The sequence below is a fragment of the Dama dama genome, chromosome X (assembly GCF_033118175.1).
Source record: "Dama dama isolate Ldn47 chromosome X, ASM3311817v1, whole genome shotgun sequence".
Taxonomy (NCBI): domain Eukaryota; kingdom Metazoa; phylum Chordata; class Mammalia; order Artiodactyla; family Cervidae; genus Dama; species Dama dama.
In genome coordinates, this window is record NC_083714.1 from 64478450 (window position 1) to 64550538 (window position 72089).

Sequence of the window (72089 nt, forward strand, 5' to 3'; positions counted from 1 at the left end):
ACAATGGAATGTTGCTCAGCCATGAAAAGGAATGAAATAATGGCATTTGTAGAGATGTGGGTAGATCTAGAGATTGTCATACAGAGTAAAGTAAATGAGAAAGAGAAAAACAAATGCCTTACTTCTTGAGTGGTGGATTCATGGTTATTCTTTTGGTTGTTGTTTCTTTATATGTTGCATATATGCCTTAGCTATTTTAATCAAATCAATTAACACCTGATAGACATAATGATTAATAAAAAGTATTACACAGACATTGTTGCATAGCAATGTAAGGACATATGCTAAAAGACATTCATTGAAGCATTATTTTTAATAGCAACAGACTAGAAATGACCAAAATGTTCATGCATATGCACTAAGTTGCTTCAGTCATGTCCGACTTTTTGCGACCCTATGGACTGTAGCCCCCCAGGCTCCTCTCTCTATGGGATTCTCCAGGAAAGAATACTGGATTGGGTTGCCATGCCCTCCTCTGGGGGGTCTTCCCCACCCAGGGATCGAATCCAATTCTCTTACATCTACTGCATTGGCAGATGGGTTCTTTACCAATAGTGCCTCCTGTGAAGTCCCATCGTAAATAAATAATAAATTATGGCACACATAAAATGGAATGCTTTGCATTCATCACAAAGAATATGGGATATCTGTATGTTCTTACATATAAGTTAATCTTTGATACACTGACAATAAAGCAAGTTGCACAGGAGGTTGGAATAGAACTCATTTTTGTGAGGAGAAACATTTTATACATATAAATTTATAAAAAATGTATATAATACTTTGATATATATACTATATAGATATATAAAATATATGCATATATAAATATATGAAATATATTTATATACTTTATATGAATATGTTTTGGAGCTGGAGACAGCCTGGGCGCTGGCGGAGCGGCCGCCCGAGGGAGAAGACACTTAGGATGCCCATGGTGACGCGGAGGCTGAGGGATCCTGACGTAAACCCTTGCTTGTCGGAATCGGACGCGTCTAACAGATGCATGGCCGAAAATAACTATGACAAGGAGAGCTGTTCCTCTCACTTCTTGAAGTACAAGAACTGCCGGAAGTTCTGGAACTCTGTCATGATCCAGAGAAGACAGAACGGAGTGAAGCCGCCCATGCCCACGGCCGCAGAGAGAGACGAGATCTTAGGAGCAATGGGGAAGATGCCCTATTGAGTGTTTGCATTAAAATTGTTTATTTAACTTAAAAAAATATATATATATATAAATATTTATATATACATATATAAATATATAAAGTGATCATGGGTGGCCTCAGCCTGCAGTGGCTTGAAGAGGGGCTTTGATTCTCGGCCAGAGATTGAGGCCAGGTCATGGCAGTGAGAGCACCAAATTCTAACTACTAGACCAGTGGTCAGTGGCAAGGCTTTGACCCTTCAGTTTTGTAGAAGGGAATTCCCACAAAGATGGAAACTAATGAAACAAGTAAAGTGCTTATTAAGAGGAAAAGGGTACAGTGCATGTGGATAGACACAAAGGCAGACTCAGAGAGAGTCATGCCCTCGTGGTGATTTGAATCATTTACATGGGGCATTTCTTCCAGGTTTTCTTTAGCCAATCATTTTGCTTTGCCTGGTTCTGAGTCTGTATTTGGTATATCTCGGGGTCCTCCCATGTGTGCATGTGCATCTTTTAGCCAAGATGGATTCTAGTGAAAAGGCCTATGTGTAGTTGTACCACTTACTGTGAGATGACAGCCACTCCCTTTTTGACCTTCAAGGAGCCTCTCTCCACATGTGTAGTCATGGAGGTCTCCTTCACGTCAAGAATGAGGAATACGGGGTCTTTTATCTCTTATCTGGGCAGGGCCCAATCTTCTCCATCAATTCTGCTTTTATGGAATTTCTGCTGCTGTGGAGTTTCTGTTCACAGGGGAGAAACTGTTCAGCCTGCAGCCCATCTATTTCCTGCCTCAAACGCACACAGGAAAAAAAAATGCTAAAGGACTCATGTTAAAATGTTACTGGTGTTGATCTCGTAAGAGTGGAAATGAAGGGGGAGAAATAGAACATTTACTTTTAATTGTTTATATTTCTTTCCTGTTTGATTTTTTCCCAAAAATCATATACTGTTTTGTTTAAAAAAAATTAGTGAAAATTAAGTACAAATCTCCTCTGTTTCTGACCCTCATCACCAAACAAGGTTTGCCAAAGCCAATAAATTTCCATTCTACCTTTTAAAAAGTAATCTGCACACTACCCATGCTGTACTAAAGGAGCTCTCTTCTATGACCTGGCTGGCAATGAACTCTGGTCTTAATTTGGTGATAATGAAGTGTATCAAAGAGAGTCCTTTTGTATACAAAGTGAACTGTCAACTAATGTGTTCTGTCTCAGGCATTGTCAGAAAAGCAGATAATAAATACAAATGCATTTTTCTCTTCATGGGCAGTTTCTTTTTCTCACTTCTTGATGGCTTTCTATTTTTGCTCTTTTCTATCCAGAAAAGGTCAATTGAAGCCCCTGTGAGTGTGATCTTGCCAATGTTTCAAAAGCAGTTGCATGTTTTGAACTGCAGCATAAACTCTTGTTTCCCATAGCAGCTCTCCTCCTTTCCTCCACCTTTTCTAATAGACCTTGCATCAACAGGCTCATTGAAAATAAGCATCTGAACCCATAAACATTATTAAGAGATAATATATTATGTTTATATAGGTGTTTTCCCTACTATTCAATCTAATAACATTTTCTTTCTAAGAGACCTTGTCACAAAAGCTAGCATTTCCCCTGCCCAAGTCATACCCCATGAGCCCCCCTGCTGCCCTGCCCAGCACTGCTAGCAGTCATTTCATACAGGAAAGAAAAGTAGAATCAAGTCAGTTACCATGCTGCTTTTTCCAACTGCTATACTTCTTGGCCATTATAACCCCAAAAGCTTTCTTTTTCAGATCTTTCTTCTCTCCTACCCATCATCAGTCCGTCAAAGGGGCCCATTGCCTTATAAAGTACAAAAGATTAAAACATTCTGGCTGTGAATCAAAGCCCCAAACTGTCCACTTTCATTTTTTTAAATAGTATATTATAAAGTTGGAAGAATCATTACAATAGCAGTATATATCCAACAGTGTAAAACATCTTGAACTGAGAACATAGTGAAGGTTTTAAATCTGCTTTTGGAAAATTGCACCCCCACCCCTAGACTGCCCCCCTCCCCCATACCCCTGCTTTGCAAAATAATAATAATAATAATAATAATCCACATTCTTTAAGTTGTAAATTTCAAAACAGAAGAGTGAAAAAGGTAATATTTGGAAATCACTTGTGATTTAAAGCTACAAAAACTTCAAAATCAGTATAGAATGTACATGAGACCTGAAGAAAAATATTAATTAATTAAAGCAGAAGATGACTGATTGTTAAATAGCTTCACAAGAAAGTAGCATGAGTTGATCAGACATTCTGCACTAGGGAAGAATAGATTTGGAACTCAGACTTCCTCTGCTATATTTCTCCAAATGCACCTCACCGACAGGTTTTAATAATTTGGGGACACCTTTCCTAACTCCTCCTTTTCCTTCCTCATCCTTCTCTTATCATGACCTCCTTTAGTTCATTGAATTGCTTGCAAGCTAAAAATTCACTTTCATACTTACTGTTTGCCAAAGTCATTCTATGGCTGGTTCTGCCAACTTACCTGAGAGATCTTGGTCATGACTGTTCACGTTGGCTTCTCCTTGGCTCTCCTCACCTTTCCTAGGCTGGATGTTCTTCCCTTTTCCCCTTTCTGTTGATGGCTGAAGGTAGTCTGAAAAAATAACGTTATATTTAAAAATTATATGGTTGACTTAGAATAATGAGGCTGTCCTTGGACAAAAAGAGGAAAAAAACAAAACAAAACAAAACACAAAAAACAGCTAGCTTCATGTTTCATTGCTAAGCTGTAGCCAAATGAGGGACAGAGGGCAGGCTGTGTGCCTATGTAAACCACTGGCAGTAGGAGTTTGGACAAAATATTTTGGCTTTCATACTACAGTAGCACTAGGCTGTGTTATCTTTTGGGCCAAGTTCCTGGGTTGAGGACCATGGGAGGCTGACACTTTGAGGTACATGCCAAACAAAGCATAATAAGATTTGTAAAATTGATATGTGAGAGGTGTATCCATTTTAGTATTAATTTCTACTGTGAGGAAACACATTTCTATTAGAGACTTCCTGTTGTCAACATAAACGCAAAAATGAAATCCAAGGAAATAGTTTAGAATTTAAATGCTTACTGGCCAAAATACTATCATCTGAAAAATCTGTTTCTTACAGGTTAAAGTGCCTGATTCATCTACAGTTGCTTGAGTATTGTAATTAGGTAAGAAAGCTCCTATAGTGTCAGCTTTTCAACTAATGGCACTCAATAAGTTTAATGATTAAGTGTTTATTGATGAGGTAGTTGAGTTTTTTTTGTTGTTATTTTTGTTTTTGCTTTTTCCCATTTTGTCACTTAGCCATTTGCCAAGTTAAAAAATTCCATGAGTTAATAAATATTAGAATTATTGTTACAAATAGAGTACTAGCTGTTAAAATTCCTTAAGGTACACCCATGCCACCTGATAAAAAACTGCAATTATTTCTTGGAGGAACAAATCTTAGATTCTTAAGTCAATTTGCTTCTATTAGAAAGTAGCAATATTGGAAACATGCAAACCAATGAGGTACTTGAACTATAAAATAATTCTAATCTCAGCAAGACAGTGTAAATCTATGCTCTGTGGAGTCTTCCAGTATGGGAAAACAGCTGGGCAATATTAAAACTTTTAAATTTGACCTCTGTGAACTCCATTCCTTGTAACTGAATAAGTAAAAACATGTTCTTCCTTGTGAAGGCATGTCTATATGACTCCAAAACCATACGTTAGGCTAGTCAGTTCAGTCAAACATCTAGTCAACCCAGTGGTAAAAAAAAAACAAAAAAAGAATTCCGAGAAATGATACTTTTTTTTTTTTTTTGTAGCCCCCAAACCATTCAACAGATTTTCTTTTCTTTTTGCCAGTTGATTTTCTATTGTGATTCCTAATCCTTGTTGTGTAAAAACTCATCTCCAAGAATGTCAGGAGCTGTCAAAAAATTCTCAAAACAGAATTACTTTTTTTTTTTCCTTTTTACTTTTTTTTACTGATATTTTGTTCTAGAAGATAGCAATATTAGCATATTCTAGAAAAGAAAAACTTGACTTTAATAAAAACATCATTAAATCAGAGATGCATGATTAAATGTTATTGATTGACAAAAATATTATTTTGGAGTTACCTCATATACTTTGGTTTAATGAAGGCTTAAGTATATAGAATTATTTCATACACACATTGAGAAAACTTTCAAATCGCAAAGATATATCACACAGCATAGTCATTGGAAGTCATAAAATCAAATATCTAAAGTGTCACAATTTCAAAGTAGACTAGGAAAAAATGATCCAGCCCAAATCTACTGAGATGGTTGGATGGCATCACCGACTTGATGGACATGAGTTTGATCAAGCTCCAGGAGTTTGTGATGAACAGGGAACTCTGGAGTGCTACAGTCCATTGGGTCGCAAAGAGTCAGACATGACTAAGTGACTGAACTGAACCAACTCTACTATAGAGCTGCTTTTCTCTCTCTTTAAATTTTCAGCAGTGATATTTTTAAAATGGGATTTTCAGAAAAGATGATGATAAATGTAGATTTTCAGTGTGGTGAGTTGTTCTTCATGTGTTTCTTACATTATTTTATTTTTGTTGATAGAACTTTAGAAAGTGTTAGGCTTTGAAAACAATTCTGGTTAGGAGTTATGCTTCCACCTCTATGTGGGAAGGTATTTCTTTGGAGAAAAACAACTGTATTAAGACTTTTGATTGCAAGTGACAGAGACCCATCTGACATTGTCTTGAATGCTTGAATGATGATGATGATTGTGATTATGATAATTCATGTTAAAGCATTTTGACTCACAAAACTAAAATGTCCAAGAAAATCAAGCTACAAGCAGGTCTAATTCCAGGAGCTTAAACATTTTAATCAAAACTTGATCTCCCTGCTTCTCCTGGTTTTACTTTTATCTGTACTTGCTTTATGTACTTTTTTCTGTGGAGACTTTTCTCTATGCAGGGAGTCTATCCCTAGGTCATGGCAACAACCCTGGCGTTACTTCTACAAGCAAGCAACCCTAACATAAAGAAGTAACCCAACAAAAAGTCTGAGAGTTCACTTTTATTTGCCTTGGTCCTGTTGATGTGGATAAATAAATGATCTGTGATGTCGACCAAGCCTGTGTCATGCTCCTACTTCTGAGACCAAGAACTTTACTCAAACTCTGTGCATTGGGAAAACTGGATGACAACTGGTTACTCATAGGAAAATGAGAGTAATGTTAAAAGGAAGATTCATGAATTCTGATGTTGGGCTGGCAAAAAAAATATATTTACTTCAGCAATATTCTATATATACATTGCTAATTTTTATACACATACAAAAGTGTTATTAATAAAAAGTTAATCAGTTGATCTAAGAAAGATTGAGGCTTATAATTTGGGAAGAACATCTCAAAAAGCTCCAAGAACTTTTCTGCCCATTAGAATTCAAAACGCAGTTATGTAAGTTTTTTGAGAGAGGGCTATACTTTACATGATGTATTATTTACAACTAATCTAGATCTACAAGTGCAAAGTGGTGGGTTATCATGACACCTTACAAGATCAAGAAGGAAAGCTATCTTCTAAAGAGTTGTCCTGTTGCTGCTAGGAGAATGTTGCTCTTTATGGCTGAGCAGATATTTCTGCAAATTGCCGAGGTGTGACCTATACATAATGCACACAATGCATGGTGAAGGGAGAGAGGAGGCCAAAGGGCAGAGAAATTTTTTTGTGTGTGTTTAAATATTTCTTGTCTTGCCCTAAAATATGAATTTTATTTCATAGTGTCTATAATGCAAATACAATAACCTTAAATATTCATCAATAAGTGCAATATGCCAGGCACAATGCTTGACCAACTTTCTTTCCCAAAACTTTGAGGGTTGGGAAAGGAAGCTGGGTCTCTGCTGGGTCTGCTCTCTTGAAGCTGGGGATCCTTGACAATGTGAACACTGTGGGAGAGAGAACTTGCAAAGCTTCCTGAGGCAAAAGTACAAAAATGGAGCAGAGAAAGACATGTTAGGAACCTCAAGACAGTTCAGGTAATGTTAAACGCTTTTCTACATGGGGCCTCCCTGGTGGCTCAGATGGTAAAGAATCTGCCTGCAATACAAGACACTCAGGTTTGATCCCTGGGTCAGGAAAATCCCCTGGAGAAGCGAATGGCTACCCACTCCAGTATTCTTGCCTGGAGAATCCCATGGACAGCGAAGCATAGTGGGCTACAGTCCATCGGGTCACAAGGAGTCAGGCACGACTCAGCAACTAACACATTCTTTCATACTTTCTCTTTATGCATTGTCTGTAATCTACACAACAAGCCAAAAAAGGTTGTATGAAGTTCATTTTGCAGATGGAGAAACTGTTTATAAGTCTCAGAGAGGCTAAATGGTTTGCCTGTAAGGACACAGCTAGTTAGAGTCTAAGCTGGGATTTGAACTCAGATCTGTATAGCCCCAAACCCTGTGCTCTTTCCACTGTATTATTCAGCACTCACACCTATATACAATTTTATATAAATGGATAAAATATTATACTTTGATACTAAGAATGTCTTCAATGCAATCTAAGTAGGAAGTGTTGACACATGAAATCTGACACTAGCAAAAACGATATTTTATGTTGGAAGGAGAACAGAGTGTATTTTCTCTCTCATTTGACAAGACTGTTGACAGCACTAACCACATTAACATCACAGAACATCCTTGATCTCACCATTCCACCCCTTTGATTTCAAGATAACTGTACCCTGGAAATTAAATATCACTCTCATCATTGATGCTGCCTATAATGTTAGTAGAAAGCATTAAATTAGCTTTGAAAACTATTTTTAGTAATGTTCTTGTATCATAGAAGTTAATGTTTAAGAATATTTCATTGGAGAACAAATCACAATCAAATACAGAAATATTGAACAGGCCCAATGCAACCAGTCAACTTCATCAAGTAGAAAACATACATTATTTATAAAATAAAATTTGGGAGTTATTCCAGAAAACACAACAGAAACTAGAGATAGGACTTTTCCAATATTTTGATCTTGAAATGGTCCCTCTAATACATTAACAATTCATGTACTAACAACATTTATAGTGCATGCAGTAGCTTTTTGCATATCAAGTGAATCTTTCATTACAATCATTTATATTATGAAATTAGTCTTTCTGTACTTGGAGGTTTACTTTTTAGCAGGTGACATTGGGCAGCTTTCTGTGGTTCAACTCTGTCAGCATTTTCATTATCAGCATTTCTTTTTTCCCTCAGCCATTTCACAGTTGTTCCAAATTGTATCTGGCTAAAACTTGGCATCTAAATTGCCACCTTAGAATTCTGTCTCAAGGAAAATCCCAGTGTCAGTCTAATGAGCTGAATTGTATATATAGCACAGTCAGTTTTAGACAGTCCCAATCTCTATTTTTAAACTCAATTATAACTAAAACACTGAGATAATTATGATACACAAGCCATTGTTGATGAGAAAAACTTTCGTTCATTACTTTTTCTAATTAGTTCTCTTAAGTACGGCTAGGAATCTTGGAATCTTTGTTTTCATCCTAAAGAGGGAATTGATTCATTTCAGCAAAGTTGCAGTGAAAGTATTTTTCTTTTTAGTTGTTATTTGGCATAACTCACCTAGTTCAATGTTTTCTAAAGTGTTACATTTTATCTTAAAACTTTTTGTTTGAGCATTGACTCAGGCTGTCTTCCCATAGATAAAGTGGGACAGAATCGATGCATTGCAGGCTTCCTTTGCTGCTCTGTGTGATAAACACTGTCTAACAAGTCAGGAAAAATCCATTTTGATGCTACTTCTCCAATTAGACCTGTTAAACAGTCTTTGAATGACTGAATTTGGTTTTAGTTTTACACACAGATACATTGTTAAGCTAATGTTTTAAAAGTAAACTATAGCACCATTAATATTAATTTCTAAGAAGTTCTTTTTATTAATCAAATCTCTAACTATAAGCAAGTGAAGCTGTAATTGTTTTGTTGAGATTCAGTGTAACTTGATTACTCTCTAACTACTCAGTAATTTTTGCAAATCCTGTTCGTTCAGTTTGAACAGTTGCAGATGACTTGTATGTGTATAAGAAAACTGTGTCATTAGCATATGTTCTGAGAATGAGTTCCTTCCAGTATGTGCAAAGATCAGGAAGCTTGGAGGAAGAAAAAAAAAAAAAAACTGCTGCCTTCTTTCAAAAACTATCTACTGAAGCTCTCTGTTACCTTGTACAAGATGCAAGAGGTAAGTCCTCTGAGGAATGTGAAGTGTAAACCAGCACACAAATTCAAGGAACTTGTTATCTTCCATGAGAAATAACAGCTACATAAAATCTTAAAAAGTAAAGCAATATAGGATAAAAGTCAGATGGAGAGAGACTGCAATACTTGAGCCAAGCTCAGTTCTTTAATTTGTTTTTCCTAAGAGAGATGTTGCAAATATATTATCCTTTCACTACAATAATCCAAATTCTCTTTTTTATACTATTTGATGAACCCTGATAAAATCAGGTCACTATATGATGACATAATTTAGTAGGTCAAACAAAACTGCTTCACAAACCTGGCAATGATTTGTCAAAACCTGGCAAAGTCCTTCTGCAGGCTTGGTCAGTAAACTTTTACAGCATTGTAATTTTTAAATGACCAGATCAAACCAAGGCCACCTCTAAGCTGTTAAAACTACTGACACTGCAACTTTATTATTGTTAAAAATCTGCATTTCCAAAATGACAATTATATTTAAAACTGAGTTAGTCCTTCTTTCAGTCCAGGGCCATTGTGAATGTTATTCTATGTAAGAAGCATGGGTAACCTACTTAGGTGAGATAGAGAGAGAGAAACTAGATGGTTGAAAACTGTGAAGTATGAAACAGAAGAGCTTTAAGTTAATCCTTACATCAAACACTATAAAATAATGTTGAAATTCAAAAGATTTTTCAAATCTAGACTCTCTCCCACTGGGAAAGTTAATGTTTTCAAATGAAGATCCCTCCAGATGTAATCTTGTATCCCAGCTAATGCCATCTGTTCCTGTTGACTATTCACTACTAATTCATAAACTACTACATAATTTCTGAGATAGGAACACCTTAATCGATGGTCACACATAATAAATGTGATGACACTATCTCTTAGAGCTCAAGAGATATTATGAAATTTTAATTGATTATCTTCAAAGAACTATGTGATTCCTGAAAATAAACAATCAAAATATAAAGGCTTACAATCTTGACTACTTATGGAAACTATTTGAAGGTGAAAACATAATTAGATACATTTGTTTTACTTTCTTTTCCTGAGCAGGTTAAAATGGAGAGATTCTTTGTTCTTTCAGATTCTCTTGCTATACAACACTCAGTATTGTCTCCTAGTACCTCACTCTAATCAATATTAAACAATTTTGTTCTGTTTTACAGTCATTGATCTTTTGCCAAAATTGTTTTTGAAAGGGGGTACTAAAAAGTTATTGTTTATTATTTAGCTAACAAAGGACCTACTCTAAATGAGGAGTAACCAATCATTTTTGATAACACACTGAGCTAGTGTAATCCTCACCAATATCATTTAGCAAATTTCTCAGAAATATTTTATGTTTGCTTTTCAAACTGGGGTACACAGTGATATACAGGGAGAAAGGTACTTGTAGCTTTAGACATTTATCTGAAGATAGAGTATCTTCTGGAAGAGTCAGTTTTACTCAGTGATAGAACATTTTAAAAATATTATGACAGGCATATATTTTATATGTATAACAAGCATGATGTACTGTGGCATGAAATGCAAACTTTGTATAATTGGATAAAATATATGACTTAAAGAAATCCTCACCCTGAAGCAGCACCTAACCCACCCCACTGCATTCTTATCCTCTCCTTGCTGTATGTATCATCTTCTGCTTTTTAGGAATGTGTGTGTTCAATCATTCAGTCATGTCCAGCTCTTTGCGACCCCACGGACTGTAGCTTGCTAGCCTCCTCTGTCCATGAAATTCTTAGGGCAAGAATACTGGAGTGAGTTGCCATTTCATACTCCAGGGAATCTTCCCAACCCAGGAATTGAACCTGGATCTCTGGCGTCTCCTACATTGGCAAGAGGATTCTTTACAAACTGCACCACCTGGAAGACCAGGAATACTGTGAACTTTAGGAATACTGAGAAGTAGCAAAAAGTATAATTTGGGGGATAGAAAAATAACCTGAATTCATAGTGTGGCACTAACTCGCTGATGTGCTCAGCCCCAGAAATAAGTGTCTTTTTCTATTGTAAAAAATATCTAAAGATGTTCACTGTGTAGACGTGGATGAATGATCATAGCATCTCTTGTGGAAGCTGTTTGCAGTAGGTTCAGAAACAGAAAGCCTGCTGTCTACACAGGAGACCATGAAAGAGAAAGGTTACTGTACCTCTTCCCTTGTCCACAGTCATCAAGTAAGGAGTTAGAAGAACTGGAGACAGAAGCAGGGGTCAGTTTTCTGGCTGAAGGAGATTCATAGTGCAGTTTGTTCCAAAGCTGTCAGAATCACAAATTGAATATAAATACTGACTGAGCTTGCTATCGCCTCCAGGCTAGAAGATACTCCAAATTTAAGCCTGTGACTAAATAGGCATATATTATCTCTTGTAACTGTCACAAAGATCCTACACCTGTATCATCACATACATTTTACAGATGAGGAAAGGTTCTTAAGTAACTTGGTCATGATCACATTCTCTTTTCTTTGATTTTTCAATGATGTTTGAGATTATTTTCTTTTTTTTCAGTGTTAGAAATATATTTGGTTTTAAAATTAATATACAGAAATCAAATAGCTCTTCTATAATCGAGATTATTTCTTTTCATTATAGGCTATCACACTTCTCCACTTGGTATTTGAGGAATTTGAACTGAGAGACTATTTTCAGGTTCCTTGTTTTAAACACAAGAACTTTTTATCCATTCTCTTATGGGGGCTAAGTCATTTCTCTTTGAATTAAAAAGTTGTTAGGAATTTGAACTCATGCCTACTAGATCTTGGAATGGAACCATCAACTTACTCAGATGTTAATTTGAATATTCTAATTTTTTTGAATGTCACAAAAATGAATACTGCATTTGGAAAAATTAATTATGATTTAAGTATTAGACCTGTTGTTTTTCTACATGAAATTTTTTGCTGCTTGATTGCACACCTACCTGGTGAGAAAATGAAAGTGTGCCTCCTAACCTCTAATGTAGACGTACTTCCAATTTTTCAAAATGAAAAGTCTCCAGTGTTTAGGATAAAATTCAATGAATGCATATAACAATTGCAGTAGAATGTCTGTTGAAATATGAATTTTGGTGGATATGACACTAGTTTACTCTTTGTCCATAGGAACTGACTATTTTTGAGTAGGTTAATTATTATCCAGTAGCCAGATTTATTTTCTTTTAGTTGTTCAAATTTATTACTGTCATCTGATAATGTCATAAAAATCAAATCATACCAAATATGTGTGGATACATTGCTGTCAATTGCTTTACATTCAGCGTGACTCTCTTTATGCTGGTTGAAAATGACTGGGCAGTAGTAAGATAATGATTCTGCTTACCAGGGATCTTATAGGGACATGAATTGCAATAACAACTTACATTAAATAATAAATTAATGATGTAATGTAAGAGTGTAAACAGAGGGAGATCTTATAATGCCCAGTGATCTGGCCCATGATTTGCTACTCACTCCCCAAGAATAGTTTGATGAATGGCAGTGTAAAAACATTTGGAAAGCTTTCTTTTCTTCTACTACTTCTATATGCTTTTTGTTTGTGCAGGAAAACATAGCCACCTATATATAAAATAACTATAAAGACAACTCTCATTAAAATAAATTGATTCCAGTTATTTTTTTTAATTTTTGAAGTTTTGAAAATCTTCCTTTGCTTTACTTTTTAAAAATTGGGATATTGAATTAGCAAATTAAATTGATAGGAGAAGAGGGAAGTATTTGGGAATACTTGCCCTAAAAAACTCACATTTTGTATTTCCATAAAAATTGTGAAATTATTTGTTCTAGTTCTGTGAAAAATACCATTGGTGGCTTGAAAGGGATTGCATTGAATCTAGTAGATTGCTTTGGGTAGTATACTCATTTTCACAATATTGATTCTTCCAATCCATAAATACAGTGTATTTCTCCATCTGTTTGTGTCCTCTTTGATTTCTTTCATCAGTGTTTTATAGTTTTTTATCTATAGGTCTTTTGTTTCTTTAGGTAGATGTACTCCTAAGTATTTTATTCTTTTTATTGCAATGGTGAATGGTATTATTTCCTTAATTCCTCTTTCTGTTTTCTCATTGTCAGTGTATAGGAATGTAAGGGATTTCTGTGTGTTAATTTTATATCCTGCAACTTTACTATATTCATTGATTAGCTCTAATAATTTTCTGGTAGAGTCTTTAGGGTTTTCTATGTAGAGGATCATGTCATCTGCAAACAGTGAGAGTTTCACTTCTTCTTTTCCTATTTGGATTCCTTTTATTTCTTTTTCTGCTTTGATTGCTGTGGCCAAAACTTCCAAAACTATGTTGAATAGTACTGGTGAGAATGGGCACCCTTGTCATGTTCCTGATTTCAGGGGAAACGCTTTCAATTTTTCACCATTGAGGATAATGTTTGCTGTGTGTTTGTCATATATAGCTTTTTTATGTTGAGATATGTTCCTTCCATTCCTACGTTCTGGAGAGTTATAATCATAAATGGATGTTGAATTTTGTCAAAGGCTTTTTCTGCATCTATTGAGATAATCATATGGTTTTTATCTTTCAATTTGTTAATGTGGTGTATTACATTGATTGATTTGTGGATATTAAAGAATCCTTGCATTCCTGGGATAAAGCTCACTTGGTCATGATGTATGATCTTTTAAATATGTTGTTGGATTCTGTTTGACAGAATTTTGTTAAGGATTTTTGCATCTATGTTCATCAGTGATATTGGCCTGTAGTTTTCTTTTTTGTGGCATCTTTCTCTGGTTTTGGAATTAGGTGATGGTGGCCTCATGGAATGAGTTTGGAACCTCGAATAGCCAAAGCAATCTTGAGAAAGAAGAATGGAACTAAAGGAATCAACCTGCCTGACTTCAGGCTCTACTACAAAGCCACAGTCATCAAGACAGTATGGTACTGGCACAAAGACAGAAATATAGATCAATGGAACAAAATAGAAATCCCAGAGATAAATCCACAAACCTATGGACACCTTATCTTCAACAAAGGAGGCAAGAATATACAATGGAAAAAAGACAACCTCTTTAACAAGTGGTGCTGGGAAAACTGGTCAACCACTTGTAAAAGAATGAAACTAGAACACTTTCTAACACCATACACAAAAATAAACTCAAAATGGATTAAAGATCTAAATGTAAGACCAGAAGCTATAAAACTCCTAGAGGAGAACATAGGCAAAACACTCTCTGACATAAATCACAGCAGGATCCTCTATGACCCACCTCCCAGAATATTTGAAATAAAAGCAAAATTAAACAAATGGGACCTAATGAAACTTAAAATCTTTTGCACAACAAAGGAAACTATAAACAAGGTGAAAAGAAAGCCTTCAGAATGGGAGAAAATAATAGCAAATGAAGAAACAGACAAAGGATTACTTTCAAAAATATACAAGCAATTCCTGCAGCTCAATTCTAGAAAAATAAATGACCCAATCAAAAAATGGGCCAAAGAACTAAACAGACATTTCTCCAAAGAAGACATACAGATGGCTAACAAACACATGAAAAGATGCTCAACATCACTCATTATCAGAGAAATGCAAATCAAAACCACAATGAGGTACCATTACACGCCAGCCAGGATGGCTGCTATCCAAATGTCTACCAGCAATAAATGCTGGAGAGGGTGTGGAGAAAAAGGAACCCTCTGACACTGTTGGTGGGAATGCAAAGTAATACAGCCACTACAGAGAACAGTGTGGAGATTCCTTAAAAACACTGGAAATAGAACTGCCATATTTCCCAGCAATCCCACTCCTGGGCATACACACTGAGGAAACCAGATCTGAAAGAGACATGTGCACCCCAATATTCATTGCAGCACTGTTTATAATAGCCAAGACATGGAAGCAACCTAGATGCCCATCAGCAGACAAATGGGTAAGGAAGCTGTGGTACATATACACCATGGGATATTACTCAGCCATTAAAAAGAATTCATTTGAATCAGTTCTAATGAGATGGATGAAACTGGAGCCCATTATACAGAGTGAAGTATGCCAGAAAGATAAAGACCAATACAGTATACTAATGCATACATATGGAATTTAAAAAGACTGTAACGATAACCCTATATGCAAAACAGAAAAAAGAGACATAGATGTACAGAACAGACTTTTAGACTCTGTGAGAGAAGGCGAGGGTGGGATGTTCTGAGAGAATAGCATTGAAACAAGTATACTATTAAGGGTGAAACAGATCACCAGCCCAGGTTGGATGCATGAGATGGGTGCTCAGGGCTGGTACACTGGGAAGACCCAGAGGGATGGGATGGAGAGTGAGGCTGGAGGGGGGGATCTGGATGGGGAACACATGTAAATCCATGGTTGATTCATGTCAATGTATGGCAAAAAACACTACAATATTGTAAAGTAATTAGCCTCCAGCGAATAATAATAAATGGAAAAAAAATAACCTCACATTTTAGGCTAAGTATTTGTTACTGTGTATTGATATATTTTCTTTTTAAATGTTAATTTTGGCAATAAATGACCCCTTAACATTTTAATCTATAGACAGGTTTTTTTTTTTTTTTTTTTTTTGGCATTTTTCTCATAAGTGAGATCATATTTTTTATATTGTCTTATTTACTTTCTTCACATTGCAATTAGTCATAAAGTTCCTCTGTGCATACTCAGTCATTTCAGTCATGTCTGACTCGCTGTGTTCCTATGGACTATAGTCCATCAGGCTTCTCTACCCATGGGATTCTCCAGGCAAGAATACTGAAGTGGGTTGCCATATTATCCTCCAGAGGATCTTTTCAACCCAGGGATCAAAGCTGTGTCTCCTGAGTCTCTTGTATTGCAGGAGGATACGCTACTGCTGAGCCACTGGGGAGTCGAAAGACTTTATGTTATTAAATATTTTTTCAACTAAATCACTTTTAATGACTACATAGTATTTCATTCCATTATTTTCTATGTCCTCATATGTATCTAACCAAATCTTTGTTTGATACATTTAGGATATTTCTATTTTTTCACTCTTATAAGTAATACTACCATATATATTCTAGAACATACATTTTTGCATACTTATCAATTTATTTTTAAGATAAATTTCTATAAGTGAATGTTCTGAGTTGAGAATATGACTGTTCTTAAGACTTGTAGCATATTTCCAGACTTCTCACTAGAAAGGCTCTAAGGAAGAAAATTCTTACTAGCAGCATGTGGGAGCATTTAATTTCATTCTATGCTCAAGAACATTGGAATGCTATTTTCAAAATGTTAAGTATTAATTTATTAGTAATTTTCACACTAATTTATTAGCAGTAAGCCATGTGATATGTATTCCAATAAAAAACCATTATCCAAACAAATATTTGAAATGAAGAGAAAAGCAACGTAGAGCAGCATCTAGAATGTAGTAAGAAGAAGTTCAACTTGCCCTTAAATTCATTCAGTTTTATTGAAACTTCATGAATCAAAGTAGGAATCCCACGGTTTATCATTGGGTCATTTACTGGGTAATTCAGTGTCACCCATGCATTAATTAATTACATATTCCAGAATGAATTGTTCTCAGTTACCCAGTCGTGTCTGATTCTTTGTGACCCTCTGAGCCATAGCCTTCCAGTCTCCTCTGTCCATGGTGTTTTTCTGGCAAGAATACTGGAGTAGGTGGCTCTTCTCCAGGGGATCTTCCTGACCCAGGAACAGAACCCACATCTCCTGTGTCTCCTGCATTTCAGGCAGATTCTTTAGCACCGAGCCTTCAGGGAAGCCCGTTCAGAATGCATATTCTGCAGCAAATGTTTAGAGTTGAGAATTTCTTCCTTTGCATTGTTCCAGAAGTTTGTTGTGCAAAATGCCTAATACACTTGTCAAATATCCTTAAGAGGATCATTGTGACTTTTATATATATATATATATATATATATATATATATATATATATATATATAATGTAATATAATATATCTAATATAATATCTAATATTATATCAGAATATTGTGAGACAGATATATATCTGTCTCACAATATTCTAATAAGTCTGATTTCAAAGACAAAAATAAAGGCTCCAAAGTCTTGTTGTAAGGATAATGAACTGATGCTGAAGCTGAAACTCCAGTACTTTGGCCACCTCATGCAATGAGTTGACTCATTGGAAAAGACCCTGATGCTCGGAGGGATTGGGGGCAGGAGGAGAAGGGAACGACAGAGGATGAGATAGCTGGATGGCATCACCAACTCGATGGACATGAGTTTGAGTAAACTCTGGGAGCTGGTGATGGACAGGGAGGCCTGGCGTGCTGCGATTCAAGGGGTTGCAGAGTCGGACACGACTGAGCGACTAAACTGAATTGAACTGACTGATTCTACATTTGATTACAAATCCTTTAAATTTTTTGAATAAATCTTAATTGATGCCTTACAATGACTGTTGTTTATAAATTTAGTCTCATACAAATATTCAAGTAGGAGGTTTTTGCCTTTTTTAATATATCTAACTTTAGTATAGTGAAGTAAATAGTGTTCTCATAAAATTCATGTCTAACCAGCCCAGGTTGGATGCATGAGACAAGTGCTCATGGCTGGTGCACTGGGAAAACCCAGAGGGATTGGGTGGAGAGGGAGGTGGGAGGGGGGATCGGGATGGGGAATACATGTAAATCCATGGCTGATTCATGTCAGTGTATGGCAAAAACCACTACAATATTGTAGAGTAATTAGCCTCCAATTAATAAAAATAAATGGAAAAAAATCATGTCTATCTGGAAAACTCAGAATGTGATCTTATTTGGAAATAGGGTCTTTGCAGTAGTAATTAATTGTTTCTGTACATGAAATCATTCAGAATGCAGGGAGGATCTTAAATCTAATGACTGGTCTCCTTTTGAGAAGTGGAGAGGACTCAAGTACACAAAGAAGTATATAGTGTTAACATGGAAGCAGATATTAGAGTGATGTGTCTACAAGTCAAGAAATGTCAAAGCTTATCAACAAAGATCAGAAGCTAGGAGACAGGCATAGACGATTTCTCTCTCAGAGCCTTCAAAAGGAACCAATCCTGCCAACACCCTGATTTTGAACTTCTGGCCTCCTGAACTGTGAGACACTAAATTTCTATTGTTTTAAGCGACCTAATTAGTGATACTTTGTTATAGCAGCCCTAGGAAATTAATATCTTTAGAAAGTTCCTTGGGGCTCCAAATGTTGCTCTGGTGGTAAAGAACCTGCCTGACAATACAGGAGATATAAGGGACACAGATTTGATCCCTGGTTTGGGAAGATCTCCTGGAGGAAGGCATGGCAGCCCACTTCAGCATTCTTGCCTGGAGAATCCCACGGGCAGAGGAACCTGGTGGGCCACAGTCCATAGAGTTGCAAAGAGTCAGACATGACTGAAGCAACTTAGTATGCACACGTGCATAAAGTTCTTTAATTCAATTCTTTCAGTAATTCACTTTGGTCATACTTCTCTATGCCTACAAAATTTGAGAACACTCTACACTGACTAGCAGTAGATGCTAATGACAACTTACTACTCTCTGAGGCTAGTGGGGCTATGCAGATTGGAATTGTTTCAGCTTTCATACTCATTGCCAAAGAAAAAATACTTCCCCTGCAAATCAATTTGTAATCTGTTGCATATCTGAGTGTATCTTCTAACAGCCTTGAAGTATGTCTCACAAAACACAAGATAACAAAAAAATCAGTGAATTTCTCACAGTGAATTTAGAAAAAAGATGTTTCCCCTCCCAACTTTGGCATATTTATGAACTGAACTCTTTCTTATTGTTCTTCCTTTCAATTTCACTAAATTGTGTATGGGAAAACAAAAGCATAATAGTATCCTGTAGGAGACAGGAAGAATAAAAGAAAAGTAGGCCCCTGCAAGTGCTGCAAAATAAATTTATGATTATTTATAAACTGGATGCTATAAGGCATGAGACACTTGGAACAAGTCCAGAGGGAACAGTTCATAGTCTTGAAAACAAGATATGATCCTGGGAATCGAAAACTGACGCCAGAATGTTTCTCAACTGGCAGCTCAGAGTCACATGTTTTACATATCTGGTGGAAAATCTATAGATAAGAATATTAGTCTTAGTTACTGATTTGTTATTGATTACTGTTTCTTAGTTACTTAATGGTTAATGATCATTTTGTTCTTTGGCCCTGAAGGCCACATGAGTTATAACTTAACTCCTTGCATATTCTTTCATTCATGGCAGAAAGTATAATAAAGCTGGCTTGGATTCAGTTTCAGCACCTTCACCTTGGAGTGGTGTTGGTCCCTTGGTCCTTGCTTTTCACTGAATTCTTGTGTCTTGTTTCTCATTCTCTTGTTTCTCATTCTCCAAAAGTCTTATCGTGCTTTTTGAAACCCTGCTTGTCAAGCCAGTCTCAACAGTACCCCCAATGTTTGCTTGGCTTCAGATATGAAGCTCAGCTCTGGTGTGATTAGCTAGATATATATGGTAATACTTAATGTTGAGAAGCATTTTTCAGTGGAAAAACTGAAGGAGAATTTTGTCTTAATACTCTGGTCCAGCAAGGCCATAGTGATATTTTCTCTTACTTTCACACTTACCTTATAATAAATCATTATAATCATCATATTTGCAGCTTAAACTTCTCTGTAATACAAGCTCCATATGGGTTAATGCTTAGATCCTGTTAATGCTATGAAGTGACAATAGAATGCAACTTTTAAAAGAGACTCTTCAAAGTCCTTGGTATGTAAATTACCTTCTTAAGTTAACAGTAGAATTTTTAAAGCATTTTGTTTTATCCCTTTTCATCTATACTACTAATATATAAGAAAATCCTTAATCATAATGAACAAAAAAATCATAAATGGTGCTACTATGATGTATCAGTTGTCTATTGCAACCTAGCAAATAACCCTAATATATAGTGGTTTAAAACAACCAATGTTTATTATCTCACATTTTCAATGAGTCAGCATGTGTCTCATTGAGGTGTCTCTGACTCAAAGTCTCACAAGGCTGCAGTAAGGTTATCTATAGCATCTGAAGTCACCTCAAGGTGTTACTACAGGACGGTCCACTTCAAAATGTATTCATATAGTTCTTGGAAGGCTGCAGGTTAGCTGTTAGATGGTGACATCAGTTAATTGCAATGTGGTAATCTCCATAAGGCAGCTTAAAATATGACAACTCAGAGTGAGTGAACAAGTGGGAGAGCTAAAGCAGATACCCATGGATGCAATCTCTTGGCAACCTGTTCTCCTACATAATATCCCTTCACTTTTACTGTATTCTATTTTTTAAAAGGGACTCTTGGGTCATCTGATCCACACTTAATGGGAGAATGGAACCATGGCATGAATATCCAGGGGCAGGATTCATCGGGGGCTATCTTAGAGGCTGACTGCCACATATGGCCAAAACGTTGTTAAAAGACACTTATTCCTTGGAAGGGAAGTTATGACCAACCTAGATAGCATACTAAAACGCAGAGACACTACTATGTCAACAAAGGTCCGTCTAGTCAAGGCTATAGTTTTTTCCAGTAGTCATGTACGGATGTGAGATTTGGACTCTAAAGAAAGCTGAGTACCAAAGAATTGATGCTTTTGAACTATGGTATTGGAGAAGACTCTTGAGAGTGCCTTGGACTGCAAGGAGATCCAACCAGTCCATCCTAAAGGAGATCAGTCCTGGGTGTTCATTGTAAGTACTGATGTTGAAGCTCCAATACTTTGGCCCCCTGATGTGAAGAGCTGACTTATTTGAAAAGATAATGCTGGGAATCCTGATGCTATTGGAAAGATTGAAGGCAGAAGGAGAAGGGGTTGACAGAGGATGAGATGGTTGGATGGCATCACTGACTCAATGGACATGGGTTTGGGTAAACTCCCGGAGTTGGTGATGGACAGGGAGGCCTGGCATGCTGTGGTTCATGGGGTCACAAAGAGTCAGACACGATTGAGCAACTGAACTGAACTGTAATTGCTAAATTTTGCCTTGTGGAAAAGTAGTCTGTGCTCCTATATTAGCATTTATGCCCAAACATATTCTTTTTGTTCAGTCAAGCTTCGTTTGTTGCTGATTAAACATCCTGCTAATATTTCCAGTAACATGTATCCTTGGGTATGTGTGTTAGTTTGGTGAATATTTATTAGCTTATCTGATCCATTCTCATAATATTTAAAGATTTGTTTAAAAAAATTATGTTGGCTGACCACATTGTGACAAATGTGAATGTCAATGGTAGAATTGATGAAAACATTTACCTTTGAAATGACAAGCCTTGGTAAAAATGAAAAGCAGACCTGGTGATGAGGTTTATGAAAGGTAAAAGAAAAACTCATAAGAGAAATAAAAGACAACAAACCTAACTATACCACAAAGCTTAAAGCTATGTTGTCAAGTCAGTAATAAGCAAGACACATAGAAAAATAGCCTACTGCATGAGAATTGATCAGGATTGATGAAGAAACTCACCAAGTGATTAAGACAAAAATGTCACTTTTTAGAATTAAAACATTACCCAGAAAATAGAGAGAAATGGTGGGAAATTGGTATAGTAAGTCAAAAAGGAGAAATTTTAAAAAGTCCAAATCGTGATAAACAAAAATGAATTGGTTAGAATTGACAGTAAACAAGGTACTAGAAGAAAGCTATGGTCAATAAGCTGTTTAAACTCATGAAATAGTATTTAGCTAGAAGCTTAGTATCATAATATATACTCTAGTTTTTATTATTATTATTTTCGCCATGCCACACAACATATGGGATCTTAATTCTCTGACCAGGGAGAGAACCTGTACCCCCTGCATTGGAAGTACAGAGTCTTAAACACTGGACTGCTAGGAAAGTCCCTGTAGCATCACAATATAAAAGGACAAAAAAGAATTCTGGTGACATAAAATGCTGATGCTGTACACAATTCCTTAGTATTTCTTTACCCCAGTTTACAAAAGATAAAAATGTTATTTTAGAGATTCCTGTAAAGGAACACAAAGTATTGAAAAGATGGCAATTATATTCATGTCATGACAGGGAATGACACAATTAGAATGATTAAATGCTGGTAAAGTTCATTACTTAAAGGATTAAGTTATAACTCAGTGAAGTTGTAATGAGTCCAAAGTGGTAAGACCTTAAATGGAAGAGCTGGCCTTAGAAGATGGCATGCATTAGTCAGGATTGGATCATTATATCTTGATAGTAAATGAAGAATTTCATATTGTTCTGTGAATAAGCAGAGTTTCATTCATGACTATCAAATAAGTCCTCTTCAACTAAAATTATACTTATTATATTTTAAAAGTCAAGACATAATTGTGTTCCGTGTCTGTATAGTAATTGCTTGAGTTTTCCCACTATGACTCAGGATATTTAGAATCTTGGAGAAGGCGAGATACAAGTTTATGGCTGAGCGTACAGTTTCTGGAATCAGACAAGCTAGCTTTAAATCCTATCTCCACCACAGAGGAGCTGTATCTCCTTGGGAAAATTATTTAACCTCTCCAAAACCCTGTGTTCTGACCTAAAAATGAAAGTAAATGATAGTAGCCAACTCCTAGGATTGTTGGAGGGATAAATGAGAGAATATAACAAGTGCCTAGTACACAACAATGATACTAAACTCAGGTGGTTCTGGAAAGAATTACAAAAGCAATGCAAGTTAGACCCACAGTATACAGGTCAATGTATAATGTTCAATATTTGTTAGTAATAATAATAATAAGTCTGTGCTGTGCTTAGTCGTGTCTGACTTTTTGTGACCCCATGACTGTAGCCCACCAGGCTCCTATGTCCATGGAATTTCTCCAGGCAAGAGTAATGGAGTGGACTGCCATGTCCTCCTCCAGGGGATCTTCCCAACCCAGGGACCATATCCAGGTCTCCCACATTTCAGGCAGATTCTTTACCAGTAGTGCCACCAGGGAAGCTCAAGAATACTGGAGTGGGTGACCTATCCCTTCTCCAGTGGATCTTCTAACCCAGGAATCAAACCAGGGTCTTCTGCATTGCAGGCGGATTCTTTGCCAGTTGAAAAACCAGCGAGTCTATTGGAACTTAATCTAACGCTGAAGATGCTGAAGTTGAAAGGTTCTATGAAGACCTACAAGACCTTTGAGAACTAACACCCAATAAAGATGTCTTTTCATTATAGGGGACTGGAATGCAAAAGTATGAAGTCAAGAAACACCTGGAGTAACAGGCAAATTTGGCCTTGAAGTACAGAATGAAGCAGGGCAAAGGCTGATAGAATTTTGCCAAATGAACACACTGGTCATAGCAAACACCCTCCTCCAACAACACAAGAGAAGACTCTACACATGGACATCACCTGATGGTTAATAATGAAATCAGACTGATTACATTCTTTGCAGCCAAAGATGGAGAAGCTCTATACAGTCAGCAAAAACAAGACCAGGAGCTGACTGTGGCTCAGATCATGAACTCCTTATTGCCAAATTCAGATTGAAACTAAAGAAAGTAGGGAAAACCACTAGACCATTCAGGTATGACCTAAATTAAATCCCTAATGACTATACAGTGGAAGTGAGAAATCGATTTAAGGGAATAGATCTGATAGACAGAGAGCCTGATGAACTATGGACGGAGGTTGGTGACATTGTACAGGAGACAGGGATCAAGACCATCCCCATGGAAAAGAAATGCAAAAAGGCAAAACGGTTGTCTGAGGAGGCCTTACAAATAGCCGTGAAAAGAAGAGAAGCGAAAAGCAAAGGAGAAAAGGAAAGATATTCCCATTTGAATGCAGAGTTCCAAAGAATAGCAAGGAGAGATAAGAAAGCCTTCCTCAGTGATCAATGCAAAGAAATAGAGGAAAACAACGGAATGGGAAAGACTAGAGATCTCTTCAAGAAAATTAGAGATATCAAGGGAATATTTCAGGCAAAGATGGGTTTGATAAAGGACAGAAATGGTATGGACCTAACAGAAGCAGAAGATATTAAGAAGAGGTGGCAAGTATACACAGAACTGTACAAAAAAGATCTTCATGACCCAGATAATCACAATGGTGTGATTACTCACCTAGAGCCAGACATCCCGGAATGTGAAGTCAAGTGGGCCTTAGAAAGCATCATTACAAACAAAGCCAGTGGATGTGATGGAATTCCAGTTGAACTATTTCAAAGCCTGAAAGATGATGCTGTGAAAGTGCTGCACTCAATATGCCAGCAAATTTGGAAAACTCAGAGGTGGCCACAGGACTGGAAAAGGTCCGTTTTCATTCCAACCCCTAAGAAAGGCAGTCCCAAAGAATGCTCAAACTACCGCACAATTGCACTCATCTCACACACTAGTAAAATAATGCTCAAAATTTTCCAAGCCAGGCTTCAGCAATACATGAACTGAGAACTTCCAGATGTTCAAGCTGGTTTTAGAAAAGTCAGAGGAACCAGAGGTCAAATTGCCAATATCCGCTGGATCATTGAAAAAGCAAGAGAGTTCCAGAAAAACATCTATTTCTGCTTTATTGACGATGTCAAAGCCTTCAACAGTGTGGATCACAATAAACTGTGGAAAATTCTGAAAGAGATGGGAATACCAGACCACCTGACCTGCCTCTTGAGAAACCTGTATGCAGGTCAGGAAGCAACAGCTAGAACTGGACATGGAACAACAGACTAGTTCCAAATAAGAAAGGCGTATGTCAAGGCTGTATATTGTTACCCTGCTTTTTTAACTTATATACAGAGTACATTGGGAGAAATGCTGGGCTGGAAGAAGCACAAGCTGGAATCAAGATTGCCGGGAGAAATATCAATAACCTCAAATATGCAGATGACACCACCCTGATGGCAGAGAGTGAAGAGGAACTAAAAAGCCTCTTGATGAAATTGAAAGAAGAGAGTGAAAAAGTTGGCTTAAAGCTTAACATTCAGAAAACTATAGATCATGGCATCTGATCTCATCACCTCATGGGAAATAGATGGGGAGACAGTGGAAACAGTGTCAGACTTTATTTTTTTAGGCTCCAAAATCACTGCAGATGGTGAATGCAGCCATGAAATTAAAAGACGCTTACTCCTTGGAAATAAAGTTATGACCAACCTAGATAGCATATTAAAAAGCAGAGACATTACATTGCCAACAAAGGTCTGTCTGGTCAAGGCTATGGTTTTTCCATTGGTCATGTATGAATGTGAGAGTTGGACTGTGAAGAAAGCTGAGTGATGAAAAATTGATTCTTTTGAACTTCGCTGTTGGAGAAGGCTGTTGAGAGTCCCTTGGACTGCAAGGAGATCCTACCAGTCCATCCTAAAGGAGATCAGTCCTGGGTGTTCATTGGAAGGACTGATACTGAGGCTGAAACTCCAGTACTTTGGTCACCTCATGTGAAGAGTTGACTCATTGGAAAAGACTCTGATGCTGGGAGGGATTGGGGGCAGGAGGAGAAGGGGGCGACACAGGATGAGATGGCTGGATGGCATCACTGACTCAATGGACATGAGTTTGAGTAAACTCTGGGGTTGGTGATGGACAGGGAGGCCTGGGGTGCTGTGATTCATGGGGTCACAAAGAGTCGGACATGGCTGAACGACTGAAGTGAACTGAACTGACCGAAAATGATTTGGAATGAGGGCAAAAATTGCTAAGCACAAAAAAGTCTGCAAATATAAAGTTAAAATTTTAGATGACACAAGTAATGAATGAATAAAGAAAAATGTCAAATATAGAAAAGTTTGTGTAAAAGACAATGTAAAAAATGTTAACTACCATCTTACAGTGTACCCAAAAATTAACAGAAAACAAACAAACAAACAAACAAAAAAAGCCTTGAATGTGAGACATAAGATCACATAATTCCTAGGGGGAAAAAAAAGCAATATAGGCAGTAAGCCCCTAGATATAAATTTTGGCAATGATTAAAAAAAAAAAATCTAACATGAAAAATAAAAGTAACAAAAGCAAAAATAACCAAATAGAACTATATCAATCTAAAGTGCTTCTGCTGTACACCAAAGGAAACCAGCAAGAAACTGAGAAGCCAACTTACTGAATTGGAGAATATCTTTTCAAATCATATATCTAAAGGGATTAAAATTCAAATTATATAAACTCATAAAAATCAATATCAAAAAACAAACCGGTTAAAAAATTGTTAGTTTCTGAATAGACATTTTTCCAAAGACGACTTAGATGGCCACAGACACATGAAAGATGCTTCAGTTCCGTTCATTTGCTCAGTCGTGTCTGACATTTTGCAGCCAGGCTCCCCTGTCCATCACCAATGCCCAGAGTCTACTGAAAATCATGTCCATTGCATAGGTGATGCCATCCAACCATCTGATCCTCTGTTGTCCCCTTATCTTCCTGCCTTCAATCTTTCCCAGCATCAGGGTCTTTTCCAATGAGTAGGTTTTTCACATCAGGGGCCAAAGTATTGGAGTTTCAGCTTCAGAATCAGTCCTTCCAATGAACACCCAGGACTGACTTCCTTTAGAATGGACTGATTGGATCTCCTTGCAGTCCAGGGGACTCTCAAGAGTCTTCTCCAACACCACAGTTCAAAAGCATTAATTCTTCGGTGTTTAGTTTTGTTTACAGTCCAACTCTTACATCTATACATGACTACTGGAAAAACCATACCTTTGACTAGACAAACCTTTGTTGGCAATGTAATGTCTCTGCTTTTTTATATGCTATCTAGGTTGGTCCTAGCTTTTCTTCCAAGGAGTAAGTGTCTTTTAATTTCATGGCTGCATTCACCATTTGCAGTGATTTTGGAGCCCCCAACAATAAAGTGTCTCACTGTTTAAATAGTTTCACCACCTATTTTCCATGATGTGATGGGACCAGATGCCATGACTGTAGTTTTTTGAATGTTGAGCTTTAAGCCAACCTTTTCACTCTCCTTTTTCACTTTCATCAAGAGGGTCTTTAGTTCTTCTTTGCTTTCTGCCATAAGGGTGGTGTCATCTGTGTATCTGAGGTTATTGATATTTCTCCCAGCAATCTTAATTCCATCTTGTGCTTTATCCAGCCTGTCATTTCTCATGATGTACTCTGCATATAAGTTAAATAGGCTGTGTGGCAATATACAACCATGACATACTTCTTTCCCGATGTGGAACCAGTCTGTTTTTCCATGTCCCATTCTAACTGTTGCTTCTTGACTTCCATACAGATTTCTCAGGAGGCAGATCAGGTGGTCTGGTATGTCCATCTCTTGAAGACTTTTCCACAGTTTGTTGTGATCCACACAGACAAAGTTTTGGCATAGTCAATAAAACAAAAGTAGATTTTTTTTCTGGAACTCTCATGCTTTTTCTTTGACCCAGTAGATGTTGGCAATTTAATCTCTTGTTCCTCTGGCTTTTCTAAATGCAGCTTGAACATCTGGAAGTTCATGGTTCACCTACTGTTGAAGCCTTGCTTGGAGAATTTTGAGCATTACTTTGCTAGTGTGTGAGATGAGTGCAAACATTCTTTGTCATTGCCTTTCTTTGGGATTGGAATAAAAACTGATCTTTTCCAGTCCTGTGGCCACTGCTGAGTATTCCAGATTTGCTGGCCTATTGAGTGCAGCACATTCACAGCATCATCTTTCAGGATTTGAAATAGCTCAACTGGAATTCCATCACCTCCACAAGCTTTGTTTGTAGTGATGCTTCCTCAGGCCCACTTGTCTTCACATTCCAGGATTTCTGACTCTAGGTGAGTGATCACACCATCGTGGTTATCTGGGTCATGAAGATCTTTTTTGTATAGTTCTTCTGTGTATACTTGCCACCTCTTGTTAATATCTTCTGCTTCTATTAGGTCCATACCATTATTGAGCTCATCTTTGCATGAAATATTCCCTTGTTATCTCTAATTTTCTTGAAGGGATTTCTAGTCTTTCCCATTCTATTGTTTTCCTCTATTTCTTTGCATTGGTCACTGAGGAAGGCTTTCTTATCTCTCCTTGCTATTCTTTGGTACTCTGCATTCAAATGGGTATATCTTTCTCTTCTTTTCTCAGCTATTTGTAAGGCCTCCTCAGATAACCATTTTGCCTTTTTGCATTTCTTTTTCTTGGGGATGGTCTTGATCTCTGCCTCCTGTACAGTATCATGAACCTCCATTCATAGTTTTTCGGGCACTCTGTCTATCAGATCTAATACCTTGAATCCGTTTCTCACTTTGACTCTATAATTGTAAGGGATTTGATTTAGGTCATACCTGAATGGTCTAGTGGTTTTCCCTACTTTCTTAAATTTAAGTCTGAATTTGGCAATAAGGTGCTCATGATCTGAACCACAGTCAGCTCCTGGTCTTGTTTTTGCTGGCTGAGTAGAGCTTCTCCATCTTTGGCTGCAAAGAATGTAATCAGTCTGATTTCATTATTAACCATCAGGTGATGTCCATGTGTAGAATCTTCTCTTGTGTTGATGGAAGAGGGTGTTTGTTATGACCAGTGTGTTCCCTTGGCAAAACTCTGTTAGGCTTTGACCTGCTTCATTTTGTACTCCAAGGACAAATTTGCCTGTTACTCTGAAGGAGGAAAGGTACAGGCGAGCTGAGTCCATCTTGAAAAAGAAGGAAACTCCATCTTTGGAATATATGCCTGCTAGCAATGGAGGTCACATACTACGGCCAAACAGGTGTCCTGGACTGATAGACACCAGATTCCATACCAAGATTTCCCTTCGCCAGAAAGAATGTAATAATCCCCTATCTAATTAGTCACCTTTGTAATTTTAATGGTACCCATTTGTGTTGGTTACAGTTTATAACCAACTGACACTTCTGATTATCAATTAAGGCTATAACCTCATTATATCTCCCTTTAACACTTTCCAGGCTATGTTTAAGGAATTTGGGGATGTGAGATTCAGCAGTACACTTAAAGTTTATAAGGTTTTCACAAAAGTCGGTTGGGGTCCCTGCCTAAAGAGGATATTCTGCCTAGGACCCGCCAGTGTAATAAACTTCATTCCACTATCCATGATCTCCTTCTGAGTGAGTTTGTTTCCCAGAGTGTTTGGCTGTAATAACTCCAGGTAGCTCTTGACTTCCTACTTTGGCATTCCAGTCCCCTATAAGGAAGAGGGCATCTTTTTTGAGCGTTAGTTCTAGAAGGCCTTGTAGGTCTTCAAAGAACCATTCAACTTCAGTTTCTTTAGCTTTGCTGGTCGGGGCATAGACTTGGATTACTGTAATATTGAATGGTTTGCCTTGGAAATGAATAGAGATCAATCTGTCATTTTTGAGATTGCATCCAAGTACTGCATTTTGGACTTTTTTGTTGACTATGATGGCTACTCCATTTCTTCTATGGGATTCTTGCCCACAGAAGGAAATACAAATCAAATCCACAACAAGGTATCACCTCACGCCTGTCAGAATTATTATTATTAAAAAGACAGCGTGTTGGCAAGAATGTGGAGAAAGGAAATCCTTGGTTCACTGTTGGTGGGAACATAAATTGGTACAGCAACTATGGAAACCAGTATAGAATTTACTCAAAAAATTAAAAAAAAAAATAGAACTGCCATGTGATCGAGCAATTCCACTTCTGTTTATTTATCTGAAAAAAAAAAAAAAAAAAAAAAAAACACTAACTAGAAAAGATAGACGCACCCCTATGTTCATTGCAGTACTACTTATTATAGCTAAGATATAAAAGAGCTTCCCTGGTGGCTCATACAGTAAAGAATTCAGCTGCAATGCAGGAGATGTGGCTTCAGCTCCTCAGTTGGGAAGATTCCCTGGAGAAAGGAATTGCTATCCACTCCAGTATTCTTGCCTGGAGAATCCCACGGACAGAGGAGCCTGGCGGGCTATGGTCCATGGGTTCACAAAAAGTCAGACACGACTGAGCAACTAAGCACACAAGTGAGGTCACAGAAGATATGTAAACAACCAAAACATCCTTCTATGGTTGAATGGATACTGTCAACTAAAACATATAGTCACAACCTGAAAGTAGAGAGTTATTTTACTTTGTGGGTATGTTTAGTCCTCTGAGTCCAGGAGACAGCATCTCAGTAGCTCTGAGAAAACTACTCTAAGGAAGCAGGAGGGGAAGTCAGGCTATACACAAGTTTGCAACAAAGGGAGTCTGAACATTAAAGACCAGTTATCAAGTTAAGGAATTTAGCAGTCTATGTATTGGAAGATGTAAGCCTCTTGGCTCACTGAATTCATTCCTTTCATATGCACCTCAACTATCTGGGGCCAATCTTCTTTCCTTGTTCACCTTGCTTCTTGCATTCCCCCAGTTTCTCAGCAATCACCATGGAGGTGTGGCAGCATTCTCTGGATTTCAGTTTGGGGAGCTCCCATCCACAGTTGGAGGCCAGAAATTGCTGATGGTATGACATTTCTTGTTTATTAATATGGCAGGAGACATTTTCATTTCACAATACAAAAATTGTGTTACATATATGTACAAAGTAATATTACTCAGTTATTGAAAAGAATGACATCTTGCCATTTGCAACAAAATGGATGGACACTGAGGGCATTATGCTAAGTGAAAGGAGTCATACAGAAAAAGACAAATGCCATACAATCTCTCTTGTATGTGGAATCTAAAAACAAAAAACACGTAGATACACAGAATTGAATGACGGTTGCCAGAGGCAAAGGATGGTGGATGGGAAAAAATGAATTAAGGGGATGAAAAGGTGAATATTAAAAACATAGCAAAATTGGCACAACTATATAATATTATGACCAAAAAATTCCACTTTAAATTAAAGTGTATAAAGTCCATAAAAATGAATATTTGTTTCAATTGAATAAAATTCAATTAAAAATATATATGTAGAATATTGATTATAAAAAAAAGAAGTACAGATGGTAATCATGCTGTTCAGTCTTTCTGTGTAAAAAAATGGACTATATTTTCATTTATTACTATTTTAAACACATGGTTGTAATATTTGCATAAGATCATATATATATGTTTTAAATTGTATTCCTTGATAATGAAAATTTTCAGTACAATTTTGAATAGGATCATTATGTTCCATTATCCAATTGATTAATTTTTTGTACAGTATTTCTTAATATATTTCATTAATCAGTTTGGGAATGATCATAGACATTTTACTGGATATTTTAGTTGCTTCTTTTGGGTTTTCTCTGTTGCACAACATATGGTTTGTGAAAAAATGAGTTTTATTCCTTCCATTTTGTGATAGAGACCATGAGTAGGATTACTCAACATCCATTTGAACCCTCTTTTAGCTGCAGAGAATGGAATCTGTGATCTACATTTCCCAGAGTTTCTTATAGCTTGAATTCTGCATACTATTTAGTTTCCATAAATCACATATATGCAAATCTCACTTTACTTTGGAAATGAGTTATCTGAAGAGAGAGGCAAATGAAAGTCATCCATTTTTTCTGGCACGTTTGTAGCAAAGATATCATGGTTCTGCAGACGGCATCTGACATGGTAGCTTTCTCCATGGCAGACAAATTCCTGATACAATAATTTCCTCAAGATAAAGACAATAGCTCCCTTGGGGGTCCAGTTCTTTGATGTGATTTTAAGAGCTATTCTTGGTAGATTCTGCTTCTTCAGCTTCTCTAGTGATTTAAATACATTTGTGTTTTTGTGTTTAGTCTACCAACTGTGATTTCTGTTGTCATAAACTAATAATAATAATATCTGATCAATACACTTTTTAATATTTAAAATGAATGGAATGTCCTTGTCTTATTACAATGTTGAGATATTAGCAGTAATAGTAGATATCATAATATTATTCCAAATTTCAATTCAAATACAATATAGAATATTTCACCATTAAGGGTAACACTAATGAGGTTTTATACATTATACTGTTTGTCAAGGCACACAATTCTCCTCTTAATTCTTTAAGAAGAGATGATATATTTTAACATCAAGAAGATGAATGGAATTTATTGAATCATTTTTCTTTAGTAAAGAAACATGAGATTCTATTTTCTATTTTTCTTTAATTTGTTTTTATTTATTTAATTAATTTTTTATTGAAGGATAATTGCTTTACAGAATTTTGCTATTTTATGTCAAACATCAACATCAATCAGCCATGCTACTGCTACTGCTAAGTCACTTCAGTCGTGTCCGACTCTGTGCGACCACATAGGCGGCAGCCTACCAGGCTCCTCCATCCATGGGATTTTCCAGGTATAAGTACTGGAGTGGGGTGCCGTTGCCTTCTCCTGAATCAGCTATAGGTACGCATATATCTCCTCCCTTTTGAAACTCTCCCCCATCTCCCTCCCCATCCCATCCCTCTAGGTTGATACAGAGCCCCTATTTGAGTTTCCTGAGCCATACAGCAAATTCCCATTGGCTATCTATTTTACATATGGTAATGTAAGTTTCCATGTTACTTTTTCCATACACCTCACCCTCTCCTCCCCTCTCCCCATGTCCATAAGTCTGTTCTCCATGTCTGTTTCTCCACTGTTGCCCTGTAAATAAATTCTTCAGTACCACTTTTCTAGATTCTGTATATATGTGTTAGAATATGGTATTTATCTTTCTCTTTCTGACTCACTTCCCTCTGTATAATAGGTTCTAGGTTCATCCACCTCATCAGAACTGACTCAAATGCATTGCTTTTCATGGCTGAGTAATATTCCACTGTATATATATACCACTACTTCTTTATCCATTCATCTGTCTGTCTGATACCAAAACCAGACAGACAACACAGAAAAAAAAAAAAAAACTTTCAGGCCAATATCGCTGATGAATATAGATGCAAAAATCTTCAACAAAATTTTAGTAAACAGAATTCAGCCACACATCAAAAAGCTCATACACCATGATCAAGTTGGGTTTATTCCAGGGATATAAGGATTCTTCAATATACAGATATCAATCAATGTGATATGCCATATTAACAAATTGAAAGATCAAAACCATATGATCATCTCAATAGATGCAGAAAAAGCCTTTGACAAAATTTAATTTGTTAATACAGATTTCCTGATATTGGGCCAACTTTGAAGATTGGGGATAAATTTCATTAAGTCACTAAGTTGTGTTCGACTCTCTGTGACCCTGTGGATTGCAGCACACCAGGCTTCCCTGTCCTTCATTATCTCTCTGAGCTTGTTCAAACTCATGTCCACTGAGTCAGTGATATCATCCAACCATCGCATCCTCTGTCATCTCCTTCTCCTCCTGCCCTCCATCTTTCCCAGAATAAGGGTCTTTTCCAATGAGTTGGCTCGTCACATCAGGTGGTCAAAATATTGAGTTTCAGCATCAGTCCTTCACCCAACGAATATTCAGGGTGGTTTTCCTTAAGGATTGACTGGTTTGATCAATTTGCTGTCCAAGAGTCTTCTCCAGGACCACAATTTGAAAGCATCAGTTCTTCAGCACTCAGGTCTCTTTATGGTATAACTCTCACATCTATACATGACTACTGGAAAAACCATAGCTTTGACTATGCGGATGTTTGTTGGCAAAGTGGTGTCTCTGCTTTTAAATATCCTGTCTAGGTTTGTCATAGGTTTTCTCCCAAGGAGCAAGCGTCTTTTAATTCCATGTCTGCAGTCACCATCTGCAATGATTTTGGAGGCCAAGATAATTAAATCTGTCATTGTTTCCACTTTTTCCCCATCTATTTGCCATGAAGTGTTGGTACCAGATGCCATGATCTTCATTTTTTGAATCTTGAGTTTTAAACCAGCTTTTTCCACTCTCCTCTTTCACCCTCATCAAGACTTTCTTTAGTTCTTCTTTGTTTTCTGCCATAAGGGTTTTATCATATGCATATCTGAGATCATTGATATTTCTCCCAGAAATCTTGATTCTGGCTTATGTTTCATCCAGCCCAGCACTTCGCATGATATACTCTGCATATAAATTAAATAAGCAGGGTGACAATAGACAGCCTTGATGTACTCCTTCCTTTCTCAATTTGGAACCAGCTTTTTGTTCCGTGACCAGTTCTAACTTTTGCTTCTTGACCTGCATACAAGTTTCTCAGGAGGCAGGTAAGGTGATCTGCTATTCCCATCTCTTTTAAGAATTTTCCATAGTTTGTTGTGATCCACACAGTCAAAGGCTTAAGTGTTGTTAATGAATCAGAAGTAGACGTTTTTCTGGAATTCTCTTGCTCTTTCTATGATCCAATGGATAAGTATTAATTTTATTAATATTTATATTGTGAATATATATTAATTGCATATTTTATATACTTTCAAAGCAAAGGTTAATTTTATTTATTTCAAATTTATTAAAAATTGTACAAGTTATGCTATTGAAAATATCTATTTTTCTCAAAGGAATGAAAAATATTTTTCCAGGGATTGGGCAACACAAAGAATCATGCAGAACTTGAGAGATCTACACGTGATCAAAAAGGTGTCTAAAATATAAATATGTGTGTCTAAAAATATAAAATATGCTTTAAAGCATAGATGCTTGTCTAGCGACTATAACTTCTGGTCTTGAGGTAAGTTTTGAATGCCATGACAAACTCTTCTACCTAGAAATAGGGAAAAAATGAAACAGGCTACAGGAGAGAAATCTTGAGAATTAAATTATATATGGCAATGTGGATAAAAAACAACAATAACTAATGCAGTGGCAACTTATGAAGAATAATGACTGTAGTGGGACATCCTTACAAATAGTCATTTTATCTTTAAAGCACAATGGTGTCCCTGTAATTATAAGTTATTCTACTCTGATATCTTAGATAGGAAATAGGATAGGGGCTTAGTTAAAGGAATGAGGAGGACACAAAGGAGAAAACAGTGTCTATAGACTTGATTTGCCTTAAGACACTGACTGGTGGCTCCTTAGATGGATAAAATTCACCATGCCATGGTCAAAATAGATTTACAGATTGTCTAAGTACAACCGGCCTCTTCATTTATGCTAAAATATAGCAAATTGAAAGATAGAACAAGTTAGGGTCCAAAAAGACTGGGCATCTATGTTTCATTATTTTCCTCTCTCTATTGATAAATATTCAGTTTCAGAAAAAAAAGACAATAAGAATATGCAACAAATAAATAACCAAATTTTGTTTCTTTGTCATTTTACCTCAGTTACTAAGATAGGAGTCTCGAGCTCTCCAACTATAATTGTGGCTCTGTCTCTGCTCCATTCATTTCCGTTTTTCTTCTGGGTATATCAAAATCCTATTATTATATACATACCTGTTTAAGGTTTTTAGTTCTCTTTGGCAAATTAATCTCTTTATTCTTATGAAATACTCATCTCCATCTATAGTAGTACCCCTAGTTCTGAAGTGTACTACTTGGTCTAGGATTAATATAGCACTTCAGCCTTCTTTCAATCAATTTTTACATAATATCATTTTTCTTTCTTTTACTTTTATCCTCTGTCATTATATTTAAAGTGGACCTCTTTTGGGTAGCATACAAGAAAGTCTTGGAATATTTATTTAATTTTTAAATGTCTTTTAATTAGACTTGTTAAGCCATTTATATTATTGATGTGGTAGAGTTTACACCTATCATGATATTTATTTTCTATCTTTCACATTTGTTCCCTTTTATGCTTTATTATCTTCTTTTGCATAATTTGAGATTTTTCAAAAATTCCTTTTTATCTCCATTTGCTTATTAGTTATATCTCTTCAGTTTAAAATGTTAATGATTGATCTAATATTTATAATATGTATTTTTATTTCATTATATTTTATCATTATCCAATGCTTATTATATTTCATCAATTTGCAAATGATGTGATACATGATAGGTGATCAATAAATATTTTTATTAGGTCCCAATTGACGTTTGTCTTTTCTAAATCTGTTCTTTGTATGCCTCACACTTCCATCTCATAAATATGCTTTCCACAGTAAGCATTCTCTCACTAACTCTGCACCTTTTTAAATCCAAAACCTTAGACAAGTTACTTGACCGAATCTAATTTTTCTCATTCTAAAATGGGGACAATAATTCCTATCTCCTGAGTTGACATGAAGATTAAATGAAGCATACATGATAATGTCTGGGGCATAGTAGGCACTCATTTAATATCAGTTTCATTTATCCCTAGGCCTAAAGGCTTAGAAAAATTTCTTTTTCATTTTATCTAGACTATTTTAATATAAGTGGAGCTATAATGAGGGAGTTTTAATAGGAGTATTTTAGGAGGCAAACATGTTTTCTACCTTTGGTTTTCCTCTTCATCTTTTTTTAATTTTTTTTCCCCTTTTCCTTGTGCCACCTAGAAGCAGCCTTCATTTCTCAATTATTAAGCACATCCTAGGTGCTATTCTCTTTGCATTAGCTATTTAGTGCCAGAATAATTCTGAATAGCAACATCAAAACCTTATTTGTATATAACAATACGTTATTATTTTTATGAGCCAAGAGTGGCTGAATAGAAGTTCTTGTTTCACCTAGCCTTGCTTACATGGGTGGGAGCTGTTTGTTAAGTGATTTAAGATGAATTCACCTAGAAAAATGAGTGATACTGTCTATCATCCTCCATCAGGTCAGCATGGGCATGTTCTCATTGTAATAGCAGAATGCAAGTGCAAGCAAGCCCAATCACATTTCAAGCCCACCTTTGTATCACAATTTGTTAACAGATCATGGGCTTCACAGGTGGCACTAGTTGTAAAGAACATGCCTGCCAATGCAAGTAGTTGTAAGAGACCCAGGTTCGATCCCTGGGTTGGGAAGATTCCTTGGAGGAGGCTATGGCAACCTACTCCAATATTCTTGCCTGGAGAATCCCATGGACAGAGGAGCCTGGTGGGCTAGAGTCCATGTGGTCGCACAGGGTCGGACAGGATTGAAGCGAGTTAGCACAGTACACATTGGCCAAAGCCAATTATATCACTAAATCCAGTGTCAGAGGGGAAGGATACTACAATTCGAAGTGTAAGAGATATGAACACTGGAAGGAATAAAAATGAGGACTGTTAAATCTTATACTTAGTTTCAGGTATTAAGGAAACAAAGGGGAGTGAGATGACATCCTTGTCCTTCAGAAGCAGGGCTCTGTGTCCACAGAATGAGTGAGACAAACATGTAAGCAAATAAATGCAATCACATTTACAGATGCTCAAATAGAAATCCATACATGGAACACTGGCTGGTACAAAGATTATCTTTGAGAGGGGAAAGGGAAGAAAATACATGAGAAAAATCTTCAAAGAAGTTATTTTTAATGTGAATTTCAAAAAGAAGTCAATGTTATGATATGAGAACATCTCATTCTGGCATTTTGAACCAACTCAAAGGACTGTCTGGAATTCATTCATTAAACCAATTGTTCCACAGACCATTGATGAGAATAAAAGTGAAGGAAAAGCCAACATATTTTCTAACTCAACTTCTTTGTAATACTGTCAAATAATATTATGACATATAAACTGCTATTTTTAATGAAAATGATTATGATTTTTATTTTTATTTTATAGAAATACATTCAGTCATCTCAGAAGCAAAGTGTTATTTTTTTTAGTATATGAAACATTTATTTTGTGAATTTATGAAGTTCTGGGGTTCAGAAATAACTGTTATAATAATATGTGCTTCAGCTATTTTTATCCTAGCCTGAAATCCAAGAAGTACTAAAAATGTCACATGGATTGATGGGAAACTAAAATAATGAACTATTTTTGGCTAGATTATGAGGCCAGTTTTTAAAATGAAGAGGCTCAGATGACAATCGATTCTCTGAAATATTAATATTATGGAGTTTTAGATAATACTCAGCATGTGATAGTAAATATAGTTAATTTAGAGGATCATCACTCTTTATTGAAAACTCAGTTAGCCTTAGATTTATAGAATCCCTAGTTTTTGCTAATTCTTCATAATCCTTCATGTCTTTCCCCACCAGTATCAAATTGCTAATATTTTTTCTAAATAACAAATATGGCAGACTACTTCCAAAAAAACTGAAAAGAAAAATTATTAGTGTCACCATTGCAAATGAAAGGGGAATGCAGTTAGTCGGCTTGCCATTTAATATAATAGCAAATCTACTCCTGATAGCCATCAGAAAATAAGAGGAGTTGTTAGAGGAAAATGCTACCAAAAAAGACTAGACATTCTAGAATAAAACAGTAGAAGATCAAAACCTGAACTTAGAAGTTAAGACTCCTTGGATTGCTCCCCAAAGGACTCAGGACACAGAGATACTAAGTGAGTAAATGCTGTTGTAAAAATGTCACCTACAGATTTTGACACAGGGTTGTGATAAACCTTCAGTTTGTAAAAAAAAAAAAAGTATCTGTGAAGTGCAGTAACATGAAAAACAATAAAACAAGGAATACCTGCATAAATATGTATGTTAAAGATAAAGTGTATATTCTACCAGGGGTCCTCAACCTCCAGGATCAAATGCCTGATGATTTAAGGTGGAGTTGATGTAATAATAGGAATAAAGTGCACAATAAATGTAATGCCACTGAATTATCCTGAAACCATTCACCCCACCCCTCAGTCCATAGGAAAACACTGTCTTGCATGAAACTGGTCCCTGGTGCCAAAAAGATTGGGGACCACTGCTATACTATATATATTAATTGAAACTCATTGAATAATGTTGAATTTTTTGCCTTATTGTATTACCCTACTTATTTGTTTAATGTATTTGCCATGTCACTGTAAGTTCACCAAAGATAGAGAACATGCACTGTAAATATTTTTAAATTTTTTCACTGTTTTAAATGAAAGTCAATAGAAGCAATCATATTAAAGATAATTTTGAGAAAAAGAAAAGACAAAAATTAATCTGAGATAGCAGTCTATCATAACTCATTTGAATGTTTATTTTAATTACAATTTTATATTGTAATTTTTAAATGAAAACTTATCATTATTTTAACAATTTAACCAAAACAGAAAGAGACACATGTATCCCATTGTTCATTGCAGCACTATTTACAATAGCTAGCACACGGAAGCAACCAAGATGTCCACTGACAGATGAATGGATAAAGAAGTTGTGGTACATATACACAATGGAATATTACTCAGCCATAAAAAGAACACATTTGAGTCAGTTCTAATGAGGTGGATGAACCTAGAACGTATTATACAGAGTGAAATGAGTCAGGATGAGAAAGATAAATATCGTATTCTAACACATATATATGGAATCTAAAAAAAAAAAAAAAACAAAAAATGCTGCTGCTGCTGCTGCTAAGTAGCTTCAGTCGTGTCCAACTCTGCATGACCCCATAGACAGCAGCCTACCAGGCTCCTCTGTCCCTGGGATTCTCCATGCAAGAACACTGGAGTGGGTTGCCATTTCCTTCTCCAATGCATGAAAGTGAAAAGTGAAAGTGAAGTTACTCAGTCATGTCCAATTCCTCGTGACCCCATGAACTGCAGCCTAGCAGGCTCCTCCGTCCATGGGATTTTCTGGGCAAGAATACTGGAGTGGGGTTGCCATTGCCTTCTCCCATCTAGAAAAATGGCACTGAAGAATTTATTTACAGGCAATAATGGAGAAACAGACACAGAGAATAGACTTATGGACATGGGGAGAGGGGAGGAGAGGATGAGATGTATGGAAAGAGTAACATGGAAACACATTACCATATGTAAATACTTAGCCAACGGAAATTAGCTGTATGGCTCAGGAAACTTGAACAGGAGCTCTGTGTCAAACTAGAGGGGTGAGATTGGGAGGCAGATGGGAGGGAGTTTCAAGGGGGAGGAGATATATGTATATCTGTGGCTGATTCATGCTGAGGTTTGACAGAAAACAGCAAAATTCTGTAAAGCAATTATTCTTCAATAAAAAATAAATTACTTAAAAAATCATTTTTAAGGATTTTATTTTAAATTAAAATAAAGCATTTTGTATTTTGCCCACATACAAGTATCTTTTACATGTTTGAAATAATTTGGTACCTAATTATATACTTTAAGAACTCATTGTTCAGTCCCTCAGTCATGTCCGACTCTTTGTCAGCTCATGCACTGCAGCACACCAGGCTTCCCTGTCCTTCACCATCACCCGGAGCTTGCTCAAACTAATATCCATTGAATCAGTGATGCCATCGAACAGTCTTGTCCTCTGTAGTCACCTTCTCCCCCAGCCTTAAATCTTTCCCAGCATTAGGGTCTTTTCTAACGAGCCAGGTCTTTGCCTCAGGTGGCCAAACTATTGGAGCTTCAGTTTCAGCACTAGTTCTTCCAATGAATATTCAGGATTGATTTCCTTTAGGATGGACTGGTTTGATTTCCTCACAAGGGACTCTCAAGAGTCTTCTCCACGTGGTCCTAAGATGGTGGAGGAATAGGACATGGAGACCACATTCTCCCCCACAAATTCATCAAAAGATCATTTGAATGCTGAGCAAATTTCACAAAACAACATGTGAATGCAGACAGAGGACACCAGGTACCCAGAAAGGCAGCCCATTGTCTTCAAAACGAGGTAGGACAAAATATAAAAGATAAAAAGTGTTAGGGATGGAGACCCATCCCAAGGAGGGAGTCATAAAAGAGGATAAGCTTCCAAACACCAAGGAACCCTCTCAACAGGCAGGTCTGTGGGGAGTTTTGGAATCTCAGAGGGCAACATAACTGGGAAGAAAAATAAATAAACAAATAAATAAAACCCACAGATTATGTGCCTAATGGCAACTCCCAGCAGAGAAATAGCCCAGAGGTTCCCATCCGCCACCAGCAAGTGGGGGCTGAACAGTGAGGCCCGGGCTGCATTGCTTAGGGTAGGGACCAGTCCTGAATACCCTGAAGACAATCTGAGGGAGCTAATGTGAGATAGCAACACAAACTATGGGATAGCCAGAGAGAGAGAGAGAGAAAGAGAGAGAGAGAGCTTTCCCGCAAAAAGCTCTAATCTAAGGCACTGCCGGGCCTGCTCACAGAACAAAGGGCTGAGCAAATACCAGAGGAGAGCTAGCCAGCTGACCGCCCCATCCCCCGCCCGAGGTGGAGAGGCCGGCAGGAGACAGCCAGAGCTGGAAAAGGGCAATTTGGCCCCAGAGATGGAATTCTCTACCAAACTGCAAGCAGGCTCCCAGTTGCTAACTAAGTCTTCCTGGGATCCTGGACGATTGACATCTGCCAGGAGGGTTGCAGCCAGAGACTAACTCCCCAGAGGAGACACACAGCACACCTGAGATGGCGCTCATGCTATGCACCCAGGAAACCAAGCAGCTGGGATGGGGCAGGTGATAAGGCACTGCCCTACCTGGGGAGAGTGGACTCTCCAAGCACCTGGTCACCTGAGATGCTCAGACCTGGGAAGGGCACAAAACACAGGCCCAACCGAGTCTGCACCTTTGTGGAGTACCCGAGAACCTGAACCTGAGGGGCTTGGACCTGGGACGTGCACACAACCCAGAGCCTGCTTTAGACAGTTCCCCTGCAGAGCAACCTGGAGCCAGAGCAGTGTAGACTGGGAAAGCACACACGACGTGAACAGGGGCAAAGCCAGTGTAGCCGAGACACTGCAAGAACTCCCAACACATGCCACTGATATTTGTTTGCAGTGTTCCTCCCTCCCCACAGCACAACTGAACAAGTGAGCCTAATTAAGTGACCACCTTTGCCCCCTTGTGTCAGGGTGGAAAATAGACACTGAAGAGACTTGCAAAAAGAAGAAGCCAAAATAAACAGAGGGAACCACTTTGGAAGTGACAGTGCAACAGATTAAAACCCTGTGGTTGGCACCGACTACATTGGAAGGGGCCTATAGACCTTGAGAAGTATAAGCTGGAACAAGGAACTATCTGAAACTGAACTGACCCCACACTGCCCACAACAGCTACAGATAAATTCCTAGATATATTTTTATTATCATTTAATTTTTTTTTAAGTTTAAAGTCCTTTATTACTCCTTTAATTTTCATTTTTATAACCTACTATTAACTTCTTTAAAAACAAGACCCCATTTTTAAAGCAAATTTCATATATATATTTTACATATATTTTTTAAATTTTGTTTTGTTTTTTAACTGCATTTTTGTGAGTCTAACCTCTACTCTAGATTTTTAATATTTGCTTTTTGGTATTTGTTATCAATTTTGTATCTTTAAGAATCCAGTCTTCAGTACTCATTTTTACTTAGGAGTGTGATTACTGGCTTGATTGCCCTCTCCTCCTTCTGACTCTCCTTTTTCTCCCCTAGGTCACCTCTATCTTCTTCCTCCCCCTTTTCTTCTCTACCAAACTCTGTGAATCTCTTTGAGTATTCTGGGCTGTGGAGAACACTTAGGGAACTAATTACTGGCTAGATCTGTCACTGTCTTTTTGACCCCTCCTCTTCTCCTCCTGGTCACCTCTATCTCTTCCCTCACTTTTCTCTCCTCTATGTAACTCCGTGAACCTCTCTGGGTGTTCCAGGCTGTGGAGAGCACATAGGGATTTGATTACTGTCTATATTGCTCTCTCCCATTTTGATTCTGCCTCTCCTCTCCTGGTCATCTCTACCTCCCTCCTCCTTCTTCTCTTCTCCATGTAACACAGCGAACCTTTCTGGGTGTCCCTCCCTGTGGAGAATCTTTTCTCCATTGACCTAGATGTTTTATCATCAGTACAGTATGGAAGGAGATGTCTTGAGGCTACTGTAAGAATATCACTGAAAACCAGAGGCAGGAGGCTTAAATCCAAAACCTGAGAACATCAGAGAACTCCTGACTCCAAGGAACATAACCGATAAGAGCTTATCCAAGAGCCTCCGTACCTACACTGAAACCAAGCACCACCCAAGAGACAACAAGTTCCAGAGCAAGACATACCATGCAAGTTCTCCAGCAACGCAGGAACATAGCCCTGAGCTTTAATATACAGGCTGCCCAAAGTCACAGAAAACCCATAGACATCTCAAAACTCACTACTGGACACTTCATTGCACTCCAGGGAGAAGAAATCCAGGTCCACCCACTAGAACGCCAATGCAAGCTTCCCTAACCAGGAAACCTTCACAAGCCACTCGTCCAACCCCACCCACAAGGAACAAACTCCACAATAAAGAGGAACCACAAGCTTCCAGCATACAGAAAGGCCACCCCAAACACAGCAACCTAAACAAGATGAAAAGGCAGAGAAATATTCAGCAGGTAAAGGAACATGATAAATGCCCACCAAACCAAACAAAAGAGGAGGAGATAGGAAGTCTACCTGAAAAAGAATTCAGAACAATGATAGTAAAAGTGATCCAAAATCTTCAAAACAAAATGGAATTACAGATAAATAGCCCGGAGACAAGGATTGAGAAGATGCAAGAAATGTTTAACAAGGACCTGGAAGAAAAAAAAAAAAAAAGAGTCAATCAATAATGAATAATGCAATAAATGAGATCAAAAACACTCTAGAGGAAACCAACAGTAGAATAACTGAGGCAGAAGATAGGCTAAGTGAGGTAGAAGATAGAATGGTGGAAATAAGTGAAACAGAGAGATAAAAAGAAAAAAGAATTAAAAGAAATGAGGATAACCTCAGAGACCTCTGGGACAATGTCAAACACCCCAGCATTCAAATCGTAGGAGTCCCAGAAGAAGACAAAAAGAAAGGCCATAAGAAAATACTTGAGGAGATAATAGTTGAAAACTTTCCTAAAATGGGGAAGGAAATAGCCACCCAAGTACAAGAAGCCCAGAGAGTCCCAAACAGGATAAACAAAAGGTGAAACATCACAAGACACATATTAATCAAATTAACGAAGATCAAACACAAAGAACAAATACTAAAAGCAGCAGGGGAAAAGCAACAGATAACACACAAGGGGATTCCCATGAGGATAACAGCTGATCTTTCAATAGAAACTCTTCAGGCCGGACAGGAATGGCAGGACATACTTAAAGTCATGAAAGAGAAAAACCTACAACCCAGATTACTATACACAGCAAGGATCTCATTCAAATATGAAGGGGAAATCAAAAGTTTTACAGACAAGCAAAAGCTCAGAGAATTCAGCACCACCAAAGCAGCTCTTCAGCAAGTGCTAAAGGATCTTCTCTAGACAGGAAACACAGAAAAGATGTATAAACTCGAACCCAAAGCAACAAAGTAAATGACAAAAGGATCATACTTATCTATAATTACCTTAAATGTAAATGGGTTGAATGCCCCAACCAAAAGACAAAGTCTAGCTAAATGGATATTAAAAAAAGATCCCTATATATGCTGTCTACAAGAGACCCACCTCAAAACAAGGGACACATACAGAAGAAAATGAAGGGCTGGAAGAAGATACTTCTCGCAAATGGAGACCAAAAGAAAGCAGGAATAGCAATACTCATATCAGAAAAAATAAACTTTGAAATAAAGACTGTGAAAAGAGACAAAGGAGACTATATAATGATCAAAAGATCAGTCCAAGAAGAAGATATAACAATTATAAATATATATGCAACCAACATAGAAGCACCACAATATGTAAGGCAAATGCTGACAAGTATGAAAGGGGAAATTAACAGTAACACAATAATAGTGGGAGACTTTAATACCCCACTCACACCTATGGATAGATCAATTAAGCAGAAAATTAACAAGGAAACCCACACTTTAAATCATTCAATGGACCTGTTAGACCTAATTGATATCTATAGGACATTTCACCCCAAAACAATGAATTTTACCTTTTTCTCAAGTGCACACGGAAACTTCTCCAGGATAGGTCACATCCTGGGCCATAAATCAAGCCTTGATAAATTCAAAATAATTGAAATTTTTCCAAACATCTTTTCTGATCACAATTCAATAAGATTAGATATCAACTACAGGAGAAAAAACTATTAAAAATTCCAAAATATGGAGGCTAAAAAGCACACTCCTGAAAAGCCAACAAATCACAGAAGAAATCAAAATATGCATAAAAATGAATGAAAATGAAAACACAACAACCCAAAACCTATGGGACTCAGTAAAAGCAGTGCTAAGAGGAAGGTTCATAGCAATACAAGCTTACCTCAAGAAACAAGAAAAAAGTCAAATAAATAACCTAACTCTACACCTAAAGCAACTGGAAAAGGAAGAAAAGAAGAACCCCAGTGTTAGTAGAAGGAAAGAAATCTTAAAAATTAGGGCAGAAATAAATGCAAAAGAAACTAAAGAGACCATAGCAAAAATCAACAAAGCTAAAAGCTGGTTCTTTGAGAAGATAAATAAAATAGACAAACCATTTGCCAGACTCATCAAGAAAAAAGGGAGCAGAATCAAATCAACAAAATTAGAACTGAAAATGGAGAAATCACAACAGACGACTCAGAAATATAAAGATCATAAGAGACTACTATCAGCAACTATATACCAATAAAATGGACAACTTGGAAGAAATTGACAAATTCTCAGAAAAGCATAATTTTCCAAAACTGAACCAGGAAGAAATAGAAAATTTTAACAGACCCATCACAAGTATGGAAATCGAAATTGTAATTAGAAATCTTTCAGCAAACAAAACCCCAGGACCAGAGGGCTTCACAGCTGAATTCTACCAAAAATTTAGAGAAGAGCTAACACCTATCTTACTCAAACTCTTCCAGAAAATTGCAGAGGAAGGTAAACTTCCAAACTCATTCTATGAGGCCACCATCAGCCTAATACCAAAGCCAGACAAAGATGCCACAAAAAAAGAAAAGAAAAGAAAACTACAGGCCAATATCACTGATGAACATAGATGCAAAAATCCTTAACAATATCCTAGCAAATAGAATACAACAACATATTAAAAAATCATACACCATGACCAAGTGGGCTTTATCACAGGGATGCAAGGATTCTTCAATATCCACACATCAATCAATGTGATACACCATGTTAACAAATTGAAAAATAACAACCATATGATTATCTCACTAGATGCAGAGAAAGCTTTTGACAAAATTCAACATCCATTTATTATAAAAACTGTCCAGAAAGCAGGCATAGAAGAAACAAATGTCAATATAATAAAAGCTATATATGACAAACCCACAGAAAACATTATCTCAATGATGAAAAATTGAAAGCATTTCCCTTAATGTCAGGAAGAAAACAAGGGTGCCCACTCTCACCACTACTATTCAAGATAGTTTTGGAACTTTTAGCCACAGCAATCAGAGAAGGAAAAGAAATAAAAGGAATACATATTGGAAAAGAAGAAGTAAAACTCTCACTGTTTACAGATGACATGATGCTCTACATAAAAAACCCTAATGACTATACCAGAAAATTATTAGAGCTAATCAATGAATATAATAAAGTATCAGGACATAAAATTAACACACAGAAATCCCTGAATTTCTATTGACTATCAATGAGAAAGCAGAAAGAGAAATTAAGGAAATAATTCCATTAACCATTGGAAAAAAGAATAAAATACTTATGAATAAGTCTACCTAAAGAAACAAAAGACACAAATGGATGGAGAAATATACTATGTTCATGGATTGGAAAAATCAATATAGTGAAAATGAGTATACTATCCAAAGCAATCTATAGATTCAGTGCACTCCCTATCGAGCTACCAGTGGTATTTTTCAGAGAACTAGAAGAAATAATTTCACAATTTGTATGGAAATACAAAAAACCTCGAATAGCCAAAGCAATCTTGAGAAAGAAGAATGGAACTGGAGGAATCATCCTGACTGACTTCAGACTATACTACAAGATCATCAAGTCATCACAGTCATCAAGACAGTATTATACTGGCACAAAGACACAAATAGGAATCAATGGAACAAAATAGAAAGACCACGCACCTATGGACACTGTATCTCTGACATAGGGGGCAAGAATATACAATGGAGAAAAGACAATCTCTTTAACAAGTGGCACTGGGAAAACTGGTCAACCACTTATAAAAGAATGAAACTAGAACACTTTCTAACACTATGAACAAAAATAAACTCAAAATGGATTAAAGATCTAAATGTAAGACCATAAACTATAGAACTCCTAGAGGAAAACATAGGCAAAACACTGTCTGACATAAATCATAGCAAAATCCTCTATGGCCCACCTCCCATCATGGAAATAAAAGCAAAAATAAACAAATGGGACCTAATTAAACTTAAAAGCTTTTGCACAACGAAGGAAACTATAAGCAAGGTGAAAATACAGCCTTCAGAATGGGAGAAAATAATAGCACAGAAACAACTGACAAATAATTAATCTCAAAAATGTACAAGCAATTCCTATAGCTCAATTCCAGAAAAATAAGTGACACAATGAAAAAATGGGCCAAAGAACTAAACAGACATTTCTCCAAAGAAGACATACAGATGGCTAACAAACACATGAAAAGATGTTCAACGTCACTCATTATCAGAGAAATGCAAATCAAAACCACAAGGAGGTACCATCTTTCCCTAGTCAGAATGGCTGCTATCAAAAAGTCTACAAACAATAAATTTTGGGAGGGTGTGCAGAAAAGGGAACCCTCTTACACTGTTGGTTGGAATGCAAACTAGTACAGCCACTATGGAGAACAGTGTGGAGATTCCCTATAAAACTGGAAATAGAACTTCCATATGACCCAGGAATCCCACTGCTCGCCATACACACTGAGGAAATCAGAATTGAAAGAGACACGTGTACCCCAATGTTCATCGCAGCACTGTTTAATAGTCAGGACATGGAAGCAACCTAGATGTCCATTGGCAGACAAATGGGTAAGAAAGCTGTGGTAAATTTATACATTGAATATTACTGAGCCATTAAAAAGAATACATTTGAATCAGTTCTAATGAGGTGGATGAAACTGGAGCTTATTATACAGAGTGAAGTAATTCAGAAAGTAAACACCAATACAGTATACTAATGCATATATATGGAATTTACAAAGATGGCAATGATGACCCTATACACGAGACAGCAAAAGAGACACATATGTATAGAACAGTCTTCTGAACTCTGTGGGAGAAGGCAAGGGTGGGATGATTTGAGAGAATAGCATTGAAACATATATATCATCATATATGAAACAGATCACGAGTACAAGTTTGACGTATGAGACAGGGTGCTCAGGGCTGGTGTACTGGGATGACCCTGAGGGATGGGATGGGAAGGGAGGTGGGAGGGGGTTCAGGATGGGGAAAATATGTACACCCATGGCTGATTCATGTGAATGTATGACTAAAACCACTACAACATTGTAAAGTAATTAGACACCAATTTAAAAAAATAAATTAAAAAATAAAATAAAACACGAGACCTTTAAAAAAATTAATAATAATGTCTTCTCCAACACCACAGTTCAAAAGCAACAGTTCTTTGGCACTCAGCTTTCTCTGTCATATCTATACATGACTACTGGAAAAGTCATAACTTTTACTATAAGGACCTTTGTCAGCAAAGTAATGTCTCTGCTTTTCAATATGCTGTCAGGTTTACATAGCTTTTCTTCCAAGGAGCAAGCATCTTTTATTTTCATGTCTGCAGTCACCATCTGCAGTGATTTTGGAGCCCAAGAAAATAAAGTCTCTCACTGTTTCCAATGTTTCCCCACCTATTTGCCATGAAGTGATGGGACAAAATGCCTGATCTTAGTTTTTTGAATGTTGAAGTTTAAGCCAGCTTTTTCACTCTCCACTTTCACCTTCATCAAGAGGCTTTTTAGTCCCTCTTCACTTCCTGCCATTAGGGTGATGTCATCTGCATATCTGAGGTTATTGATATTTCCCCTGACCATGTTGATTTCAGCTTGTGTTTCACCCAGCACAACATTTCACATGATGTACTCTGCATATATGTTAAATGAGCAAGATGACAGCATACAGCCTTGACATATTCCTTTCCCAATTTGGAACCAGTCTGTTGTTCCATGTCTATTTCTAACTGTTGTTTCTTTACCTGCATGCAGGCTCTTAGGAGGCAGGTAAGGTGGTCTGGTGTTTCTTTCTCTTTAAAATTTTTCTACAGTTTGTTGTGATCCAGTCAAAGGCTTTAGTGTAGTCAAAAAAGCAGAAGTAGATGCTTTTCTTGAATTCTCTTGATTTTTCTCTTTTTTTTTTTTCCATTTATTTTTATTAGTTGGAGGCTAATTAGAATATTGTAGTGATTTTTGCCATACATTGACATGAATCAGCCATGGATTTACATGTGTTCCCCATCCCGATCCCCCCTCCCGCCTCCCTCTCCACCCGGTTCCTCTGGATCTTCCCAGTGCACCAGGCCCGAGCACTTGTCTCATGCATCCAACCTGGGCTGGTGATCTGTTTCACCATAGATAATATACATGTTTCGATGTTGTTCTCTCGAAACAACCCACCCTCGCCTTCTCCCACAGAGTCCAAAAGTCTGTTCTGTACATCTGTGTCTCTTTTTCTGTTTTGCATATAGGGTTATTATTACCATCTTTCTAAATCCCATATATATGTGTTAGTATACTGTAATGGTCTTTATCTTTCTGGCTTACTTCACTCTGTATAATGGGCTCCAGTTTCATCCAACTCATTAGAACTGATTCAAATGAATTATCTTTAATGGCTGAGTAATATTCTATGATCCAACAGTTGTTGGCAATTTGATGTCTGGTTCCTCTGCCTTTTCTAAACCCAGCTTGAACATCTGGAAGTTCTTGTTTCATGTACTGCTGAAGCCTGCTTTGGAGAATTTTGAGCATTACTTTGCTAGCATGTGAAATGGGTGCAGTTCTGTCATAGTTTGAACATTCTTTGGCATTACTTTGCTTTCAGATTGAAAAGAAAAGTGACATTTTCCAGTCCTGTGGCCACTGCTGATTTTTCCAACTTTGCTGGCATGTTGAGTGCAGCACTTTCACAGAATCTTTATATATATATATATATATATATATATATATATATATATATATATATATATATAATTTGAAATAGCTCAGCTGGAATTCCTTCACCTCTCTTAACTTTGTTCCTAGTGATGCTCCCTAAAGCCCACTTGACTGTGCAGTCCAAGATGTCTGACTCTAGGTGAGTGATCTCACCATCGTGGTTAATTGGGTTATTCTTTTTTGTATAGTCTTTGGTGTATTCTTGCCACCTCTTAATATCTTCTGCTTAGAACTTCAGTTCAGTCACTCAGTTGTAGCCGACTCTTTGTGACCCCATGGACTGCAGCATGCAGGGCTTCCCTGTCCATCACCAAACCCCAGAGTTCACTCAAACTCGTCCATTGAGTCAGTGATGCCATCCAACCATCTCATCCTCTGCTGTCCCCTCTATAGAAGAACTCAGTCTAATATAAATATTTCTATGTTACAAGTTTTAATCATGGCACAAAATTCCACTCTGTTAATAAACCATAATTTTATTGCATATGTATTTGTTGTATAATCACTGTGTATCTTGATCCCATTGTTTCACATGTAGAACTTGTCCATTCATTTTGTCATATACAATGCTACTATCAACATATTCATTCATACAATTTATTGCCTAGTATATCAGCTTAGGATCTATTTATTTAACAAATTTATTTGATCAAAAGAAATGTATATATTAACTGGCCTTGCTGTGCATATATTCCACATTTTTCTCCAGTTTTAAATATCACCAGCAAGTATATATGGTCACCCTTCCAGCACTAGGTACTGCTATTTTTTTAAACATTGGCAGCATATGTTACACATAGTCATGGTCTCTACAGTGCATAGCACAGTATATTGTGCAGCAGTAATGAACACATAGTAAATACATACTGCATGAGAATGAAACATCTTATACTTTGAGATAAGAATTGAGATGATAGGGAAGGAAACTTTTTTAATACTCAGAAGAAAATGCTATATGAATATTTCAAAGAGTAATATCCAACCATGACAAGCACACAACAATAAAGATGAATGAAGAAAGCTCATTAGCAAATAGCCATAAAGACACTACAAAAGTGAGATGAGAACGAATATTTTAAGGTATCTAAACTGCTTAGAAGAGTACCTGATATATATCATCACATGCCTTTTTAATTGTTTGGGATGATGATGATGATGAATTTGATTGCCTGTTTTAAGTTATTTAATCCTCTCAAGAACCTTCTGAGGCGTTATTATTGTTGCCATTTTGTAGGTGGGGAAACTGATGCACAGAATCACTGAGTAACTTGTTCTATCCATGTCATAGAGCCAAGGAGTTAAATCCGGAATCGTGCTTTTAAATATCTTGCACTAGTCTACCTCCTGTTAAAGTTGTTGATTAGATAAGTAAAAGGCTCTCTAAAACATCATGGGTGGAGAGGGAGGTGGGAGGGGGGATCGGGATGGGGAATACGTGTAACTCTATGGCTGATTCATATCAATGTATGACAAAACCCACTGAAATGTTGTGAAGTAATTAGCCTCCAGCTAATAAAAAATAAAATAAAATAAAATAAAACATCATGGTACACTAAAAAGTTAGTGCAGAAATCAAGAAGATTTGAGATGAAAAAGAAATAGTTTATGTAATTTAGACCTGATAACCTCAATATAAGCAAAGTGTGATGTCAGGTCTCTAACGTAGGATACATCTGTGCGTGCTAAGTCTCTTCAATTCAGTCGACTCTTTGTGACCTTCTGGACTGTAGCCCCCCAGGCTCCTCTGTTCATGGGATTCTCCAGGCAAGAATACTGGAGTGGGTTGCCATGCCTTTTTGCAAGGGATCTTTCCCACCCAGGAATCGAACCCGCATCTCCTGCAGCTCCTGCACTGTAGGCGGATTCTTTACCACTAAGCCTTGGGAGGTGGGGTGGCAGGTAGAGGAGTAGACAGAAGATTTGAGGTTAGAAAGGAGGAAATAATTACTGGGCAGCCATTGTGGGGAATGAATCATAGATTCAATTCACTCCTTCATTCAACAAATATTTATTGAGACCAAGATTGAAGGCAAAAGAAGGGGGAGGCAGAGGATGAGGTGGTTAGATAGCATCACCAACTCAATGGACATGAATTTGAGCAAACTCTGGGAGATAGTGAAAGACAGGGAAGGCTGGCATGCTGCAGTCCATGGTGTCACAAAGAATTGGACATGACTGGACACATATGCTAGACTTTAAGTGCTAGGGATATAGAGATAAAGCATACACACACATACACACCACACATGGTATATCAATGATAGAAAGTCCTAAAACAGAAAAATAGAGCAAATTAAAAGGTTTAATGAGTGCTGATGGTGATGGGGAAAGAATCCTATTTTATACAGACAGGTCATAGTCAGTCTCTCTCATAAGATAGTGTGTGAACCTAACAGAAGTGAAGACATGGATCATGTAGATATTGGGAAAACATTACATTCCAAAGAACATCAAGCACAAAATCCCCAACATAGGGGTTTACGCTTGATGTTTACATAAAAGGGAAATTAGACCAACGTGACCAATTGAATAAAAAGAGACAGGAGGAGAGGAACTCATAGAAGTAGTCCTAAGAGTTCTATGGGTCATTGAGAGTTCTGTAGGCTGTGGTAGAAGCATTTTTTCTCTCAGTGAAATTGCAGGTCATTTCAGGGTTTTGAGCAGAGGATTGACATGCTCTTACCTATGATTTAAAATTTGTCTGTTTGTTATGTAGAGGAGAGACATGGTGGGAGGGGCAAGGGTGGAAGAAGCAGCTACTCCAATTATCTAGGCAACAGAATATTGAAGTTTGGACTAGGATAATGGTGGTAGAGATGAAGAGAAGTGAATGGAGTTAAGATACATATGGAGCCAGGTGGACTAATACTGGCTGGTTGAATTGATGGAGAGGTGAAGAAATAAGTCAAGGATGATGATTTAAATTTGGTTTCCGTAAGTAAGTAGATAGTGGCATCATTTACATAGATAGGAAGCAGTGGTGAGGGAGCAGACAAGAGCAGAATTCAAAAGTTTGGTTTTCCACATTGTGTAGTAATTGGGGGAATAAGCCTTGAAGGATCACACCAACACAACCACAGAAATTACCCTCAGAGAGGCATAACATATTAAAGGATTTATCATATTCAGGACTCCCAGAGAGAGAGGCATGACATTCCTGGAGGGCCATGCAAAAGCCCCAAAAGTTTGGTCACGGCAGACAAGAGGAGAGTGGAATAAGGAATCACAGGCAAGTACCTTTATTGAGGGTCATGGGTGTGGAAACTGTGGCACGTGGGTAATGAATGTAACTGGGTCAATGTGGAAAGGAGGAAAGGGGTGAAGCAAGGAGGTTATCATGAGGCTTGCTGCCGAACACGTTGGGATGGGTCTCAGAAGTGGGCCATAAATAGCTAAAGGTTCAAAACAAGCAGGGTAAGTGCCTGCACTAAGAGAGTCATTGAGACAACATAATAGCTTTACATGAGACACATACTAGCTTTAAAATAACTATTAGATCTCCATGTGGTAGGGTAATTGGTTAGGTAGTTGGAAATATGAGTCTGGATCTCAGGACTAAGGATGAAACTATCAACTTAAAAGTAATCAATACTAATGGTAAAGAACCTGTCTGTCAATGCAGGAGACGAGATACGGGTTCAATACCTGGATTGCGAAGATCCCCTGGAGGAGAGCATGGCAATCCACTCCAGCATTCTTGCCTGGGGAATCCCAGGGACAGCGGCGCCTTGTGGGCTATAGTCCAGAGGGTCGCACAGAGTAGGACACAACTGAAGCAACTTAACACACAGGCAGCACATCAATGTATAGGTGATATTTAGAAGCAGAATCTGAGATTATTACGGAAGTGGGTGCAGATATAGATAGAAAGAGGTCCGAGAACTTCTGTACTGAGTTCTGGTAAATCCAATGCTTAAGTAAGGCTGGGGTTAGAGTGAAGCAAGTGGATCATTTACCCTGGACACCAAATTCAAGAGGGGACCAAAAAACTCAGCAATGAAGGAAAATACTGTTTTACTGCGGTATTTTTTAAAAACCAAAATTAACGCAAAAATCCTTGATAAACAAAATACCAAAGTTTTCGTTAAAAATAGGGTCAGCATTACTGATTTTCCCTTTTGAGGCTCCAATATGGTTCAGCAGGGTTATCTTCCTAGTATGGAAGATGAAGAGGAATGGGTAAAGCAGATTCTATGCTTGTCTTCAGTTAAACTCAGTTAAACTGTAGTGGGAGGACATGTACTTACTGTGGATCATATTATATTGTTTTGGACCTGGTAAAATCCATTACACCTGAGACATAACAATATTTAACTTCATAATCCTGAGGTTCTGATAAGGAGATGTGAAGATTGATAAATTTTATTATATAAATATTTTAAACTATTATATAAAAAAGGAAACAAATAAAATCAAAGAGCAAATGAAAAACTAGAGGGGAAATACAACATTGCAGCAAAAATAAAGGATAATTTCCTTAATTTAAAAAGAGTTCTTACATCAGTAAAGGGAAAAGAAAAACATGTTTTTAAAAGATGGACAAAGGATCAGTTCGCTTAATAGAGAAAGATATGGAAGAAACTTTAAAATGTGTTCAGACCCTCCCAAGTTTAAGAAATATATATCCACACAATAAGATAATGTTTTAAACTGCATGAAAGGCAAAAATTAAAATAAATGAAAACCCAGTATTAGTGAGAGTTGTGGAAATAAAGTTCTGCCAAACATAATTGATGAAAAACTCAAATTAGTTGAATTCCTTATAGGGCAGTTTAGCTATATCTATCAAAATAGCAAATTCACATACTATCTGATGTATAAATTCCACTACTATGAATTTATCTTTCATATTTATTATCTAAATTATGCAGAGATATATGGGCATTAATATTTTTTGCAATAAGTTTTATAATTAAAACTTTGAAACTCTCAAAGTGTATGTATATGTCTGTGTGTATGTAGCATACATACTTACAGTGTACACACACACTATCAGAGTATCTATAAACAGTGTACAATACAGGGATATACTGTATATACATACATGTATATAGTGTTTATACAAACATACATATAAATACATAGATAACAATGAATAATATTCAACCATAAAAAAGGATGAATTAAATCTATATGTGCAGATGAGAAAAGATATTAGATGAAATAAAGTTTTATTTTAGCAGTCTATAGAGTATAATACTCTTCCCATAAATAAAAAGGAATCACATTATATACATTTAAACTGGATATTGTTTGTTGATTATGAATGCACACAAAATTTTAAGAATATTAACCTTTGAAAGTCAGGACTAGGGAGAGGCTTTTATCTTTCATTATATCTGTCTGTACTATTTGAAGTTTGGTTCAATTAGTATATACTATATTTTTTAATGTCACAGATGGTAGAATTATGGAATTTTTTGTTTGTAAGATATAAAATTAAATCTAATTCAAATTTAAAAATGTTTATAGGTGACAAATTACTTGGGATAGAGATGGAGTGTCATACCTAATGTAAAAAGGAGCTATGGTATATGTATGTCTTACAACCTCTTACATGAAATATATGAATTTATAAAATTGCTATAAAATGCCTTGTTTTGCAACAAATTTGCAGTTTTATTCAAATAATCATCATAAATTACATTAAATGGTTTTCTTTTCAATGATTGCAGGTATGTGCAGCATCAAATCATTGATATAAAAGATTTAGTCATCTTAGGGACACATTGATTGCATAAAAAAAGGCAACTAATAGGGCATTTCTTCTCCTGAGATAGAGGTGCTGTAATATATTTTAAGTAAATAGCATAATTTTTGTCACAGCATTTGCACTCTGAGGCATATAATATTTTTATCAAATTTTCTTTAATGATTTTAAAGCACTTTCAACATTTATGTATAATTTTCCTAATATCCTGGGGTGCCAGATTTTTTCTCATGACTATCTTTATTCTGGGAATAAATTTTAGAATGATTATATTTATAAAAGTTGTAAAATGATTTGATTTATAAATTGTAGAAATTTATAGAAATTTAATTTTATTGAATATGAACTAAGAAGTTATAATGTGTGAGATCAAATACCAGGCTCCCACTTAGTATCTGTGTGACCTTGGGTAAGTAATTTAGATTCTTTTGCTTCAATTTTCTTAGTTGTAAAATGAAGATAATAGTAGTCCATGACTCATTGACTTGTGAGAATTAAATAATTTTGTCTACATAAAGTGCTTGGGATAGTATGTGATATAAAGTAAGCACTAAATATTCTAGTTATTGTATTTGCAAGGGCATGATATGCCCATGGGAATAAATACAGGACTGGAGAAGACTCCTGAAAGTCCCTTGGGCAGCAAGGAGATGAAACCAGTAAATCTTAAAGGAAATCACCCCTGAATATCACTGGAAAGACTGATACTGATGCTGAACCTCCAGTATTTTGGTCACTGATGAGAACAGCTGACTCATTGGAAAATTCCCTGATGCTGGGAAGGATTGCAGGCAGAAGGAGAAGAAGGCATCAGAGGTTCAGATGGCTGGATGGCATCACTGAGGCAATGGACATGAACTTGGTCAAACTATGAGAGATGGTGAGGGACAAGTAGGCCTGGAATGCTGCAGTCCATGGGGTCACAAAGAGTTGGACACAACTGAGTGACTAAGCACAGCACAGCACAGGGTGCTAAATTATGGGTGCAACATTTCAGTCAGTTCAGTTCAGTTGCTCAGTCGTGCAACAGTGTGCTGTCCTAAATTAAGAGTCAAGAGAAAAAGGGTTTAATTTACCCTATGACAGTGCCCAAAGTTGTGCAGATTTGTACAAATCACATACCCTCACTGAGCATATTTCCTCATCTTTAAATTGAAAGGCATGTGTTAGAAAGCCTGTAGTGTGCCTTCAGGCTTTAAAATTATCCTAACTCTTAAGTAGTTGTTCACCAAATAATTGATGCATGAAACTTGTTGATAGGAATAAGCCTGGTTAAAATATTTAATTATTACTGAGCATTGGGGTGTATTTACCCATGTTGTTCGAGGGAGAGGGATGTGATAGATCAGTGCTGTGAAAACTAATTTTACAGTACTATAGTAACTTGGGTATTAAGTCTATCAAATGAAAGATCAAATAATCAAGAGGTGTGAAACTTCAACTACATTTTCATTACTTTTAATGAAATCTTCATTTCAATCTTTCCTCCTCTGCTTTCTACATTTGTAGATAAGCTTAGCATCTTTCTTAACAAAGACTTTCCAAAGTAAGCAAGCACAGCAAAGGGGCAGTTCATTCTAGTTACACTGTATCCAATCTGTGCAGAAAGTTATTTGAAAGCTATGTCTATTTCCCCTGTATATGTAAAATATCAGTTTAAGGAATTAACATGGTGAAAAAAAAAAAAAAATCCCACATTGTTAGGCAAACTGATTTAACAAGGGTCCTGCAGCTGCATTTTACTGGGTCAAAATTTCCCTATGAAGATTATCAAGGATCTTGGCAGCAAATTAAACCAGCAAGGAGATATTAATAATGCCTTTGAGATTGAAAGAGAAAATGAAGAATCAACAGTAATGAAATCTCCACTGCTAGAAAATCAGCTTTCCAAAGCTTCCCATGCCCTAAACTATCTGAAGTTTGGTTCAATTAGTATATACTATATCTTGTAAATGTGACAGATGGTAGAATTATGCAATTTTTTGTTTGTTTGCTATAGTAGCAATACAAATTCATACAACTGGTACAATTTACAAACTCAGTGAGCTTGCTCTTGTATTTTGCATTCAAGGTCATTAGCTACAAATATAAAATACTACCAAGAAACTTTTCTATGACAACTTTCTATGTTGTCATAGAAACTTTTCTATGTTGACTTTTATAACATTCCTTTAATTATGGCCTCATGATCAGAGCTACCAAATTGTACAACTGCAGAGTGAATTGTGGTCTATGTGAATTGCATCCTCTGGAACTACAAATGGAATGTCCTCTTCTAGATTTGTGCAATGAGTTAGTCCTATCTTGAGTGCTTAAGTATCTGTTGAGCAGATGCTTGTTTTAGTTCATGGTTCCTAGTTTCAGTAATAACAATGTCAAAAGCCTTGCCAATTTTGTAGATGATTTATACTCTTTCTTCTACATCTGTTGTGTCGCCAGTCTCTCTAGAAACCATGAGGAAATACCACCAGAGATCTAATTCTATCAGCGAGTAGTATTGATTTAATAAATGTATATAAAAAGAGTCCTTAAAAAGTTAAGGTCTGAAAAAAACACATTTAGTTGATTGTAAATCAACTATAATCCAATGAAATTAAAAAGTAAAATTAAAATTAAGGAAATTAAATCAACATGGATAGGTAGAATCAGTTATTTTCATTGGTTGAGTCAGTTCTACCATATTGTACAGTGGGAGAGATCCTAAGATAATTTCAATTTTACCTATTATCAAAATTCTTCATAAATGAAAGTTGAGAGGTTTTAATAAGTAATGTGGATCAAGCAACTACATCTGTTTATTACCACATCCTTGCGTGTTTTCACTACACATCAAACTGAGGCAAAATGTGACAGATTGGTGAAGATGGACAAGGCCAGGTGAAAATGGGCTTAGGGTGTATATAACTGAGAAGAAAATAATTTGGGTTTCTCACACCAACAGTGCTGTAAATCATGAAGGAAAATCCAAAAAGACTGTGAGTTAGTTTTTCCTTTGTCTTTCTGAAAAGTTGGAAAATCAAATATTTCCTTTCCAGTTCATTTGGATTTTCTTATACTTTGAGAAAATTCACAAGTTCTTCTAGCAGAGACATAAAGGTACAGTCGTATGACCCTTTATCCATTATGTGGATTCCACATTCCCAATCTTCCATTAGGTATTAACAGGAGTAGTTTAGCCTTAGTTATAAGTGATAATGAATAAAATCACCACTATTAACTGTTACACATTAGACAACCCCTGCTTACTTTCCACAGATGAGTAGAGGTAGGTTTTGAGCTTCCTGGCTTTCTAAATGTTCATTCTTTCTCTCCAACCCTTAATTGGCTAGACTTCCTGGTTTCCTTGACTCATCCTCTAAATCTCATACTGAATAAAAATGCAAGCAAGAAATTCCTTCCCCTCAGGGCTTATCCAAGAGCACTGTTGCTACTGAGTGGCACCTGAAGCAGAGTATAAGTTGTGGCAGACAAATTCTAAAATGCCCTTTCTATGACCCCTACCTCTGTGCAATCCCTTTTCCTTGAATGAGGTTGGGATTTATTTCCAAGACATTGAATATGGCAAAAGTGGTGGATGTCACTCCCATGAATAAGTCACATTATTCAAGATTCTGTCTTGTGGTCAGACTTGCTCTCTCTTAATCACTAACTTTGAAGAACCAAGCGTCAGTGAAGTAAGTGGCCATGTTGGAAATGCCCTTGTGGCAAAGAGCAGTAGGTAGTTTCTAGGGGAAGAAAGCCTCCAGTGAGAAACTGAAACCTTTAGTTCTGAAGCAGCAAGAATATGAATTCTGTCAGCAACCAGAGTGAGTTTGGAAGCAATCTTTCGCTACTGAGACTGTAGACCCAGTTGACACCTGTATTGCTGCCTAGTGATACTCTGAAGCAGAGAACCCAGCTGAAGCTATGTTCAGAATTCCAACCTACAAATGCTGGGAGATAATAAATGTATATTGTTTCAAGCCACTAAGCGTGGTGATTTGGTTCACAGCAATTGAAAACTAATAACCAAAGTTTTCGGAAAGATATTAAAATACAAGAGTAGTTTATGACTCCATTATATAATATTGTGGTAGTATCAGCAACTCCTTCTAACTAAATGACTTTTTTGAACACTCTGAGACTGATCAACCCCTGCCTGGGCTAGCACACTGGGGAGCCTTCCACTCAAAGATAAGTTCATTTGTAAAATAATCAGTGCTTCATGGAGGATTGGGTGGAAGAGTATAAAGAAATAGGCAGCACTTTGATTCTTTGGTGATTTTACTATGCTTCCAGCCACTCCATATAGCTCTGCTTCTGCTTCTATCATCCTCCCCAACTCTGCCCTTTAATTTAAATGATTCCCAAAGTAGGAAGGTATTGAAATGAATATAGCCAGAGTTTGAAGTCAATGAAAGAGATAAAATAACATAACTTTTTCTGCTTCTAGTCATTTAACTGACTCAACATGAAACAATTTTTGCAGTTTCATAAGCAAGATATCTGATCTTTCTAAGGGGGCACTTTTTTTTCCCAGATAGTACAGGCAAAAAAAAAAAAAAAAAAGATGATGAGTCTCTGATTCAGCACAAATTAATAGGAAGAACTGAATGAGTACAAATATTTTAGAACCTGAGGCTTATTGTTTCACCTATCATGTGACTAAAGGCAGTTATAAAAATGGTGAACTAACAGGAGCCCCAGAAAAAGTGAAAGCTGAGATGGAATTACATTTCTTCATAAGAGACTTAACCAGCTTTTAAAATATAGGAAAAAGTAACAAAATCCTTTTGGTGGCATTATATTACATAACATAAGATTTATGTAAATCTTCTCTCTTGAGACTTTTTCAGTATTTTGTGGGATCAATTAACAAAGTTTTCAAGTACCTGAGAGGACTCCAAGAGAGAACTTCTGAGAATTAGGTCAGTCAAATACAAAGGAGTAACTTGGAAGATTAAATTAAGTTGAATAGAAAAATCCCAATTGGGACCTCAAAATACCAATTCTGTCTTTATTTCTAGTCACCAAAAATCAATCTCATTCCCTCACCAAAAAAAAAAAAAAAAAAAAAGGATTTACATTGACTTTTATTTGGAAATTTTACAAACACATATGCATCTTTTATTAAAAAAATATTCCTTGAGACTGTAATTTTTCAAATACATGAATTGGAGCTTCAGAGATGCCTGTGTAGTATTCCATTTCTTACCTCCATTCCCTCTAAAGCACCGGATATACCAAGGGAATAAACAAATGCACACTGAATAGAAAATGGAATAAATAATCTACCTAGCTAGAATAATCTAGAATAATTCCATTCCTTGCTAGCTAGGTGCAGTGGTAAAGAATCTGCCTGCCAATGCAGGAGACTTGCTATCAAGAGATATGGGAATCCCTGGATTGGGAAGATCTCTGGAGTAGGAAATGGCAACCCACTCCAGTATTACTGCCTGAAAATTCCATGGGCAGAAGGGTCTGGCGGGCTACAGTTCATGGGGTTATGAAGAGTTGGACATAACTGAGCACACATACACACAACACACACATGTTTCCTAAACTATGCTTCTTGGGTACCAATGTCTGTAATATACTAAGATGTATAAGTTGAAATAAAATTTCTTAGTAAAATTATGCAGTCATTTTTGGGGAAAAATAATTGACACTTCCTCAAAAACTTAAACATAGAATTACCACATGAGCCAGAAATTCTACTTCTAGGTATATACTGAAGACAAATGAAAACATATGTTCACACAAATATTTTTACATGAATGTTTATATTGGCATTATTCAAAGTAGGCAAAATATAAAAATAATACTTATATCAATCTATTGATAAATGGATAAACAAACCTAGTATGTCCATGCAATAGAATATTATATGGCAATAACAAAAAAAAATGAGATACGGATACATTCCACAATATGGATGTGCCTTGAAACATTATCCCAAGTAAAAGAAACCAGACACAAAAGACCACATATTGAATGGCTTCATTTATATGAAATGTATAGAATTGGCAGATTCATAGAGAAAGGAAGTAGATTGGTGGCTACCTAAAGTTGGGCAATTGAGAGAATATAAAGTAAGTGCCGATGAGTAGGATGTTTCCTATTTTGGTGAAGGATAGGTCTAGAATTAGTGGTGAGGATTTCACAACTATGACTATATTAAAAAACACTGGATTATACACTTTAAATAAGTGAATTTTACAACCTGTAGCTATCAATAAAACTATTATTAAAACCTAAACTTTTTATATATGAAAGAAAAACCTTTTCTTTTACTTAACTGCTAATAGTAGTAGTAAGTAGACAATAATATGATCTTGAAGGACAATAGGGCATAACAGAATTGTAGGATGTCTTATGAATATGAAAACAGGAAGCTTTAAAGTCATGCTGATTATCTAGACTTGTCTAATAATTTCAACATATTAATAATTTTAAAATTCTTAATATAACACTTTTAAATTGATGTGTTGTTGTTGTTCAGGCCCTAAGTATTGTCCCACTCTTTGTGACCCCATGGACGGCAGCATGCCAGGCTTCACACTGTTCTTCACTACTTCCCTGAGTTTACTCAAACTTATATCCATTGAGTCACTGATGCCATCCAACTCTGTCACCCTCTTCTCCTCCTGTCCTCAATCTTTCCCAGCATTGAAATCTTTTATAATGAGTCCACTTTTCATGTGACGTGGAAAAAGTATTGAAGCTTTGACTTCAGGATCAATCCTTCCAATGAATATTCAGGGTCGATTCTTAAGGATTGAATGGTTTGATCTCCTTGAGAGTCCAAGAGTTTTCTCCAGCACCACAATTTGAAAACATCGATTCTTTGGTGGTCAGCCTTATTTATGGTCCAACTATCACATCTATACATGACTACTGGAAAAACCATAGCTTTGACTATATGGACCTCTGTCAGCAAAGTAATGTCTCTGCTTTTTAATACACTGTCTCAGTTTGTCATAGCTTTTCTTCCAAGGATCAAGCATCTTTTAATTACGTAGCTGCAGTCATCATCCACAGTGATTTTGGACCCCAAGAAAGTAAAGTCTTTCACTGTTTCTAAATTTTTTTCCCATCTATTTTCCATGAATTGATTGGACTGGATGCCATGACCTTAGTTTTTTGAATGTTGAGCTTTAGGCCAGCTTTCTCACTCTCTCCTCTCACCCTTATCAAGAGGCTCTTTAGTTTCTCTTAGTTTTCTGCCATTAGAGTAGTATCATCTACATAGCTGAGGTTGTTGATATTACTTTCCACAATCTTGATTCCAGCTTGTGATTCATCCAGCCTAGCATTTCATATGGTGTACTCTGCATATAATTTAAATAAGCAACGTGACAGTATACAGCTTTGATGTACTCCTTTCCCAATTTGGAACCAATCCATTGTTCCATGTCCAGTTCTAAATTTTGCTTCTTGACCTGAATACAGGTTTCTCAGGAGGCAGGTATGGAGGTCTGGTATTCCCAACTCTTTAAGAATTTTCAACAGTTTGTTGTGATCCACACAAAGGCTTTAGCATATGCAATAAAGCAGAAGCAGACTTATTTATTTTGGAATTTCTTTGCTTTTTCTATGATGTTGGCAATTTGATCTCTGATTCCTCTGCCTTTTCTAAATCCAGCTTATATATCTGGAAGCTCTTGGATCATGTCCTGCAGAAGACTAGCTTGAAGGATTTTGAACATTACCTTGCTAGCATGTGAAATGAGTGGAATTGTGAGGTAGTTTGAACATTCTTTAGCATTGCCCTCCTTTGACATTGGAATGAAAACTGACTTTGTCTAGTCCTGTGGCCATTGCGGAGTTTTTCAAATTTGCTGTCATTTAATTTTAATAACATCATCTTTTAGGATTTTAAATAGCTCAGTTGGAATTCCATCACATCCATTAGCTTTGTTCATAGTAATGTTTCTTAAGGCCACTTGACTTCACACTCCAAAATGTCTGACTCTAGGTGAGTGACCATAATAACATCATGGTTATCTGTGTCATTAAGACTGTTTTTTGTTTAGTTTTTATATGTTATTCTTGCCACTCATCTTAATTTCTTTTGTTCTTTATTGTGGCCATCTTTGCATGAACTGTCCCCTTGGTATCTCCAATTTTCTTGAAGACATCTCTAGTTTTTCCTATTCTATTGTTTTCCTCTATTTCTTTGTGTTGTTCACTTAAGACTTTCTTATCTCTCTTGCTATTCTCTGGAACTCTACATTCAGTTGGGTATATCTTTCCTTTTCTCCCTTGCTTTTCACTTCTCTTTTTCTCTCGGCTATTTGTAAAGCTTTTCAGACAATTGCTTTGCCTTCTTGCATTTCTTTTTCTTGGGGATAGTTTTGATCACCATCTCCTGTACAATGTTGTGAAATTCCTTCCATAGTTCTTCAGACTCTCTGCCTACTAGATCTAATCCCTTGAATCTATTAATCACTTCCACTATATAATCATAAGGGGATTGATTTAGGTCATACTTGAATGGCCTAGTGATTTTCCCTACTTTCTTCAATTTAAGCCTGAATTTTGCAATAAGAAGCTGATGATCTGAGCCACAGTCAGCCCAGGACTTGTTTTTGCTAACTGTATAGAGGTTCCCCATCTTCAGCTGCAAAGAATATATCAATCTGATTTCAGTATTCACCATCTGGTGATAGTCATGTGTAGAGCTGTTTATCAGGTTGTGGGAAGAGAGTGTTTGCTATGAGCAGATGTTCTCTTAGCAAAACTTTTGTTAGTCTTTGCTCTGCTTCATTTTGTACTCCAAGGCCACACTTGTCTGTTACTCCAGGTATCTCTTGACTTCTTACTTTTCATTTCAATCCTCTATGATGAAAATGACATTTTGTTTTGGTGCTTAGTGCTAGAAAGTCTTGTAAGTCTTCGTAGAACCATTCAACTTCAGCTTCTCTGCATTAATGGTTGTGGTATAGACTTGGATTACTGTGGTGTTGAATGGTTTGTCTTGGAAATTAATCTTGGTCATTCTGTCATTGTTGAGATTGCACACAAGTACTGCATTTTGGGCTCTTTGTTGACTTGGAGGACTACTCCATTTCTTCTAAGGAATTCTTGCCCATAGTAGTAGTAGTAGATATAATGGTCATCTGAATTAAATGTGCCCATTGCTGTCCATTTTGGTTCACTGACTCCTAAAATATCAATGTTCACTCTTGCCATCTCCTGCTCAATCACATCCAATTCACCTTGATTCATGGAACTAACATTCCAGGTTTCTATGCAATATTGTTCTTTACAGCATCAGACTTTGCTTTCACCACCAGGCACATCAACAGCTGATTTTCATTTCTGATTTCGTCTAGCCTCTTCATTCTTTCTGGAGTTTATTTCTCTGTTCTTCTCCAGTAGCGTATTGGACACCTACTGACGTGGGTTGCTCATCTTCTAGTGTCATATATTTTTGCCTTTTCATGCTGTTCATAGGGTTCTCAAGGCAAGAGCACTGAAGTAGTTTGTCATTCCCTATTCCAGTGGACCACATTTTGTCACAACTCTCCACCATGACTCATCTGTCTTGGGTGGCCCTGCATGGCATGGCTCATAGCTTCAATTGAGTTACACAAGTCTGTGATTCATATGATCATTTTGGTTAGCTTTCTGTGATGTGTTATTCAGTTTTTTTAAAAGAAACTGAATGTCCAATTTTGATCTTTTCTTTCAGTGTATCTATAAGAAGTATATTTACTGTCTACTTTAAATCAAGTGTGCTCTATATTCCATGAGCTTCTGTTGTTGTTCCATGAATTTACAAAAAATTACTTTATGGACAAAATAGTCTTCTAAAGAAAAGTCTTTTCCTTTCAGGACTCAGCAACTGGACAGGAGTGAAAAAACAAAACGGTTGAATAGTTCCAGAACAACAACAACAACAAAATGGCAGCACTTTATTGTAGTGTGCATTCAGGAAATGCTTGAGGAATTGGCCAAAATGACCAATCCCAACCTATGCTGACTGTTACAAGGGACCTTGAAGAATCCTGAAGCTCATTTAAAGCACAGTCAAAAAAACACATATAATGTATCAGAGTTACTTCCTCTTTGGAAAATGAATCTACCTAACAAATTTTTCTAGTCTGGGAGCGAAGGACAGTTGATTGAAATTTATAGGAAACTGTGCACTAATGGAATTTGCCCTATCACCATTTGATTGTGCTATCAATGTGAGAAATGGAGAGATATATTCATTCACTCTACAGAGGCCGTTTTAACCAATCTATTAAATGTGTTAAATGTGGATAAACTTTTCCCTTTCAGGAGTCCACTTGCTCTCTCATGATATTTGAGTTCCTTATAGTAGCGAATATATAGAAATTCTAAGATGTCTCTTAAATTCTGAGATCCTTATGTTGGTTGTTTCTTATTCAAGGTTTGAGAGTACCCTTTCCTTAAACTTAGATTTTTTTTTCATTTATTTTTATTAGTTGGAGGCTAATTACTTTACAATATTGTAGTGGGTTTTGTCATATATTGACATGAATCAGCTATGGATTTACATGTATTCCCTATCCCGACCCCCCCTCCCACCTCCCTCTCTACCCAATCAGTTCTAATGAGATGGATGAAACTGGATCCCATTATATAGAGTGAAGTAAGCCAGAAAGATAAAGAACATTACAGCATACTAACATATATATATGGAATTTAGAAAGATGGTAATGGTAACCCTATATGCAAAACAGAAAAAGAGACACAGATGTACAGAACAGACTTTTGGACTCTGTGGGAGAAGGTGAGGGTGGGATGTTTTGAGAGAACAGCATCAAAACATGTGTATTATCTATAGTGAAACAGATCACCAGCCCAGGTTGGATGCATGAGACAGGTGCTTGGGCCTGGTGCACTGGGTAAACTTAGATTTTTCATAACTCTGTTTTCCAAAGAATCAGCATTGATGACTTCTACCCTTGTGGCCTTGATCAAGGCAAGCAGCTTTCCTTTAGTGAGGGCCCCAGGAAATTAGATTGTTGATCTTGATGAAGTTTTCCTTTGTTTCCAGGCTAGCTAATCCTTCCTAGGCAGATCCAGAGATTGCTTCCCTGGCTGAGACTTGATCTATCTACCTGCCAAAACAGAACTGTGATTGCGAGCAGAGAAATTCAGTTATTTACTGAAAAAGGGGTTTCACTGTTAATATTAATTTCATGATCCTTGAATATAAACAAATACAAATAAAGTATGAAGTGATTGCTGGGTGTCGGGAGAGGGGAGAGGAGGTAAGGAGGCATGCAAAATTGTACATCCAAATTTGGTGACAATATGTATTGAAAAGGACATTTGAACAAGAAAGACACAAGATGCCAGTGTGTATATTTATTCTGTTTAGTTCCTATTTCATTTACAAAAGCTGTGAAAGCAGAGATGTTATTAAACATTACATAACAGGATGCTTTGATCCCAACTGTTTCTGTGTGTGTTTGGGTGTGTGTTTATACAGCATCTCCTCTTCTCACCACTGGCAATAATACAGGTTCCTTATGTTTTCTTTTCAGTAGTAAGCTTACATTTTCAATTTGTTTGAGTTGAACAGTCACTGTGGATTCTGATTAATTCTTGGAGACCAGAGGATAGGGCATCTTGCCAAATGGAATTAGAAAGTTTTAAACAAAAATATTTTCCTTTTATTGTAGCAATTTATATTAGGTGGCACAAAAAAAAAAAAAAAAGACCTCACCAGATGGCTATGCTTACTCCACTTTGAATAAAGTATTTAGTCTTTTAGGCCAGTGGGTTACTATTTACTTAGTACAGTCATACAGTACTGAGACAGTTTCTGCCTAAAATTAGTGCTTAGGTTAGTTTCCAGGAGTGTCTTATTTAGCTAGAACAACCTTTATATAGTCCTTTGCTGGAGTCCATGGGGTCAAAGAGTCAGACACGACTTAGCAACTGAACAACAAGAGCAAACCTTTCTTTTGTATAAGTTCTGGATGGCTACTATACATAGAAAGTCAAGGTAATCTAATTGCATTTTTGCTCAGACTGTTTTTATCCATCTATTCTCTCAACCTAATTGAATGTTTAGACTGATGGAAATAATATTGTTTGCACAAAAATCAGGGCTTCCCAGGTAGGACTAGTGGTGAGGAATCTGCCTGCAAATGCAGGAGATGCAAGAGTCTTGGGGTTTAATCCCTCCATGGGAAAGATGCCCTGGAAGAGGAAATGCAACCCAATCCACTATTATTGACTGGAAACTTCTCCATAGACAGAAGAGCCTGGTGGGTTACAATCCATAAAGCCACAAAGAACTGGGCATGACTGAGTACTTCTAGGCACAACAGTTGTTTTGTCTTATTACTACTATAGCTTTCATGATACTTTCTAACTATGTTATCAAATATTCATCATATTCATCCATTAAATTAAGGTCTCTTTAATTAAAATTTGTTAGAAATTTAAACCTTAGGACACCAAAGAGCTTTCAGTTTTAGTGAATGTAATTGGCACCTTCAGACAAAATAATGTTTCATAAATGAATATTAAAACTTTTTTATACAAGTTTATTATATACCCATTGATTATTTACATATTAATCATGCATACTTAACAAAGGTTTTCTTGTATTTTAGTAGGCAGGGTGAATAACTGAAAGATGATAAAATATAAATTTGGTCCTTATTTTTGTTTGCTGGATATTACAATGGAAAATGAGCAGAAAGGCTTGCAGCATATTCAGAACTGTTCTACTATTCTAAATAGACAACTTTCTAGTTTATTAATATTTTAGAAACCTTTCTAACTCAGCTAAGAGCAAATAATTTGGGGTCAGATTTTATTAAAGAATGTTCCTAATATTTGATCAGAGAGGCTTTGATTTTTATCTTTTTTAAACATGCTGTTAATTATTTAAAAACAAATTTTATAAATCTTTAAAACACAGACTTTGAAAAAGTATGTTTGTTTTTGCTACAAATAATTAAACTCAACATAAAAAAAAAGCCATAGTATCAGATGCAACTAAATCAAAGAGAATATGTTCTGACAAAATTCGATGATAAGCACCAGAGATTTTCACTTGTATCAACTTAGGCAAAGTGGTAGAATGCTAAGATCTGAATGTTTGTGTCTTCTGAAAATTCATGCATTAAAATCCTAATCCTTAAGGTTATCATATTAGGAGGTGGGGACTTTGTGAGATGATTAAGTCATTAGGGCAAAGCCCTGTGAATGAGATAGTTTGTGTATGTTAGTCGCTCAGTCGTGTCTGACTCTTTGCAACCCCATGGACTGTATTCCCCCATGGATCTCTGTCCATGGGATTCTCCAGGCAAGATACTGGAGTGGGTAGCTATTCCTCCTCTCCAGTGAATCTTCCTGACCCAAGAATTGAACCTGGGTCTCCTGTGTTTTAGGAGACTCTTTACCTTCTGAGTCACCAGAGCTATGAATTAGATTACTCACCTTATAAAGAGGCTCCAAGGAGATTCACAATGTCAGGATACTGTGAGAAGTAGGCAGTCCTCAATCCAGAAGAGGGATTTTGCTAAAACTCAGCCAAGCTGATCTTGTACTTGCTCCCTCCAGTACTATAACAAATACATTTATGTTGTTTATAAGCCACCCAGTCTCTCATTTATTTGTTACAGCAGCCAGAATCAATGGACAGAGCAAGCAAAATCCCTTCCCTCTTTTCAATCCCCATTCATTTTTATTGCGTGTATGTAGAAAGATAAATGCATGGAGTTCAAAGATCATTTTTCCCTTCTTTAAATTTATTAAGAACTAGTTTATATAAAGTTAAATGTATAATAAAGCATAAACATGCAAAGCATTAATAAATCAAGCATACATGTATACCTTTCTATCCAACTTAGAGAAATACAGTGAAGAACTCTATGTGTAGGTGCTCGGTTGCTCATTCATGTCCAACTCTTTGTGACTTCACAGGCTATATATAGCCCGACAGGTTCCTCAACACCTTTACCAATTAGATGCTCCTCTTCCATTCCAGAAAAATCACTATCCTGATATAGGTGCATATTATTTATATTCATGTCTTTATACTACATATGCCTACTATTAAATAATGATAGTACTGTTTCAAATATTTTAAAACTTCATATAAATGGTATAACTTGTAGCTTGTGATTTGCTCAACACTTTATATTAGATATTTATATCCATGCTGACACATGTAGATTTATATCATTCATTTTCCCTGCAGGGTGGGTATTCCATTAAATGAGTTGCTGTAGTGTTAGTCTCTCAGTCGTGTCTGACTCTATGCAAACCCACGGGCTGTAGCTTGCTAGACTCCTCTGTCCCTGGGATTCTCCAGGCAAGAATACTGAAGCAGATTGCCATTCCCTTCTCCAGAGGATCTTCCTGACCCAGGGATTGAACCTGGGTCTTCTGCATTGCAGGCAGATTCTTTACCATCTGGGCTACATGGATTCCATTAGATTAGTATCAAATTAATTATTCTTTCTTTTGGTATACATTAGTGCTCTCTCAGTGTTTTGCTATTAGCAATGTTCTATAAATATTGTTGTATATATCTTATACACATGTATACAAGTTTCTTTAAATTATATGTAGAAATGGAATTGATAGATCATCGAAGAGACTCATCTTTAAATGTATAACATAATGCAAATTTATTTCCCAGATAGACTGGATTTGTGTTTGTGTTCTCAATGTGCTACATGTTCAGCAACATGTAGTATACAGATTTTACATTTATCTAATTTTGGTAAATGGAAAATTGTGTGTTTTCAGGCTGGCAACTGTGTTTTTTCATATGTTATTGAACACTTATAGTTCCTCTTTTGTGAATTATATAGTCATGCATTTACCCTTTTTTTCTGTTAGTGTTGGATTATTCTGCTTTGTAGCAGTTATGTTTATATTCAGATTTTGAATATTGGTACTTCCTTAATTTATTTCAATAGTATATTCATCTTTGTGCCAACTCACGGTGACATAGTTGCAGTAGCTTTGAGGTATCTTGATAACTGTTAGGGAAAATTCCTCCATATTTTTCTTCTTCTTCAGATGTGTTTCAGCTGCTCTTGGTCTATTGTATCCACATAAATTTTAGAATCTGTTTCACATATGATAATACACATGCTTCAGTGCTGTCCAGGTTCAATGTACGAGACAGGGTACTCAGGGCTGGTGCACTGGGATGACCCAGAGGGATGGGATGAGGAAGGAGGTGGAAAGGGGGTTCAGGACAGGGAACATATGTAAACCCATGGCTGATTCATGTTAATCTATGGCAAAAACCACTACAATATTGTAAAGTAATTAGCCTCCAATTAAAATAACTAAATTAAAAATAAATAAATAAAAACTGTGAATCACTAAAAAAAAAGACATTTTAGAATCAGTTTTTCAAGTTTCTGCAAAAAAAACAGTAAAGATTTTGATTGGAATTGAATTGAATTCAATTTCTAAGATGAATTGACTTCTTTATGACATTGATTCTTCTAAACTGCACATGGAGTTTCTCAATTATGTAGATTTTCTCTTGTGTTGTTCAATTAAGTTTTTACATGATTTTTTAAACTGACTTGCACATCTTTGGAATTTATTTCCAAGCACCTAATATACTTGGTTACTATTTTAAACGTCATCCTTTTGTAATATTACATGTTGTAAATATTTGTTGCTAGTAATTAGGCATGCAATTGATTTTGGAATATCAATCTTATATATTTATAGACTTTTATGAAGAATTTATTTATTCTAGTAATTTATGCATAAATTCGCTTGCATTTTCTATGTATGTAGTATTCTTCAGTGTAAGTAATGATCATTTTTGTTTCTTATATTTGATCAGCTTGCAAACTTGGCTGAGATCTTTACTATAAATGTTGATAGGGAGTAGTGATAGAATGCATACTTATCTTGCTTTTTTTTGGTACATGAAAAACTTCCAAGATTATAATATTAAGCATAATGTTTTATGCAGTTTTGGTTAGATACTCTTTATGAGAATAATACAGTGCTTTTCTCTTTTCAATTTGCTGAATATGGCAAATTTTGTCACATGATTTTCTGCATGTGATGATGTAAAGATGCAGTTTTTCTTCATTGGTCCATTAATATATGGACTTTCAAATGTTACGCAGATTTTCAAATGTTAAATCAATCTTTCCCTGATGGGATAAACCCAAGTTGGTCATGATTGCCACATATAGTATGTGTTCAGCTGCTTATATTTGGAAGATTTTTGCATCTATATTCCTAATTTATAATAGCTAGTAATTTTCCTTCCTCATAATTTCTTGATCTAATTTTGGTGTCAACCATATATTTGTCTCAAAAAACTGAGTTGAGAAGAATTTTCTGATTTTCTAATACTTGGAAAGTTTGTTTAACAATGCAAATAATCTGTTCTTTCAATGTTTATT

The 72089-nt window shown here is 36.6% G+C and overlaps 1 protein-coding gene across 1 annotated transcript; it reads left to right on the forward strand.

The window, feature by feature from the left end:
* The first annotated feature begins 877 nt into the window (after positions 1–877).
* Positions 878–1223, forward strand: LOC133052213 (coiled-coil-helix-coiled-coil-helix domain-containing protein 7-like). The gene has a single exon (XM_061136980.1). It carries the CDS (start codon positions 929–931, stop codon positions 1184–1186), a length of 258 nt encoding a protein of 85 aa, XP_060992963.1. The 5' UTR covers positions 878–928; the 3' UTR covers positions 1187–1223.
* The last annotated feature ends 70866 nt before the right edge of the window (positions 1224–72089 follow it).

Excerpts from the sequence above, each read along its gene's own strand:
- LOC133052213 (XM_061136980.1), top strand. The coding sequence starts at position 929 with ATGCCCATGGTGACGCGGAGGCTGAGGGATCCTGACGTAAACCCTTGC.